Genomic DNA, 72,089 nt, shown 5'->3' with positions numbered 1-72,089 from the left:
TGTGGAAATTTGTAACTACCATAGTGATATTGAAGCAGATGCATCTGATGATGATATAGATTCAGATTATAATTAAGAGGAATATATTTACTATTTAGGCAGGGATAATTTTTTTAAAAAAGTGGGCAAAATGCGAACTCTCAACGCGATCAAAGATTTAAAAAATGAAAAATATAACAAACACTTCTTAGGCTTAACTCATGCACGAGGGACATTTCCTATGGCACTTACAAATCATTTAGCTCTACAAGCAGGTAAACTTCAATGTTACGAAACACATATTTGTGTTTTAAAAACTGCAATGTAAATTCCCTGTAACAGATTTATTGTCTTAAATTTCAAGATGAAATGGAAAAGAAAAGACGAAAAACAGTGAATAACTAATACCGTACTTTACACAAATAAGATCAGAATAAAAAATGTAGGGTGTTGTAAAAAGTAAAAGGCGCGAATAATCATTTATCAACAGACACGGCTGATGGAAGGTTCGTTTCCGCACATTAGATATTACAACATTACATTTACATACTGCGCCCTGGTGGGAGTGTGATAAGCGTCATGCAATTGTAATTATGATGAATTATTGAGGAATATATATTTCATTTTCAGAATAAATAGTATCTTACTGTACATACAGTAAGAACAGGCCAGGCCGAGATGGCAGGTTTCACCATACCACAGACTATTGTCTCCATTGAGATTAACAAACACAATGAGTGACAGAATTACAATTCTCAGAAATTGTGACAACGAGGAAAGAGAGAGGATAACTTGTTGCCAAAGTTTTCATAGCCCCGGGCAGTCTTGGTAGTAGCAACAGCGCAGAGACCCGAGTGCAATTTTCTGAGAAATGATGGCGAGGTATCTCCATGTAACTAGCGGGAGTTGAACGCGGGGTTGGCACTGGAAGAAAAAATATGAGCCTTCCCGGTCACGTGGTTAAGGTGGACCAATGGAAAAATTCACTTGACCAAAGCAAGGCGACAACTTCGTATTGTAAGAAGCACTAGCGAGGCTAACTCCGTGGATTAAACTGATAGAAGGAAGTGAAGTATCGATTCAGAATAAAGTGGAATTTAGGAGTCTTACTATACCATAAAACTTATAAAATGTTAATAATTGCGGGAGTGCATGGTGTAATTCTCAGAATTCATGGACGCTATTCGTTGATTGGCTGAAGGCAAAGGAAGCCACAAAAGAGAGCGAAAACCCGAGCCGGGATACGGCAGCTAAATTCGCGAATATATCCATTACCAGCGAACGATAATAGTTGAGAATTGGTATAGAGCATTTGAGAACATAATTACATCATTGGATCATATATTAAAGCCACGGGCCAAACTGCTAAGTGTCGTATGAAGATATCGGGACTGCGCGTCCTAAGATGAACTCCGTTGAACTCGGAAGAGAGGGGATACAAGTATAAATATGAAGTCGTGGACAAGGACTAACAAGTACTTCTGACAAAGTGTTCGGGCGGTCACCACGCCAGTGGTGCGTAACTACTTTTGACAAAGCGTTCGAGCCGTGATTACGCCAGAGGCGCGAGTGTGTACTTACTCGTGGAGTAGGGTTCGAAGTATTATATTATAACACAGTACAGTGGTTCATGACGTGATGTAGCTCATATTACAGTCTTGAGCAGTATACTAGTATGAAGTGTTTCAAATAGACAGGACTCAGTAAAGTATAACTTACGGAGTGTGAGATTCTACCAACAGATTAGGAAGTGCGTTACATGAGAACGGTCACGAGTGTTTATGTCACCTAGTAAACAGTCGATTCTAAACTGATACCTGGTCAGCTACACGAACGTGAGACGGGAAATTCAAGTGCGCGCACGGGCCGTTGTAAAGGGAATCCCGAGGTACCCCATGTTCCTAGTGTCCGGGAAAGGAATGAAGAATGTATATCTACATTAAGTGGGCTAGATACAAGGCCGAGAGTGTAAAATTTGTGAATAGAATTTAGGGTGGAAATTATTCCAAAGTGCAACAGTTAATTTATTTGTTTTTATTCAAAATGTGTAATGTTGAAAAGGGTCAAGGATTAATTCTTCAAGCTGGCATGAATACCAGTGGAATGCATTGCTAAAAACCGGAGGGGCTATGGCTTCTCGTCCGGTTTTAGCAGACTACAATGGCAGAGTTGAGTAACCTTTTAACATATTTGTAGATTGCTATCGTTAGGGGGAGGAAATCATATTAATTTATCATGGTAACTTGATTGTGAAACGAGCCGTTACGGCTCGTATAAATTCAAAGATAGATAGACAAAGGGACAAATTAATATGTAGATTACATCGAGCACTCATCATAATTTTGATTATTAAATAGAGTATAGTAGGGTTGAGTTGTTCATTCAAGTGCTTGAGTTGTTTGATATGATATGGAGCACGTTTCACGTAAAGATAATGTTAATATTCATTTAGAAGTGCTTCCAAAGTGGTTTTCCGTTATCGGAACTTTTATAGATATTAAGGCATGTTGTTAAGATAATCCAGAGGTAGGATTGCCAAGTGATTTAAATTGTTGTGGGACGGAATGAAGTCCATTGATTTGTTTGTAAATATCGCGAAGTTCGCCAGTGGACAAAATAATAATAATCTGTACAAGTGTCGAAGTAGTACATTAAAATTTGGTAATGTGTAAAGACGTGTTGAATAATAATCTTTGAGAATAAAGGCACGGGCCTAGTTGGATAGAATGATTGCAAATTAAAGTAATTTAAATGTGGAGATCACATGTGCCGTGAATAATTATAATTTGTGCAGTGAATCCGGTTTTAACACCAATTTTTGATTTAACGTTTTTGGACTCCATAATAATCATAAATATTTTGGTAGAAACGAGATAGGCACTTTTATAATATGGTCACGATATGTTTGAGATCCAGAGGGATTTGAACCAAAAGTTGAGATTTGGAGTTTTGTGGGACAGAAATCCGGCCCGAAATGAAAGTGAATTGTACTGATGTTGATGAAGAAATAGATGGATCTTAAGGCCCACATAGAGGTTGTATTTATATACCGGTGTATTGAGTGGCAGAATAGAGTCCACACACCGAGGGTTAATTAGTGAAAATGTTTTGAAGAGTTCCAATGGATAAATGGACTTCAAAATGGAAAAGGAAGGAATAATTTAACACTTGCAGAGATTGGAGGTATTTGCCCAACTGCGAGGTGTTAGGGGATTTGAGAATTGTCTTAGGAGCATATGGTCTCCATGAATTAACGACAGTACGAAAATAAGGTTGCGGGTTCGAACACTATTATGTCCCGACGGATATGAATTCGGATCTTGGTGATTTCTGTTTGGGAGAGAACGTATGTGACTAAATTATAAAGATGGGGAATAAAAATAAAGATTCTCGAAAGAATAAAAATACTATTAATAATAATAATAATAATCCAAGTAAATCATATCTGGATTGATTAGTGCCAAAATAAATCGGAATTGTAAAAGGGGTTATGCGTTAAACATATTAAGAGTGGACTATCATGTAACAGGCGAAATTAAAAATTTTTAAAATTAATAATAATATAAAAAATACTTTTTTTGAAGAAGAATTTACTTTTTTTATTTTGGACATAATAATGATGTTGGGAGTTGAAATGAAAAATTTGAGATTTTAACTAATAATAATAATAATAATAATAATAATAATGAGAATATTTGAAGAAGGAGAAGAAGAATAATCAAAGAAGCTACTTTTATTTATTTCAGATGAAAATAAAAATCGCGAAAAGTTGATATATTATTCCGAGGATGATTACGGGTTACGATAATCATGATCTCCACAAATAATAATAATAATAATAATAATAATAATAATAATAATAATAATAATAATAATAATAATAATAATAATATTTAATAAAATATTTTTTATTTTATTTATTTTTCTTATTATTCGGATGATGATGATGGATGATACTAGGGAAGTCAGCTAGCGAATTAACGTAATAATGTCAATTGGTTGTAAATAATAAGTTAAGTTAATATGTGTACAATAAAGGCAAATCCCTACATCTGGACCATTAGGTTAGAGTCCCTTTGTCGTATTCCTTCAACTAACGATTAGCATATCTTGGTTAGGAACGCGGGGAGAGTTTGTAGTTTCCCGGGTTGGTCTCATCTCATTCAAAGTGGAGGCGATAACATGGTCCATGTGACCGCGCCTACTTAGCCAACAGGTAATTGGTCCATGATCAAATATGGTCATGGTGTTAACGAAGGTAAATCTGATACCTTCAGACATCAACGGTTCCACCACCCAAATGGAAGGGTGGTCAAAAGTGATAAATATTATGAATATTATGTAATCATTTTTCAGGAATAATTTGCCAAATTACCGGCAAATCAAGGGTCAACAGATTTTGATTGTGTGTAAATTTTCATTTGTTTACTTAAATAAAATGCTCCTTTAGCATTTGCAAGGAAACAGTTCCAGGTTCTTGTTCTTGTAGAATAGTAAACCCTTGGTGACCGTTTAAATATCCGTCCCCATTCCTAGGACGGAGCCTTCATAATTTCCCTTTGATCTGAATATATATAATTTGTGTGTTATATGATGAGCCTTAAAGTTAAAGATTAGAGTGTCCCGTTCAACCCTGTAGTACTGATTGGATGGCGCCCTTACATTTAGTTTGAGATCTTATATCTCAAAATATTTTTTTTATTGAGTATTAGTTGCGATGGATTCGGACCGTAACACTCCATGAGATAAATGCTGGTTGGGACTCAGGCTTTGAGCGGGTACAATACAAACATCTTCATTATATACAGGGTGATCGGTACAATGAGCGTTAGAGGGTCGGGTCGGCCATACTGATAAATAATGTGAAATGAATAATTCGATATGTCGCACCGTTGCCATTTTATGAGCAGCTGAAGATAGCCAATGAGATCGCTTCGCTCGCAAATTCAAATAGGCTTTGCGCGGCAGTGTTGCTGAATCCGCACGTGACTCAAAACCGGATTGAGAGCTATTCCGAGACATCAGCATCAAACACAAACACATTGTTGGTTTCAGCTAGTGCTGCCGTAGCGTAGTTGCTTTGGTACGATCCTGTCAGCTTACAGGTCCGTCTTAAAACCCTTTCCCCGGCAAAGTTTCATTCTTCGACTGGTGCTCTCATTCCGATCTTAAGCCACGTGCAGATTTAGCAACAGTGCCTCGCAAAATCCATTTGAATTCGCCCTTGAACTGATGTGATTGGCTGACTTCAGCAGCTGATAAAATGATAACGGCGTGATTTATCGAATTACTTTTTTCAAACTATTTATCAGTATAGCCAATCTCCTAACAATCATTTATCCGACCACTCTGTATACCGAGATGCCTTTCTCATCACTTTAATGTTTATAAGAATACTACACAGAACGCAGTCACCTACAATCGAACGTACTTCAGTAAGAACTGCTTCAATCGCCAATATTTCGATACGCATTTGGCGTAACAATGAATCACTATATTACTCTTATTTTTTTCTGGGTTACTGTAAATTTTTGAAAAGTGATTAGGAAAGCAGATCAATAATGAACAAATGGTGTCAAATTTCCCTTTGGGAAAATCAAATTATCATAAATATGACTTAATTATGTCTCGGTCATGAACATCCATCAACGGTTGCCAGGTAACATCGCGTCGCACATCTTGTATGGCCAATTTCAGATAACCGCCAGCCATTAGACATAGCCTGCAATGTAGCTAGGTAACACTGCCTGACCACCCATACGTATTTTACATCACACCTGTACGGTTGCTAGGTTACACATTTTGTGACTGTAATTTTCCAGATGACCCCTACACATACGTATACAAAAAAAATTGAAATATTACTGTAAAAACAAAACATTAACGTAAGAACGATAATCAAAATTAATAGATTTTCAATTTGAAGTTTTAACAATTATAACTTTCTAGACCAACAAATTCTTTGTATTTCAGTTAAAAGTCGATTATGCATACAACAGGTCTTATGCCTTCGAAGTCGTACTGTATGATCTGCGCCGTAACAATAGGGAAGTTAAAAGCTCAAATTCTGCCATGCGCGTGACGTGACAATATAGTGTGATGTCACATCAAACATCAGTATGTACAGTATTTTAAGTTAACACGTCATTTAATTAACTGATCATTCTTTTAAGAAAACCTAACAGAAGTCCGTCTGATGAGCGCGTGTAATATATTGATAAAATTACCTACATATGGAATAATAAAATAACACATGAAGTAGTGTTGAAGCAGCAAATTACGCACAGGAGTAGAAAATAAATGTCCGATAATGATTCACGGCCCGCGACGAGAGAAGTCATCACATCGTCCACCGAGCTATCTAGATGGCAGATGGCCCACAACAGTCCACTTAAGTCCTAAAGTAACCCCAAAGAAATGAAAATATTTGTTGCCATTTTACTTCTAAGTGGCTAAGTGCAAGTGCCAGTGCCACCATCAGAATAAGGTAGGTGCAAAATTTTTATTACGATGTATATATTGTATACGTATTTGGGTGGTATTTTGAATAGAAATAAATGCAGTTGTTCTCACTTATCTTCTTTTTAGAGTATCTGGCACCTTGAAATTCAGTGGTTTACATCACTACAGTATATCTAGAGGCACGAGTTTTTCGCATTAACGATAATATGTTGAAGCGATTTCGAAATATCTTAACGAATCATATGATTCTGGTTGAGAAATTAGTGATTTTGTTTTCGCGAATTACAGCTAATTAAAGCGACAAGGCCAGTTTAAAACCAAATTTACTTATTTTGCGACAAGTGCGAGAACTGCAGCGAAATTTATCGAAAATAACGTTGAAATTTTATTTCAATATCCCGTAAGTGAAGGGAAACAGAAGACAGAATAAGGATTTCTCATTTTGACAGAAGTACCTCTTCGTGTTAATATTCTGTAAAATCCCTTAATGATATGGACATATATGGTGAAAGCTATGACCTTGTAGGATGAAAGGGTAATTTGTTACGGAATCTTTATTAGGGCTATTTTATGAATAACTTTAGGAAAGGATTAAAGCGATGGGGTCAGCCCTGCTTCGCGAAATAGCGCGAAACATTACTTCCTTTTCGCGAAATCGAACATAAATTAATGCGAAAAAATCATGCCTAACTATTGGGACCTTTCCCACCGTCCCCCATGACTCATGGGACCATGTGACAACAAACCAACTCTTTCGGGTCACGAACACATGGGACCATGCTCCACGGGAGTCGATAGTCAAGGGATCTTTTTGGTCTGTGCCGATTTCTCCTCATTGGGATTGTATACTTAATCCACTCACATGAAGAGTTATCGACCATTCGACTCAGCTAGATCAGAGCTACTCTCCCGTTCCTGAGGTCTGAACACGGACTCCTCAGGGCCGAAGAACGTTCGCGGCAAATAAAGGCTATAAAACATAAACTACCTTAAAGGCCTACAATGAACGGAAGAGGATTTTGGATGCTTGTTTTTCGGCACAGAATAAGCACAAATAAGTTTTCCAAATTTACTAAGGCGCTCGTTGAAATATACACATACACTATGACATCCTTGGAAAATTAATATAAATTGACAAGTTGAATACAAATATTTAGCAACGGTAAAATCCGTGCTACCATTCATCAGCTAAACTTCATCCACATTCCGTAAGAATATTTATGTGGATGACCACAGTTCCTAAGGATACTTCAAATGCAAGAATACTTCCATCCGAACTAACAAGCTGATGGATACCTGATTTGACATACACAGAAAAATATACATCCCCGAGGGATGTCCAATCTCGTTGACATACTACGTCCATACCATTTGTTTTGTCTGTCTATCTCCCGTTGGATATCAAAAACTGTTGAGTGATACACAAATAAAATATAACACAGATTACCTATTTACAGTTACAATTCGAACCATTTTCCTCCAAATATCAGTATTCCCTGGGACCGAATCCCATGTCATGAAGTTAAACATTTACTTACACTAATCCAACTACCCCGGAGTGGTCATTTATCTTATATCTACCGCCACCAAATATCTGTACGTGAATAAAAAGTATACTGGAGAAATAAACATATGTTTACGTAAACCATGGAAAAGACAATAATATTGCGCGTCTCCACTAATTGGAAGACAAATGAAATAAAAATCACACGAACACAGGCTCGACAACGAACCCGTCACTTCCAACAACTACCAGTGAAAAATTCACGAAGTCTAAATTCGCGCAGAACAGTACATAACACAAAACAAGATCACACTCTGAAAAAGAAACACATATTATACACCAACACAAAGTATAAATGGCTGTATTTCATCTCGCAGCACCCGCTACTTGAGCGAGCTATCGGTCCCTACTGTGCTCTATTGAGGTTCGAACCTGAGACTCTGGTCGTCTCCATCAGGGACACTGAAAATAAAAACCCTAATTAACCTAATCATGTCAAGAACAGTCATAAATTCCTACATTGCCTTTAGATTATGGCTGGTGGATCGTGTGTGGTAATTACGTAAATATTCTGTCTTTATTCTCACAGAAGACTGCACCGTCTTAAAAAGAACACTTCTCGGCCAAACGACTTCCCTCAGCTGCCCTCTCACAAGGACCTTCCCATTCTGGGGCCATAAATCTTCCCTTCGCACAGCGGCGAGAGACCATTTAACGCACTCAATATCGGCAGCCACCGAGTCATCAAAATCATATAATCGAGCTAATGCAGGGTACACCTGCTCGAACCAGTTCATACTATCATTATGTCCTTGAATCATTTCTCAAATTAAGCCGCTATCTTATACCAAAAATCCCGTCAACTCTCCAGGAGTCTGGGGTTCAACCATACATTTCTTCCGTCGTACGTTTTTACCACAGTTACGTCAGCCTTTAACCCAAAGAACAATGTCCCCTAATCTCTCCCCCTTGAGGCGAGATTGTGTACCTGTCATATACTACCCTACTACTCGAGATATATCGGTATATAAAAATCACCGATCACATTACTTTAAGAAAATACATATAATAATAATAATAATAATAATAATAATAATAATAATAATAATAATAATAATAATAATAATAATAATAATAATAATAATAATAATAATAATATTCAGACATGATCAAACTCAACTAGAAAATCTCTACTTTATTAGCCTAGCTAATGTGTAGGGTGGGCCAGGTTTGAACCTCCGCACGTCTTTTCTCGAACGTCTTCAGTTACAGCCAAACTTATACACTAGCATGCAAAAACTAACTACTGTCTCTACTTTTATGAACTGAGTGCTGTCACTATCCCACATTAACTTCTGTATAGGCACATGTTAATGATACTGACACCTACTAATCCCTGCTCGTATTATGCAGTCACGCAGATGAAATTATGGCATTAACCTGGCCAAATTTCTATTCATTTTCCCCCTTAAATCCTTCTCAGCACTCATAACAAAAAAAAATATAGTATAGCATGCGCATGCCTCCTCTAAAAGGGGTCCCAAACTCTATACATCCTTCCTGGTTCACTTCCTTCCCATATCTACTTACAAAAAACAAATTAAACAAGGGTCATCCGACCACTCCAGGTAATTAAACTATCAATTACCTCATTATTAACCCTATCTTTACAGTAACTCTATTTACAAGGGGAAATACTAACATTGGAAGAAATTAGCTCAATACTCAACAGTTTATGATGTTTTTCTGGCCCCCGCCCGAAGTTTTCAGGGGCCTGCCATCGGTGCTCACTCCATGTCGCTGGCTCGTGCAGTCCTTGGTTCTAGGAGTGTGATGACTTTGCTGGAGTAATCCATCTTCCTGGTAAACAAATCACTGCATTTATATTTACACAATCTTGCACACTTGTTGATCACTCGACACCATCCAACTTCCCCTCTATCGTTCTAGAGCGATGCTAGTTACGTGATGCTAATTATTATGGATATCTCAGCTAGTCTATTTAGTTAAATTTAGGCGAGTTGTAAATTCATGGTCTCCTCCTTCCCAAGTCTATCGCCTCCTACGTCCGTGACTTATATCAACCGTCCTTTTCTTACTTTCTTGTCTCGATGAAATCAGATCCTGAACTTATCATTCCCCTTTACTTGGTGTTATAATCTGTTCCGGAAATCCTGCTCTCAATGTTACATGGATTTAAACTGATAGTATTTCTTCACACGATCTGATTTTCTTTGAAACAAAGTTTACCAAATCCCAAAGTTAGACTCCTCGAAGCTGAGCTCCCTTACTGCTACAGACATTAGCCTTTTACAGTCACTACCTAAGACATAATGACAAATATTCAGAGTTTACTTCGCGATCGGATGTCGCACAAATACCTCTGTCATATAGTTACATTTCCTACTATCGCTGCACACTGGAAAACACTTTTACAACTTCACTCCCGTTTCTTTGTGTCAGTTATTCAGACAAAGAAGAGGTGGACCTCGCTCGCGGACCGCACGTAGTTCCACCTTCTGAAGCTCGTTCTCGACTACTCACTCCCCCGAGAAACTGCAACAACTTATAGCCAAACCGGGAATAGGGATGGCTAGCGTGTCCTACCCCCACTCTGATTCTGGCCTTTCCTGGATAAACCAGCCTGTCGAAATTAGCAATACGCTAGACTGTGTGACTTGGATATGCACAAGTACGCTATGATATGCGGAGTTGAATATGTTCGGCGGATCTGCAGTAATTAATTAATCAGCTTGGAGGGGAAATAGGGAATCCCCAAAGGCATCTGGTTTCAGCCATCGCGTCCGTACGCTATGGGTCTTATATAACTTGTTTACCAACGCCTTTCGCTTGGAGAGTATTTTCTATCAGAACTCTTGACTTTATAATTCCACCAAAATTCAGCACACTCCTCTAACAGGTGCAGTTTTGTTAAGCCTTATTTACGCCAAAAATGCATTAAATTTAGCCCGATCGCTCTGGCATCGCTGTACGCTGGCAGATGTTTTCCAATATGGAGTCGCTAAATAGTGTTCTTCTCCTGCTTCTTCTATGACGTGTGCCTAATTCGGGGATTCTTTAAGCCACCCAGTGGGCGGGTGAAGGCGCCTCTCTGGCGGGCTTCGTATTGCACAACCTGACGATACCCCCAGCATCCACACAAAGAAAGCTTGCTGCCAGCTTCCTTACCAAGCATATCACTTGAAATAAATACTAATTGTGCCGGTACGGTCACATCTGCCCCTCCGTTGGTTTCAAGAAATTTGAAACGGAGTTGCGAATTTCTTGAATAATTACTACTCAATCCGTCCTAAGATCAATCTTCTTTAGCTGCTCTATGTTTCTGTGATTCCAACCTCAACTGGGCATTTTCTCTCTGGAGCAAGAAACATACTCGTGCCATAATGTCGCGTCTCTGGTACAGCTCTACGCACTCCTCACAACTCTGGTCACTCAAATCATCTCGTTCCTCCACCGTCATTACATGGACTGCTGGATCTTCTTCACCATCTCCTTCTTCGTCCCCTGGATCCTCATCTTCGTCTCTCTCTAAATCCTCTTCCTCTTCTTCGGCGTTCTCGTCTACCTGATTGGCGTCTATTCTGCTGCTTCCTGGAGGATGGTACAATTTCAAATTGGCGGCATTGTATACGGTCTCAGTCGTGCCGTCCATGCTCTCTTGAGGATCGATAGCTTCCGAAAATCCGGCTATCTCCCCGCTTAGTAGTTGGGCCTTTTTTAAGGCGATTCCCCTCTGTGGCCTCATACTCTGGCGCACAGGGGTTCAACCTCCCTTGATTCGCGTTATGCTGCTGTAACGCAAGACTCTCTGCCCCTTGACACTCATTAGTTTGGGAGAGTTGCCTTATGGGCTGCTCCCATATGTCTCCATTACTTCGCGCCTCGCGCAGTTCTTTAACGTACCGTTGAGATTCCTTCTTACGGTCGTTCTGGTCTCCCTGACGATGATCTCCCCGTGGTTGCGGATTCCTATCGTTTCTAGGTTGCCATTTCGGATAGGGTCGCCGGTCCTTACGGTAATTATCTCTCGTATAGGATTGCCGACCGTAACTACGCCTATCCTCTTTCCACGGACGAGGATTCCACCTACTATCCCTTGAATGGTTATTTGTAGCGTACAACTCCCGCGTACTTGTCCCTTGGTCCTTTTGACCGACCGAATTAGCATTTCCTTGGCAGTTCACGATGTTTACCATTTCAGTCTGCCTGGTCCGCATGTGTTGGCCACCTGACGTCTGGTCCAGGTGCCGTAACACTTGCTCCATCTCAACAGCTGTTTTTACATCTGCCGCTATCAAAATACGCTGCACGTCAGCGGGAAATTGTTTTGTGAGCGCTGCTAATAGTTCGCCTTCTGCCGGAGGGTTGTCCAACTCCCTCATCTTCACTAGCTGTCCTGTGAAATACTCGCAGAAGCGCGTCGGTCCCGTCATCGAATACCGACGTGAGTACAATTCGAGGCGCAAACCCTGCTGCGTTTGCATTCCCCAATATTTGTCTAGAAATGCTCTCTTAAAGCTTTCATACCCGTCGAAGCAGTATCGAAATGCTTGGAACCATACAAGGGCCTGGTCCTCTAAAAATTTCTCGACAACCCGTAACTTTCGTTCAGACGAGATCCGGTTATCGCTCATGTAACCGTCCATCTCAATCAAAAACTTCTTTGGCGTCATATTCCCGCCAGGTTTGAAACGTATTGGTTTGTCGTCCGCCATCTTCACCATGTTATAGATGGGGATCGGTTCGACAGGAAGGAGTGTTGAGTTATGCCCTGGTGTCCCCGCTACCTGATCTTGACTCATATTCATGTTCTGGAAGAGTCCTGATCTTTCGGATTCGGGTTTTGTATCGAACGGATTAAATTGACCTTGTTTCATTGGGCTAAATTCCTTCCCAACTTTAATTTTCCCAAACTCTTCCTTTAATTCCTGAATCATGGCGTCGTGGATGTCTACTTTGAGCTTGACCCTCTGAGTGCTATGTGACCAATCCTCGATCCTGTCTGAAAGTTTATCGTCCCTCTTTTCGATTTCTTCCCGGATCGCGGTAATGTTTACGGCCGTTAGCTCTCTTTCCTCTGCTACACGCAGTTCGATCGTGTCGGTAAACTCCTGTCGTAACGCTTCGGCTTTATGGCGTACGTCATTCAACTTCATTTGGGTTTGGGATATTTCCCGAGTTATTGCCTCAGTTTCCCTACGCTGATTTTCCTGGTATTCAACTGTCGCCTTCATATGTTGGTCTAACTGCTCCGCGACACTTGTGCTTTGAGCCTCAACACAGTCAATGCGTTCACTTGCCGTATCCATGGTCTTACTGATCTCCTCCTGCTTTGCCTCTACGCTCCCTACTCGTTCTTCTAGACGTTCGGTTATCTTAATGCAGCGTTCCCGATCGACCCTTAGTTGCTCTACCAATTCGTCCTGCCGCTCATCGATTCGCTCTAATCGCTTATTAATTTCTTCCCTTCCTACCTTACACTCTGTCTGTACCTGGTCTATCATTTCTTTAATGTTTTCCTGAACGTTTCCAATAGCCTGACTCAGTTTTCCCGTCATCTTTTCCTGAATATCCTCACTAGATTGATTCAGTTTTTCCGTTAAATTATCCTGAATATTTTCACTCGTTTGATTCAGTTTTTCCGTTAGATTATCCCGAATATCCTCACTATTCTTATTCAGTTTTGCCTGCATCTCCTCACTAGATTGATTCAGTTTTTCCATTAAATTCGCCTGAATATCCTCACTCATCTCCCGTAAGAGTTCCTTTAACGCCTCCATATCCATTGTAATACAACTGTTTTCATTAAAATGAGACCCCCTTCACCTTCGGACCTTGGACCTCGGGTTGATAGACACACAAAACAATGTTCATTCAAGAATGCGTTCCCCCCGTTCAACTTCGAATTTTTTTTTCAAAATCAAAACATTAATTCCAAAACATCGCCTCAAATACGGCGAACTCGAAGTTGCCTAACCTGTACACCCCTATTTCACCGAGTGCATAAACAAGTTTTAAAACATAGCCTTTTTCATCAATAATCAATTTTGAATAAATTAATCACGCGCGCATTAAATTACCAACACAGGTGGTATATGCCAATAAAACAGGTCATCCGTCAAGCATTGAGGCAGATACACCCGATACAATAGGTCATACCGTCCCAAGACTTTCCGTCTGAAACCTAATTTATTGCCATTTCATAATCAGCTCAAGGGCCTGAGGTTACCCTTGCTAAATCACGAGAAATCTACCTTAATACGTAAGTAACATTCACTACTAGCAATGAGGCCTACATCAAACAGTACCTTCCGACTCATACCCGCGAATACGATTACCTGAAGGGTATCGATATTCATTTTTCCCCAGATTCTGGAAAGTCATTTCATTGTTTCCTGGACTCGATTGAATCCTTATTTACCTTCCGGGTACGTCCATTGCTTTGAATGACCGTCATGGTTATTGCCATGATAATAATAATAATAATAACCACGACATACCGAAAAAATTCCTCAAATTAGCATTTATTATTTACTTAGTCATTCAGATTTTACTACTGGTCCAATTACGTGCATCCAAGTATGAACTAAATCAGTTCCTTGTCATAATTGGCCATTCCTATCCATTTTAACTCAGGCATATGTGCCATGCGCCCAATAAAAGAAAAATTATAATCCGAAAATACCTACCGAAAAATGCCGAAAATGCCTACACGCAAATGCCGAAAATGCCCCACGTTGGGCGCCATATGGGACCTTTCCCACCGTCCCCCATGACTCATGGGACCATGTGACAACAAACCAACCCTTTCGGGTCACGAACACATGGGACCATGCTCCACGGGAGTCGATAGTCAAGGGATCTTTTTGGTCTGTGCCGATTTCTCCTCATTGGGATTGTATACTTAATCCACTCACATGAAGAGTTATCGACCATTCGACTCAGCTAGATCAGAGCTACTCTCCCGTTCCTGAGGTCTGAACACGGACTCCTCAGGGCCGAAGAACGTTCGCGGCAAATAAAGTCTATAAAACATAAACTACCTTAAAGGCCTACAATGAACGGAAGAGGATTTTGGATGCTTGTTTTTCGGCACAGAATAAGCACAAATAAGTTTTCCAAATTTACTAAGGCGCTCGTTGAAATATACACATACACTATGACATCCTTGGAAAATTAATATAAATTGACAAGTTGAATACAAATATTTAGCAACGGTAAAATCCGTGCTACCATTCATCAGCTAAACTTCATCCACATTCCATAAGAATATTTATGTGGATGACCACAGTTCCTAAGGATACTTCAAATGCAAGAATACTTCCATCCGAACTAACAAGCTGATGGATACCTGATTTGACATACACAGAAAAATATACATCCCCGAGGGATGTCCAATCTCGTTGACATACTACGTCCATACCATTTGTTTTGTCTGTCTATCTCCCGTTGGATATCAAAAACTGTTGAGTGATACACAAATAAAATATAACACAGATTACCTATTTACAGTTACAATTCGAACCATTTTCCTCCAAATATCAGTATTCCCTGGGACCGAATCCCATGTCATGAAGTTAAACATTTACTTACACTAATCCAACTACCCCGGAGTGGTCATTTATCTTATATCTACCGCCACCAAATATCTGTACGTGAATAAAAAGTATACTGGAGAAATAAACATATGTTTACGTAAACCATGGAAAAGACAATAATATTGCGCGTCTCCACTAATTGGAAGACAAATGAAATAAAAATCACACGAACACAGGCTCGACAACGAACCCGTCACTTCCAACAACTACCAGTGAAAAATTCACGAAGTCTAAATTCGCGCAGAACAGTACATAACACAAAACAAGATCACACTCTGAAAAAGAAACACATATTATACACCAACACAAAGTATAAATGGCTGTATTTCATCTCGCAGCACCCGCTACTTGAGCGAGCTATCGGTCCCTACTGTGCTCTATTGAGGTTCGAACCTGAGACTCTGGTCGTCTCCATCAGGGACACTGAAAATAAAAACCCTAATTAACCTAATCATGTCAAGAACAGTCATAAATTCCTACATTGCCTTTAGATTATGGCTGGTGGATCGTGTGTGGTAATTACGTAAATATTCTGTCTTTATTCTCACAGAAGACTGCACCGTCTTAAAAAGAACACTTCTCGGCCAAACGACTTCCCTCAGCTGCCTTCTCACAAGGACCTTCCCATTCTGGGGCCATAAATCTTCCCTTCGCACAGCGGCGAGAGACCATTTAACGCACTCAATATCGGCAGCCACCGAGTCATCAAAATCATATAATCGAGCTAATGCAGGGTACACCTGCTCGAACCAGTTCATACTATCATTATGTCCTTGAATCATTTCTCAAATTAAGCCGCTATCTTATACCAAAAATCCCGTCAACTCTCCAGGAGTCTGGGGTTCAACCATACATTTCTTCCGTCGTACGTTTTTACCACAGTTACGTCAGCCTTTAACCCAAAGAACAATGTCCCCTAATCTCTCCCCCTTGAGGCGAGATTGTGTACCTGTCATATACTACCCTACTACTCGAGATATATCGGTATATAAAAATCACCGATCACATTACTTTAAGAAAATACATATAATAATAATAATAATAATAATAATAATAATAATAATAATAATAATAATAATAATAATAATAATAATAATAATAATAATATTCAGACATGATCAAACTCAACTAGAAAATCTCTACTTTATTAGCCTAGCTAATGTGTAGGGTGGGCCAGGTTTGAACCTCCGCACGTCTTTTCTCGAACGTCTTCAGTTACAGCCAAACTTATACACTAGCATGCAAAAACTAACTACTGTCTCTACTTTTATGAATTGAGTGCTGTCACTATCCCACATTAACTTCTGTATAGGCACATGTTAATGATACTGACACCTACTAATCCCTGCTCGTATTATGCAGTCACGCAGATGAAATTATGGCATTAACCTGGCCAAATTTCTATTCATTTTCCCCCTTAAATCCTTCTCAGCACTCATAACAAAAAAAATATAGTATAGCATGCGCATGCCTCCTCTAAAAGGGGTCCCAAACTCTATACATCCTTCCTGGTTCACTTCCTTCCCATATCTACTTACAAAAAACAAATTAAACAAGGGTCATCCGACCACTCCAGGTAATTAAACTATCAATTACCTCATTATTAACCCTATCTTTACAGTAACTCTATTTACAAGGGGAAATACTAACATTGGAAGAAATTAGCTCAATACTCAACAGTTTATGATGTTTTTCTGGCCCCCGCCCGAAGTTTTCAGGGGCCTGCCATCGGTGCTCACTCCATGTCGCTGGCTCGTGCAGTCCTTGGTTCTAGGAGTGTGATGACTTTGCTGGAGTAATCCATCTTCCTGGTAAACAAATCACTGCATTTATATTTACACAATCTTGCACACTTGTTGATCACTCGACACCATCCAACTTCCCCTCTATCGTTCTAGAGCGATGCTAGTTACGTGATGCTAATTATTATGGATATCTCAGCTAGTCTGTTTAGTTAAATTTAGGCGAGTTGTAAATTCATGGTCTCCTCCTTCCCAAGTCTATCGCCTCCTACGTCCGTGACTTATATCAACCGTCCTTTTCTTACTTTCTTGTCTCGATGAAATCAGATCCTGAACTTATCATTCCCCTTTACTTGGTGTTATAATCTGTTCCGGAAATCCTGCTCTCAATGTTACATGGATTTAAACTGATAGTATTTCTTCACACGATCTGATTTTCTTTGAAACAAAGTTTACCAAATCCCAAAGTTAGACTCCTCGAAGCTGAGCTCCCTTACTGCTACAGACATTAGCCTTTTACAGTCACTACCTAAGACATAATGACAAATATTCAGAGTTTACTTCGCGATCGGATGTCGCACAAATACCTCTGTCATATAGTTACATTTCCTACTATCGCTGCACACTGGAAAACACTTTTACAACTTCACTCCCGTTTCTTTGTGTCAGTTATTCAGACAAAGAAGAGGTGGACCTCGCTCGCGGACCGCACGTAGTTCCACCTTCTGAAGCTCGTTCTCGACTACTCACTCCCCCGAGAAACTGCAACAACTTATAGCCAAACCGGGAATAGGGATGGCTAGCGTGTCCTACCCCCACTCTGATTCTGGCCTTTCCTGGATAAACCAGCCTGTCGAAATTAGCAATACGCTAGACTGTGTGACTTGGATATGCACAAGTACGCTATGATATGCGGAGTTGAATATGTTCGGCGGATCTGCAGTAATTAATTAATCAGCTTGGAGGGGAAATAGGGAATCCCCAAAGGCATCTGGTTTCAGCCATCGCGTCCGTACGCTATGGGTCTTATATAACTTGTTTACCAACGCCTTTCGCTTGGAGAGTATTTTCTATCAGAACTCTTGACTTTATAATTCCACCAAAATTCAGCACACTCCTCTAACAGGTGCAGTTTTGTTAATCAAGCCTTATTTACGCCAAAAATGCATTAAATTTAGCCCGATCGCTCTGGCATCGCTGTACGCTGGCAGATGTTTTCCAATATGGAGTCGCTAAATAGTGTTCTTCTCCTGCTTCTTCTATGACGTGTGCCTAATTCGGGGATTCTTTAAGCCACCCAGTGGGCGGGTGAAGGCGCCTCTCTGGCGGGCTTCGTATTGCACAACCTGACGATACCCCCAGCATCCACACAAAGAAAGCTTGCTGCCAGCTTCCTTACCAAGCATATCACTTGAAATAAATACTAATTGTGCCGGTACGGTCACACTATATATCGCTCCAACGCCGGCGCTGTGTGGCCGCCGGATGCGAATCCCGCGTCCGCACAAGTGTAGTATGGGCGTTTGTGTAAACTAATTTTTGCCATTCCAAACTAGTTATATGTGGAAATAGGTGACTGAAGCCTATACAGTAGTAGTATCATTCATCATTCCTAAAGATATGTCACGTCTGAGCTAATGTTATTTTTCGGAATTCCTAAACGGATGTCACAAATGAACATATAAACATCGTTTTATTTTTTTGTCTATTGCTAAGTAATTTGTAAGCGATATTCTGGAACAATATTAAGCATTAAATTTCATGGTATTCTAACGAAATAACAATGTTTATGTTTCACTCAGAAGCAATGTCAAACGCTGTGTGGTACCGTACGGTACCAGGCCCCCCTTTAGAAACCAACCATCCTACTTTCAGAAATATTACTTTTAAATGTACTCTAACATGTGAATGCCGGGAATATTAAATAAAAATAAAAAAATCGAAAATTGAAAACTCCGGCGTTGCGGGGTTATTTAGGTTTCTGTACAATTTCCTGCAGGAGCAGTATGCCCATAAGGAGGTTTATTTCAGCCTTGTTTGTCGTGACCAAGTCTTGGTCTCAACTTCTTCGTTTCATCGTACTAAACTGGGTTTTATGTGCAATTTCCTGCTGGGTATAAAGGTTTGTCTATTCTGGCATATTTCCTCATCAAAATATAATTAAAATATTTCGCTCTCTTAATTTCCCTAAAAACTGTCTGGATCAAAGCGGAACCATCTTTATCCATTTTCATTCTAAGTTGATGAGGGAGTTGGACTGGTTGGAATATTATCAGCATTATCGTCACTAACGTCCCTGTCATAATCGCTACTTGAACTGAAATCGAACACGTGTTGTTTCTTTCGAGTCTGCTACTCCTTCGCGTCAGCTGAACCCGAACCCTGTACATTCGAGCCTGCAGTACTTGTTCCTGGCAAATTCCGGTCACTTACGATTTCTCCTTCGGCAGAACTTACTTCACTAAGATCACTATCCTCCCCACTAAATTCCAATATGTTGTTCGTAATGGCCCGTAAAGAATCCTCCTGTAACGATGGGGGCCGGTAGTTCCTTTTAGACATGTGATAATGTAAGAAAAATAACGTAATAGAACCCTGGTCTCTGCATTTTATAAGGAAATCATGAATTGCACATGCGTATGATAAAATGATGCGTAACTCGCGCTAGACACACTCACCTGTCATGAAGGAGGAACTCAAGACTGGGGATAATAAATTAGGTCAAAGTTCTGATGTGTCATCAGAGAAGTCTGTTTAGATCTCCAGAAATCCCTTCTACAGCAATATTATTGCATCCAAGGGACGACAAGGCGACGAGATAATGCTTCAGCGCGAGGCTATTAGATATTAGGTCGTTCTTGCCCGGAGGTAAGTTGCATTATTTATGATGCAACTCGTGGATGACACATTGGTGTTTGAAGAATATAGTCAGTGTTGACAACTTGGCGACTTTGTCGCTAGATCTAGGGACTTTCAGATACTTCTGACGACAAAATATAAATTTTAGCGACTAGCAACAAATTCAGCGACTTCTAAAAAATATCCATTTGATGACAAAACTAGCTTGTTTTCCTTTTAAGAGATTGTTTCCATTACAATTTAAAATATCATCGTTTTCTCAATGAAATCGGGAAGTCCTGTTTTATCATGATCCTTTGAGATCACGTAATCAGTGTTCTCTTGTCAGGGGAGACCCTCATCCAATCGACAACCAACTGAAACTGTCAACTAGAGTTTAGGTTTTTAATAGTGAAGTATTCATGTATATGAGGATATGGGAGATATTGCTGTCGTTATCGCGAGACGGGTATCAGTTATATCAGTGGTTAATTTCGGAATTTACAAGTGAATTTTATACACGCAAAGTAAGATGTCTAAGCATTTTCAGACGCAGAAAAGTTAAGTTCAATTCGGGATTTATTATGAAGTGTAAAATCAATATAGGAAATTTAAATTTAGCGACATTTCTAAAGACGTTTAACGTTTCGTTTAGCGAGAATCTTAGACATTTTTCATGAAGTTAGCGACTGAATACCATTATGAGTTGACAACGCTGAACATAGTTGAAAAAATCACACCAGAGGGCAGACTCGTCCAGGAGATGCTGCTGAAAAAGAAATAAACCTCTGCAGGCAGACAACTTAAAAAAACCTGCCGATATATCCACGTTCCCCGCCGAGTAAGCGACTTGTAGGCGCGGAGCTCGCCACATCGGCCATCGAACGGGCTCAGTCCACCGCACTGAGTCAGGATCGAACTTGCCATCTTGAGCTCAGAAGTCCAACGCTCTGCAGTTTGAGCTACTCATCCCGGCCCACTAAAATAAATTCATATCCACGTCCCAAGGCGGTGCGCCTAATTTTAGGCAGACCTCCAATGTAGTCGAGTTCTGCAACTTAAAATGGCGTATGGCTTTTAGTGCTAGGAGTGTCCGAGGACAAGTCCGGCTCGCCAGATGCAGATCTTTCGATTTACGTCCGTAGGCGACCTGCGCGTCGTGATGAGGATGAAATGATGATGAAGACGACACATACACCCAGCCCCCGTGCCAGGGGAATTAACTAATTATGGTTAAAATTCCCGACGCTGCCGTGAATCGAACCCGGGAACCCTGTGACCAAAGACCAGCACGCTAACCATTTAGTCACGGAGCTGATAGGGACGGGAATGGGACCCGAGCCCCCGAGGACAGCAGGTAATGGCTAATACAATAAAACCTGCTCAAAGCGGAACTTAAATAAAGCAGAAACTTGTCCACTACAGAATATTTCCTCTGTACTGGCAAAGCTTACGGCGTTATAATGTTCTTACTTTTGTATAATGCGGAATCTCCTCAACGGGGAAACGGAAACGAAAAATGAAAGGATTCTTTAAAATCTACTAGTACAATGCGGAAAATATTCGGAACTGATGTAGTCCTACGTACAATATTTGTGCACTTCTGGTGCTGATATAATCAAAGTCATCGTTTGGACAAAATGACGCTCGTGTTTGGAAAGAGTGATAATAGGGATGGTGGAACTAATGAAGTGCTTAAAAATGCATCTGCAATATCCAACTTGGTGTCAAGCAGGGAACGTTCCTTGAGAGGCAGAGATGAACAACTTACGACACTACATTTTTGTATCAGATGATACCCTTCTAGCAGTGAGAAAGGTCGAGAAAGAGGAGGCGACGGAACAAGGAGAAGAGCATGAAGACGAAGATCAAAACAAGATCCGAACCCTCGAACAAGCCTACAGTGGTTTTGTGATGTAAATCAATTTGCCATTACATCTCTTCCACTCTTCTTCAACTAATGTACTCAGCATAGGACTGCATTCAGAAGATATGATTAGAAAGAAGAGGAGAAGAGAAGAAGTTTCTTTGTTTGTTCTGTAGAATGCTATTTTTTTTGCTAGTTGCTTTACGTCGCACCGACGCAGACAGGTCTTATGGTGATGATGGGATAGGAAAGGGCTAGGAGTGGGAAGGAAGCGGCCGTGTCTTTAATTAAGGTACAGCCCCAGCATTTGCCTGGTGTGAAAATGGGAAACCACGGTAAACCATCTTCAGGGCTGCCGACAGTGGGGTTCGAACCCACTATCTTCCGGATGCAAGCTCACAGCCGCGCGATTCTAACCGCACGGCCAACTCGCCCGGTTGTAGAAGAATGCTTATTGTTGTGAATTAGGGTATAGAGTTTTATGATGGATATAACGTACAGTATATCCAGTGTTCTGCAACAGTATAACATAAATGCCAAAATGAATAGCCTATACCGTATACCATTCTATATGTAACAATAATAACAAATCAGCGTCCTGCAGTATTACGTACCGGTAGGAGCCAAGCGCCGTGCGTAGACAGATCCAGGTAAGCTCAATGTAATATTTAAATTTATTTACGGTGTATGACTCAACAATGCCTGGAACACTATACTTTTATAAACGGTTGAATTAATCATTCCTTTAACCTGATTAAAAGAAGATGAGGTATCAGAATTTCCTAACACCTCAAACAGGATTTGCAAAGAAAGAAATGTGAAGATTTAAAAAAAATCGAAGATATTCGGAAACTGATTAAATGCATTAAAGGAAAAGATTTTTTTTTTGCTAGTTGTTTTTACGTCGCACCGACACAGATAGGTCTTACGGCGACGATGGGACAGGAAAGGGCTAGAAGTGGGAAGGAAGCGGCCGTGGCCTTAATTAAGGTACAGCCCCAGCATTTGCCTGGTGTGAAAATGGGAAACCACGGAAAACCATTTCCAGGGCTGCCGACAGTGGGGTTCGAACCTACTATCTCCCGAATACTGGATACTGGCCGCACTTAAGCGACTGCAGTTATCGAGCTCGGTCAAGGAAAAGACACACAACTCTTGTTTACAAGGAGATATTGAAGTGGCCAACTGCAAGTAGTGATGATTCAGTTGTGTTGTGATCTGAACATGTTTTGAAACAAGGCTTTTCTTTTGAAAAAATCTTAGCATCGTAACGATAATCATATATTTTTCCTGTAGTGTGATTTCTCCTCAATTCGGGTGATTTATCATGTAATAAAATAATAAAAAATTAATTTAGTACACTTTGTGTTCATTTTCACTGATTTGATCAATAAATAAACATTCTGTGGTAAAAATATATGTTTTTCAAGAGTACGCTACCTGAAATAAATGTTCAATTCCGACAGTGACAGGAGAAAGGAACTGTTATTTAAAAAATAATAATTTCTCTAATCCCTCATTAAATATATCGGTTCTCCTAAGTGCGTAATAATCGCGATAAGTCATATAACAAATGGTAAAATATTAATTTGTTCAGTGGAGCATTTTATTCACAATTTAGTTTGTTTCTCTTGTAAACTTTTTAAAAAATACGTAGGTCCTTATTCCACCGACCGATTCAATTGCCTGGTGTAAAAATGTGAAACCACGGGAAACCATCTTCAGGGCTACCGACAGTGAGGTTCGAACCCACTATCTCCCGAATGCAAGCTTACAGTTGCCCGCCCTTAACCGCACGGTGTCGTGCCAGATGCTATATTTCCGCGTGCGACTGGTGTCACTAGCGACCGCATAATCAGTAACCGTGCCGGAGACCACCAGCGTCGACAACCCAATTTTCATTCATTAAGGTAGGTCATCATCCAAGATAAGGTAAGCTAAATCAAAAACCAGAAAAGTTAGAAAACAGGCCAAAAATGAGTAGCACTGCTTACCGGGCAGGGAATGAAATTGTTCTATTCAAATAGCGAACTACCATAACCGCAAACCCTGCACGACATTTAATTATGTACACTAAATTAGTCGTCGGGAAATACAGCCTATATACTGTAAGTCTTTACGGAGAACAATTCCAACAATTCCATGAAAGGTTTATAAATAATAATCAGTACATTTCTATGACGAAAGTTTTAATAAAACATGCATAGGCGTACATCATGTCACACACAAAGGTAATAAAAACAAGTCAAGAACTCGTTGTTGAAAAATAAATCAGTGCACGTATTGTATAAATGGGAATATCATAAATCGAGATATTCCTTCTCCAGAGGAAGGATAGATAGGTCATAAATAATGTAAGAGATATTTTAAGATTAAAACCCAAAACATTTTTTTTCTTTTCTTTGGTGGGGTGTGTACAAGCAGGTAATTCTATCACAGTCTAATATATACAGTCGCGAAGCTCTGATGATATTTTTCATCCCCTGCGACTACAGCTCTCCATGTGACGAGGTAGAGGCAACTTGCTAGCAGAGAACAGGGAACGAATTACCAGTACAGTATAAAATGGTCATAATTTCTGAACCATTCATGCAAATAATGTCCTGACAAGGTTATTGTAATCCTTATAAAATGTGTAGGAGGTCGAACAATTTATTTCGATGGGGAGTTCGAAGATAATATCGAAATATTTATTTAATCTATAGGAATTATTTTTCTTTACCGCGGATTATAATATAAAATCGTTTCTAGAGGGCAACCGGTTCGAAATAGGTATATACCATCGCGGACTTTTTTGTAGAGGTTTCTATGCTCTACAATTCTTACGCTTACACTTCGGGTCTATCGTTGACAGTTCAGGCAGCGTAAGCCAAGAAAACAAGCGACCGACCGACATCGAACCTGCCAAGTTGGGCTAATAAGGCCAGCGCAGCGCTCTACCATGGTCGTCACTTGCGTTACGGCTACTTCAGGAGATGACTGGGTTTGAAGCCTCCGACGGCCATGCTCGAAAATAGTCTTTTGTGGTTTCCCATTCCCATCTCCAGACAAATGCCTGGATGGTACCTTTCTCAAGGCCATGACCATTTCCTTCCCATTCCTACCCCGTACAATTACACATACACCCTGACATTGTGGTACATGAGCTCACTCGCATGGTGTGCACAGGATAAAGCAGCAATAGATATGGCGAGCCGAACGTCCTCAGACACTACCGGTACAAGCCAGGCGCTAGAAAGTAAAATATGAAAACTTTCAAGGTATTTATTCAAATACTTTGAAGTTTCGTGAGATCATGTCACATGTCCCATTGTATACAGCGTGAAACGTAACTCATGCACCAAATTAACACAAGTAATAGATGTTGGAGAGAGGATCACAGTGCCGTAATTTTTTTTTTGTTTGGTAGTTGTTTTGCGTCGCACCGACACAGATAGGTCTTACGGCGACGATGGGACAGGAAAGGGCTAGGAGTGGGAAGGAAGTGGCAGTGGCCTTAATTAAGGTACAGCCCCAGCATTTGCCTGGTGTGAAAATGGGAAACCACGGAAAACCATTTTCAGGGCCGCCGGCAGTGGGGTTCGAACCTACTATCTCCCGAATACTGGATACTGGCCGCACTTAAGCGACTGCAGCTATCGAGCTCGGTTGCCGTATTTTTCACGTCTGTAGTATGCACAGTTAAGCTCAGACCTAAAGGAGACGATACGAGCTGCTCGACTAAGCGGTATGTTCCGAGCTGTCAGTAGAGAGGTTGTGTGGAATAGACATTAGTAGACGAAACGAGTGGGATTTTTACAAGTAGGAAAGATCATAATATGAAGACGAAGTTGGGATTCAAATTGGGACAATTATTCGTTTATAGGAAGAAGAGTTACGGATTGGAATAATTTAACAAGGGAAATATTATATTCTTCTTCTTCTTCTTCTTCTTCTTCTTCTTCTTCTTGTAGTGCTTTCTCCATTACTGATAGTTGGCCACGATCACAGCGAAGTCTGTACGATGTTCGGCTGTCCTCATCAGTCTATTAGAGTCTCGTCTAGTCCTGTCCAGTCCCGTAAGTTTCTCAGCCAAGAGCATTTCCTTCGACCGCGAACCCTGCGTCCATCAATTTTACCCTGCAGAGTAGGTTGTATTTTCCATTCCTCATAGTATGGCCAGGGTAGACTTTCTTTTCTTGACTGTACACATCAACATTCGTTCCCTCATCATGCGTTTGAGTACGGTACATTGGAGACGTGGTGAGTCCACGAGATCCGTAACATCCTTCGGAACACCCACATCTCGACCGCATTTATTCTGTTAACGGTGTTACATTTCGGAGTCCATGTTTCAGCACCGTACAGAAGAACTGAATATGCACGGCATCTGACGAAGTTGTGACGTGTCTCCAAGCTGAGGCTTCTGTCACACAGTAGATTCCTCATTTTCAGAAAGCAAGTGCGAGCCATTTCTATTCGTACACGCATCTCTAAATCCGAGTCTAAGTCCTCAGTAATCCAGCACTTGTTCAACTGGTTCCGCATAAATGGTCATACGAATGTGAGTGCTTCGTGTTTTGTAAATGGCCATCACCTTGGTCTTGTCGGTGTTAATTTTGAGACCAAATTCATCCCCTTCTGCTACAATTCTATCTACCAGACGCTGAAGACCTTAAGTGCTGTCAGCCAAGATGGCAGTGTCATCTGCGTATCTCAGATTGTTGATCAGCCTACCGTTAACTTTTACTCTATCTTGCGCTTCTTGAAGAGCAGCTCGGAAGATCTGCTCAGAATACAGATTAAACAGCAGGGGAGATAATACGCATCCTTGCCGTACTCCCTGTTTGATCCTAGTAGCGCGGGTCTCGAAATTTCCAATTCTTTGCTGGCAAGATGTAGTGTTTACAGTGCGCTATGTCTTCTGGTATGGGCTAGAATAAAATTGTTACTTTCATTGACCTGTCTCTGTCTCTTCCTTGGCTTTGACAATATGAAAGTGGCTGAGGTATGAGTGACGCTAGTAATGCCATTCCTTATGCAGCCAGTCCCTGCTATGAATGGTGTGAAAATGTCGCCCATAGGGTCGGTTGGTGCAGGCATTTCAGTGGGTTTGGCAGACTGATGTGCAATAGCAACTTCTGGCTCGGTGAGGAAAGCAACGGGAAACTACCTCACTTCTCATTTCCCTAGTACGCCTGCTCAGTGACACCTAGGCCATCTATGACAGCTAATGGTGAACCTGTTGAGGATCCAACCAGCCTTCGGGCTGAATACCCAACATACATACATACACACTGAAGCTTCTTGACAAAATGTTCGATAAATTTCCAAATTGTCTGAAATTATTTAAGAAAATACTAGGTAAACAACAGACAGGGAATCTGCCATTTGGGCGACTGCCCTAAATGCAGATCAGTGGCGACTGACTGACTGGTCGTATGCGGCACGATGCTTAATTCACTCGGTCGTTAGAGGCACGATTTTGGCGTGGTTACATCCGGCACGGTCGCTTCTGGCACGTAACCAATCGCACGGCCAACTCGTTCCGCAAACATTCAAAACAAAGATTTCACAGCACATCAAAATAAAATAAATGATACGAATATCCAAAAGTTCTAAAAGCAATTCCTGAACATACGGAGGCGAAGTCGCAGACTGTGTTATTCCTCACTTCTTCAATATTCATAGCCAAGTGAGGCAATGTGCGTTTCAGCAAGGAACGCTTTAAATATAAAATTGGTGTACATAAACAAGGAGCTGGTGTGTGTCGCTCAATTAATAACGATAATTGTCTTTTTATGCACAAGAGATAAAGATACTTCCATTAACAATGTATGTGTTTTAGAGGGGTACACACGAGCCGAGATAACCAAATCATTTCGCGGTGAAATTGATTAGTAATAGAATTCACGGTAACATTATGAAATGACTGTACATTTAACGTTAAATTTCCTTCAAAGGTGAGAGTAAAGATCATAGATGAGTGTTACGACAGGATGTGGCGAATCTCTGTGACAGCTGAAGTAAGCACTTAGCGACATAATCCAGTCATTGGCTTCATTCAGAAACCGTTACAAATGAAGAACAGCCATGTCTTTTCTGGTATTTATGTAGTATTTGCATCATCCGCAGTATAAAACGTGGGCCAACCATGTCTTAAGTGATCAGTGTGCTCCTGCTCCACCATGGCTACATTACAGGTAGGCTACACAGCTTGTCAAATCCTTGATGTATAATGTCAGTAGGGTGTACATGTTGAAGAGGATGACGTCCTGCGCGATTAAACATTTCTTGATTAATTATAATAGAGCTGGAGTTATATGTACGAATAGGCAGTAGCGGCGATAAGGGGAGAAAACATATTTGTATTCCATTTTAGCCAGCTGAAACTAGGAATTACAGGAATTCGAAACAGACTTTAAACGTACTACATGTATGTAACGCGACCTAATACGTTGAAAGTCTGTTTCGATTACAATGCGGTCGTGAAAATTCAATATTCAATTACAGGAATTATTAAAAAAATCAATTTATACAAGCCTTGTTGTCTTATCAGCTAATTCTTTCCTTATTTTCTTTAATTATTAACAAAATTAATAACGGTAATAAGCATAAAATGTCGTTTGTCGCGGCTAACCGATTTGTATAACGCCACAGCAAGTATTGCCCGGCTCCCTGGCTAAATGGTTAGCGTGCCAGCCTTTGGTCACAGTGATCCCGGATTCGATTCCCGGCAGGGTCGGGAATTTTAACCATAATTGATTACTTTCGCTGGCACGGGGGCTGGGTGTATGTGTTGTCTTCATCGTCATTTCATCCTCGCACGACGCGCAGGTCGCCTACAGGCCTGCATCTGGCGAGGCGAACTTGTCCTAGGCCACTCCCGGCGCTAAAAGCCGCACGCCATTTCTTTACAGCAAGTATTGGAGACTCTTGCATGTACGGTGAGGAAGGGTAGCAGAAGGGTATAATTTTTTGCCAAGGACATGGACACAGGTGTGATTCACCCGCTTGCCGCGCGCATTCGTCAGTCTGACAGTCTCTTTAGTGTCAGTTTGTTAGTGTGTAGTCAAATACTAAATGAATTTTAACTGTGTAATCGCACCGTACTTCTATTTAATTGCAATACATGTTTAATATTGTTCCTTTGGTGAGAGTTTTATTGTATAGTATTGAATCAAAATCTCACAAAAATATTTTATTACTGCACTTAAGTTTGTAAACTGTCACCGTCTACCTTTCTGTGTAAATTCGCTCAGAGAGCATCAAAACATCAATTTTTTCAGTTTTGGAGCACACTCTCTCTCTCTCTCTCTCTCTCTCTCTCTCTCTCTCTCTCTCTGACAGCTATATCCCATAAACCCGGGTACTTTCAGTTGTCTGCACTTTTTTGGCCCCACCCCACAATTTCAATTGCCAGTCGCCGCTACTGCTAAGAGGTTAATAATAATAATAATAATAATAATAATAATAATAATAATAATAATAATATGTTTGATGGCGCTTCCGTACCCGGTAGGCACACTTACGATGCATCCACACGGAGACGCTTTCGCTACGTTTGTTAATAAACACGGTTAACCATGCTCTTGAACATTTTTTTACTGTTAATAGACAAAACAGGTGATCGCAAACTTTTCGGCCATGTTTATAAACAAAAAGAAATGTTGGCAGCGGTATTTGGACGGATCAAGTTGAGTTCTGTTTCCTGTTTTGTTATTTCATTCCGCTTGTCATACTAAATTTGCATTTTCTGATGTATTCGGACAATTTTCTTTAATTTGGTTTATTTTATAAACGTTTCTTTTTTCGTCCCTTTTAATATGTGTAAAGGTTTGTATTAGAGTGTTTGTAATAAGGTATGTGTAATATATTATGTTGAACTGTGTAAGATACGGTTCATCAGAATAGCAGGCTTTATAGCGTGAGTCACACCATGTAGATAATAATAATAATAATAATAATAATAATAATAATAATAATAATAATAATAATAATAATAATAATAGTTATAAAATATCTATAACTTTAGTGAATGAAAATTTTCATTAACTTTTCGTGTCTTCGCTAACATCTGGATTCGCGCATGCGCAAAGACGCAGTTGGAGCATTCAAATGCTTTACACACTTCAGGCACTATAACTGGAATTGTTTCGTTTGATACTCTAGATCAGGCATGTCAAGATCACGAGGTGACTGACAGTTCTGCGTGCTCGAGAAACAGCTGTTACGAGTGCTACCCCAGGACGTTATCAGATAGCTCAATCCTGGAGGGGTGTACATTACACGTTCAATACATGTACAATGCATGCAAAATTATATTCCTTCATATAAGGACGTCCATTATGAAATGTGTTCAACAATGTAATCACCGTGTACCAGACAAATAAATAATTACTTTAAAGGTTGCCATAAGCAATAAAGTACAACCTAATAGGCATTTACATTTTAAGGGCTTAACATGCTTAGCGCTTCTGTGAACAATTATGAAGCAGAATCATACCGAACACTGTGCCACTACTACATCGCTTCCGTAGCAAAACGCCTTGTTTTTATTGTATAAATTTAAACAAAATACAATAGGCTATGATACAAGTAGTATCTCTTCAAGCAACCATGTTGCTGCAACAGTAATGAAATGAAATGGCGTATGGCTTTTAGCGCCGGGAGTGTCCGAGGACAAGTTCGGCTCGCCAGATGCAGGTCTTTTGATTTGACTCCCGCAGGCGACCTGCGCGTCGTAATGAGGATGAAATGATGATGAAGACGACATATACACCCAGCCCACGTGCCAGCGAAATTAACCAGTTAAGGTTAAAATTCCCGACCCTGTCGGGAATCAAACCCGGGATCCCTGTGACCAAAGGCCAGCACGCTAACCATTTAGCCATGGAGCCGGACGATGCAACAGTACACAAATATCAACACACACTAACAAATTACTGTGTCAATCCTTATAGCCACAGTCTATGCAGCTGTATGTTTCAATCATTACTTGTAGACCAAAGCAGGTAACTGGAGTCGTTCACCACTAGGCAAACGCAGCCCTGTCAGCAACGTGGGGAAGTACAAGTCGACTGAGGCGAAGAGACTTGCGCCCTCGTGCATAGGTACTGTATTTCTAGCACGGACATTGCAGGGGCGTAACGAATGTAATACGGGCCCCTCTGCAAAAATTAAAATTCGGGCTCCCTCAAATAAAGTGTGAAACCTATGAATAAAACCAAACTCCATGGCGTAACAGCCCCGAAGGGTAATGGCCTACCAAGCAAACCTATAACTAAAATTAAATCATAGCAGGAAGAAGTAATGCAGTGTATTGTGAATTTATGTAAACAAAGGGATTATTCAAAAATTTCAAAGAAAAATATTTAATGGGTCTTAAAATTGCATGCGAGCTTAGACTTGATGCCGTCCTGGTCGGAACATCCAACTCATCAATAACATCACAGGGAAAATAAATTAAAATTACCAGTCTATTCCCTGACAGGCTTACAGGACGTGTGTGCGTGTAGAGATGAGCGTAAGTGGTATTTCAGAATATCTGTGACCAGCGTATCTGTGATACAAAACTATCTGTGACTTTTATCTGTGATTCAGTCACAGGAAGCACGAGCATAGGATTATCACGCTCGCTCTTTGGTCGCGGGCGGTCAGTATTGGACATTGGAGATGATAATGTCGGGTAGTATTTTTCGGAAGATTCAGGACATTAGAAGTGGGAAAAATATTCACATTTATAATTTGAAGTTTTAATAATGTACAGGGAAAATAATTGTTAACATGATGCGCAATAAATTAACACACGGTTTATGATTACCCGTGTCTTGTCTCCGGGTTACCAATTATTTACAGTACTTAATGTAGGTTTAAACATAAAATGACTGGAAGTAATGCATTTAGTACGATGATTCTTCCCATATACAGGTTTATTCAGCAATGCTGTCCACCTCAAATAACTCTTGAACGGTTAAACATATTCACATTTTGTTTTCACTTTCAGTAATGGTACCAAAGGCTATAATCGGACTTGCAGAACTATTTGAAGTGTTACTATTTTCTGAGATCATGTTACTAACTTAGCTTTCTTAACAAGCACCGCATCATTTGGTACACATGGCCTTAAATCTATAAACATTACAAATAAAGCACTATGAGTATTTTGAAAATCGGAGAAGTACTTCTCGAAATAATATGATGTTTTCGAACGTGCTTCATTTGCGAGCCGAGGACTAACCTGTTCGATTCGCGCTGTCTATGAAACATGAGCTAGCTGTTGACATACAGAGTTGCTAGATATATATTCTCTCTACTGTGCTCATAAATGCACTACCGGTATGATAAAATGTAGGCCTATTATTTAACACATTTAATATCGCCGCAGGTAAATGAAAAACGGATGTAGACCTTGAGCTACAGCAGATAACATAGTCCTGTGAACATGATCAAGTACCCACACAACTTCAACGATATTTTGTCACAGATACTTCTGTGTCAGGGTATCTGATATATCGGTGACAAAGTACCAGGCTATGCGCGTGGGATGATCAGTCTCTGATAAGCCTTCCGAAAATAACATGAACTCATGCTCCGCATGTAAGAGTCATGCACTCAAATGCCATTACTTAGGAAATGCATAGATTAATATAGGTACTGCATCACGCACCCATGCGTTTACGCAAAGCGCAATGCTAGTGTTTACTCGATTGATTGATTGATTGATTGATTGATTGATTGATTGATTGATTGATTGATTGATTGATTGATTGATTGATGCTTGTTGTTTGAAGGGGCCTAACATGTAGGTCATCGGCCCCTAATGGTACGAAATGAGACTAAATGAAATAACAAATTAAAAACCCAAAATCCTCCACTGACCACAATTCAAAACGTGAGGACGAAGAATGGATGGATGGATGGATGGATGGATGGATGGATGGATGGATGGATGGATGGATGGATGGATGGATGGATGGATGGATATGAATTTGAAACGGTCAGTGGAACCGACCCACAGTGCCTCATATGCACAGAAGCTGGCGTAAAACAATAGTATTATTGCTTCTATAGCAAAATACTGAATCGGTGATGCTTGTAGTCGAAAGCAGTCCAAAATCCAAGTCATCGGCCCCTCACAATGGTTCTTATCGTTAGAAAAGTAGAACCATGGTATTTGTCATGTTGCGGTACTAATCAAGAGTAGCGTAGACTCGCGGTATTCCACACATTATGATACTACTCACAGGTAATGAAATTTGCACATGAATTACAGACCTACTGTGTTTCGCATATTGCGGCGCCATTGACAGGCAACGCAAACCTATGGTGTTCCTCACCTAAGTGTACTAACCGCAGGGACTCGTACTATCCCGTGGTGTTCCTCATATAGTGGGTACTAATCATAGGCAAGCCAGAGCCATGGGTGACGTCATCCCATGGTGTCGCTCATATAGTGCTACTAATCACATGTACTGTAAAAGCCGTCGCGCTCTCGTTTGCTACTAATCACAAACCTATTTCGTACCTAACATAGTGGTACTACGCGCAAGGAAAAGCGACCCATGGTGTTCCCCGCGTGGTGGTACTAATTTCAAGTAGTTTCATGGTTCTAATATAATAATCCCTTCGTCGCCCCTTTTAGTCGCCTCTTACGACAGACAGGGGATATTCTTCGTCTGCGTCCCCCACCCACAGGGGGTAGTGTTTACTTGACTCACCTAATTTATCAAGTCATAAATTAAACACCACCAGGATTATTATATATTATTTCATATACCGTATATATATTTGCGAAAGTCTCCGTGGCTCAGACGGCAGCGCGTCGGCCTCTCACCGCTGGGTTCCGTGGTTCAAATCCCGGTGAGATTTGTGCTGGATAAAGTGGAGGCGGGACAGGTTTTCTCCGAGTACTCCGGTTTTCCCTGTCATCTTTCATTCCAGCAACACTCTCCACTATCATTTCATTTCACCTGTCCGTCATTAATCATTGCCCCAGAGGAGTGCGACAGGCTTCGGCAGCCGGCACCGTTCCTATCATCGCCACAAGAAGGGGGCTTCATTCATTCCATCATTTACTGGAAAACAGGTGTAGGTTTTTATGTATTTGTGAAGAGTCTACGGGGCCCCTTAACGGCCTGGGCCCGCCTGCATTGCAGGCCCTGTAGGCCCTAATGTCACGCACCTGGGGACTGCGCTTACAGCGGGTAAGCTTTGGCATCAGTGCTCTAGACAAGTACAAAAGTGAAGTGTACGAGTCACACCACCTGCCAGAAATCTTGAAGTTATACCTAGCCTGGCATTAATGGAGATGGCTTTCCGATAATTTGTATCAATTTCTTGCAATTTCAGTACCAATTACTATCCGCAAGACGAAATGAAAGTCATGTAGGGACTAGGGACATTCTCAGAAAATTGTGAAAGCCTGCTGCATCATGAATTAAATGTTCTGACATACTGTACATGTTCTCTACAAACTTAAATCTGAACGCCTTTCCAGTATTTGTCTTTGCCACACTTCGCGAGTGAGCTTTTATCTAATTGTGTCCGACATTTGATTACATTTTAAATATCAACAGGTTACAAAGCTCTCTGTACAGGAGCTGCACTTGCAAAGTTTGTCATTTTCGGCGTGATAATTAAAAGTAAGAAATATTTATGTATGAGGGACATCTATTACTGTAATTTTTTTTAAAGCTTAATACTGTTACGAATAATATTTTTTTAAAGAAAGTGTCTGTGGTATATTCTGTGTAATTATATTTTCATTTAAAAGCTACATGCAAGTAAAGACATTTCCGTACAGGCTATGAAGGCCCTTGGAGGGCTGGAAGGTAAAGGCTTCCACTATCCGTAGCCTCGGCACTTGGGGTGAAGTGGTTAGCTTTACCGCCCGGCCGCCTTTGCCCGCAGGAATTAACCTGATGCTTTGTTTTTCGACTGCCTGACGGGGAATCGAACCCACGTCCTTCCGGGTGAACCAAGCACGTCTTAACCACCTTACATAGCCTACATAATACACAAACAGATACATTATTTTCAAATATTGAATTTACTGGTCTTAGAGACCGGATGGCTCTCATAATATCTAGGAGAGGGATGGCTCTATTGCAGCGGTAATTTCGATGTTGACTAGGCTTTAGGGATGAGAAAAATAATATAAAAATAATGTGCAACAATACCTTAAGTAGGCTAGTAGAAAGGAGAGATTCTTCCTATATGCTTGCCAGGTACCCACTATACCGCTCCTAGAAGTCCTCTTACTTACAAAGAAGAATTAAAACCGAGACTGTAAATCAGCTGAATGCTACCATGTGCTGTGTTTTTATTGGTCGGTTAAGGTTCGTGTCGTGTTCCTATTCGCCGGCCAAGTTTCGTATTGTCTCCAATAGAGCTCGCATCGTCTGCAAGTACAGGGCTGTCATATTCGGTAAAAGTAAGAGAACCGCCAATCTCAAAATTCGGTAAGTTAAACGTAAGAACACCACGAATTTGAAAGTTGTCATGGCGTGTGCTGGTTGTGAGTGTTCTATACGCGACTTCATACCCTGAGTATTCACCGATTTTTTAATAAGTCACGGCATTATAAAGCGAATTATTCTCTGTGGACCGAGAGAGTTAGCCGTGCAATGAGGAGCGCGCAACTGTGAGCTCGCAATCGGGAGACAGTGGGTTCGAACTCCACTGTCGGCAGCCCTGAAGATGATTTCCATGGTTTCCCAGTTTCACACCAGGCAAATGCTGGAGCTGTACCGTAATTAAGGCCACGGCCATTTCCTTCCCATCGTCGCCATAAAACCTATCTGTGTCGGTGCGGCATAAAGCAAGTTGTAAAAAAATGTAAAAAAATAGCAGAGCTTGAAAATAACACGAACATGAAATTTAAAAAAGCAGATGATTGGGATGAATTCTGGATATCAATTCAAGAATATTTTTGGTATTTGCCTAAACGGGCTCTAGTGGTTTTGTGGCATTTTCCGAACACACATTCCTACGAAGCAGGATTTTCTATGATTATCAATATCAAAGCAGTGAAAAATAGCAGTTTAAGAAATGCAGTTACATTTATCCCATATTCATCAGTCGCCCGCCTGTGTTGTCTTTCAAAAGAATAATAATAATGTTATTTGCTTTACGTCCCACTAACTACTTTTTAAGGTCTTCGGAGACGCCGAGGTGCCGGAATATAGTCCCGCAGGAGTTCTTTTACGTGCCAGTAAATCTACCGACACGGGGCAGTCGTATTTGAGCACCTTCAAATACCACCGGACTGAGCCAGGATCGAACCTGCCAAGTTGGGGTTAGAAGGCCAGCGCCTTAACCGTCTGAGCCATTCAGTCCGGCTCTTTCAAAAGAAGACTAATTCCATTACACATGGTAAGCATTCCCATTTCCGGAACAACTTCCTCAGATGATTCCGGTTCTCGTTGATTACCTTGCTATTTGGCCCTGTGGCGATATAAATTCCTCTTCATAAATTATAAAATCATAAAATCATAACCCGTGTTGTAAAGATAACCCATTTCTTCGGAGTATATTTTAGAAATTGGCGTGTCCTCGTCGCGTGCTCTCTTCTTCGCCTGTTTGAATGAGCATCAATCGGAGGTCCACATTGGTACTCGCTTCAACACAGCACTTCATCACGTTGGTTTTTAATTGATCTTCGGCAACGTGTCAATTTCTCTTTTAAACAGCACTACGCTACAGTCCCGTCTTCTTTGGTCTTTTTTTTTTTTAACGCTGTATGCAAATTCTTGGTATATAGTGGGCATAGGCGTAATTCGGGAGTGGCAGTTGCCACACCAATATCTTGAAAGAAACCCAATTATCATAATATTACACATTTAGGAATATATATTTTACAAGTACGTTTCCCGTTACTCTGCTTAATTTAGCTCAATGAAAGAGAATGATCGTTGCAAAATTTTATAGTATATAATGTTGATAGAAATATTTTTATTAATGTTCAGTTTTACCTTCCTCCCTCAGTTCAATTGTAATGTCGCTAAAAAGTCCCGAAAAATGCTGACGGATGGCCGCCGAACACCACGGACTGTGGGCTGCGTCTCTACGCGACTGTCTCGATGATCAGATGTTTAGGTGTTTGTTTCGTACATCTCCTGTAGCTATGTATATTTGGTGGATGTTCCGTTTTCCTGTATTCTTCAATACTTTTAATAGCTAACCAGTATGCAAACCCTTTACTGTATTTATTGTCTTAGGATTAATATGTGCCAGTTTACGTTAACGTTCATTACTACACTTTATGTCAAAATTGATCTATATATAGAAACGTTTTTTCAGACTTGACTAACACTATTGATTGTAGTTGTAAATAAATAATGTCCGCCTCTGTGAAGTAGTGGTTAGCGTGATTAGCTGCCACCCCCGGAAGCCTGGGTTCGATTCCCAGCTCTACCACGAAATTGGAAAAGTGATACAAGGGCAGGAACGGGGTCCACTCAGCCTCGGAAGGTCAACTGAGTACAGATGGGTTCGATTCCCACCTCAGCCATCCTCGAAGTGGTTTTCCGTGGTTTTCTACGTCTCCTCCAGGCAAATGCCCCGATGTTACCCACCTTAATGCCACGGCCACTTCTTTTCCTCTTCCTTGCCTGTCCCTTCCAATCTCCCCCCCCCCTCCCACAAGGCCCCTGTACAGCAAAGAAGGTGAGGCCGCCTGGGTGAGGTACTGGTCCTCCTTCCCAGTTTTATCCCCGGCCTAAAGTCTCACGCTCCATGACACTGTTCTTGAGGCGCGATCCCTCGCTGAGTCTGTTTACCCCCCAGGATCGGTTTTCCCCCTCAGACAGATGAATAAATAAATAAATAAATAAATAAATAAATAAATAAATAAATAAATAAATAAATAAATAAATAAATAAATAAATAAATAAATAAATAAATAAATAAATAAATAAATAAATAGTATCTGTTAGATAACTTTGAAGCCGCCTCTGTGGTGTAGTGGTTAGCGTGATTAGCTGCCACCCCCGGAGGTCCGGGTTCGATTCCCGGCTCTGCCACGAAATTTGAAAAATGGTACGAGGGCTGGAACGGGGTCCACTCAGCCTCGGGAGGTCAACTGAGTATAGGTGGGTTCGATTCCCACCTCAGCCATCCTGGAAGTGGTTTTCCGTGGTTTCCCACTTCTCCTCCAGGCAAATGCCGGGATGGTACCTAACTTAAGGCCACGGCCGCTTTCTTCCCTCTTCCTTGTCTATCCCTTCCAATCTTCCCATCCCCCACCAAGGCCCCTGTTCAGTATAGCAGGTGAGGTCGCCTGGGCGAGTTACTGGTCATTCTCCCCAGTTGTATCCCCCGACCCGATGTCTGAAGCTCCAGGACACTGCCCTTGAGGCGGTAGAGGTGGGATCCCTCGCTAAGTCCGAGGGAAAAGCCAACCCTGGACGATAAACAGATTAAGAAGAAGATAACTTTGAAGCTATTCTGTTCGCTCTACAGGAAATTTCACAGATTGACCCTGTCAGCGGTAGACAAGCCAATGGTTTGTTAAAAAGCATGGAGGATTTCAAGTTTTATTTGATTTACTATGTTTTAAGTTTTATTTTTAAAATGATATTTGTTCGTGGCGTCGACCTCTGCAGATCTTTCGCCACTACTTTCACCTTATGATAGGAACCTGCGTGTAAGTGTAATTGCGGAAGTGTAGAGTATTGAATGTGAGGAAAGGAACGTTAATGACGACACAAACACCCAGTCCCCAGGCCAGGGATATTAATCATTTACAATTAAAAACCCCTGACCCGGCCGGGAATCGAATCCGGGGCCGCCGGTTGTGATTTACTATTACTCAGAAGAGTTCTAACGCAATGTGACTCATCATCATCATCATCATCAAAGACCCTAGTCCAGCAGTCTGAGCTACGAAGTTGTAAAGTCAGTGAAGAACAGTACACTTGAAATTTTACGATCTTTTTAGAACTGAAGAGTTTTTTACTCAATATTGTTCAACCACTGCATGGAGGTAGCAGAGAAACGTGGATTTAGAGCAGCAGAGTTGTCAAGGAAACAATCCGGCGAAAACTGGCGTTGGAAGTAAAGCTTTATTTGAGACAGTACAACAGTATACCTACTATAAAGCTAAATGCTAATTCCCATTACTGATATACTTGAACACGGGAGAATAGGTAGCAAATTATTGTTCTCAAGAGGGAGGACCCTTGATCCCCGGTAATCCCTGCCCCCAGAGTCAAAATGCTCAAATTAACCGTAGACGACTGTCTGTTGACGCTTCCGTATCAAGCGTAACTGTGACCACACAAACACTAACTCAGAGCAATAATGTAAGAAAGCGGTGCTAGTGGGCGAAGGGGATTGTCCTGCGGAATTTCCTATAATTATTCCAGGAGTCATCGCCTAAGGGAAGGGGGCCGGAGACAGTGGGTAGCGATTGTCGTGAATTTCAAGCTGGTAGCCTCATATCGAATCACAGGACAGTAACTCTTACTCAAGCTTGAATGTCAAGGTTTTGTTTATCTGTTTGCCTGCGGGTGGTCTGTTCAGCCGTTGCTGAATTCCGATCTTCACCAGACAAACAAATGAAGATAAGAAGCTGTTGATACCAATAGACGTTTAAGCTTATTATAGAACCACTTATCATACCAGATTAGTTCTTACAAAGAAAAAAAACAAAAACAAACAAGAAACAAACCAGGCAGTGCTAGACAGCCTTTCTCAGAAGAAAAGGCTCATTTCGAGCGTGGGAAGATTTTGAAAGCAAAAGATAAGCAAATTATTGTACGGTTAGCGTGTCTGTAGTGTGAGCTTCGTGAGAATACAACACTGCGAAGAGGTCCGGCTCCATGGCTGAACGATTAGCATGCCGGCCTTTGGTACAATGGATCTCCCGTTCGATTCCCCGACGAGTCGGGGATTTTAACTTTCACTGGTTAATTCCTCTGACTTGGGGACTGGGTACTTGTAATGGCTTCATCATTATAATTCATCTTGTATTGGGTCCCTATACTCACAAACGCGTAGGTCGCCTACAGGACGTCAACTTTAAAGACCTGCACCAGGAGGCCACACACACTATACTCCTCCTCATTTATTCGATCGTGAAGTAAATGATTTTCTTCCTGTCTTTCCGTTATTTCTTCACTCTTTCACTATGTTCCCACCTCTTCTCCTCCGCCCGACCTTTGCTTCTTCCCTCTGTGGGTGGGGGCGGTAGAATAACACCCACGGTATCCCCTGCCTGTCGTAAGAGGCGACTAAAAGGAGCCCCATGGGCTCTTAACTTAGAACCGTAGATTGGCGACCACGGGGCCCTTAGCCGAGTCCTGGCATCGATTCCACTTATTTGTGCCAGGCTCTTCACTTTCATATTCCTATCCGAACTTCCTTGGTCAACTCTTGTTCTTTTCCGACCCCGACGCTATTAGGCTGCGAGCGCTAGGGAGTCTTCCATTTTCACGCCCTTCGTGGCCCTTGTTTTTCTTTGGCCGATACCTTCATTTTCGATGTGTCGGATCCCTTCCATTTTTCCTCACTGATTTGTGTTATATAGAGGATGGTTGCCTAGTTGTACTTCCTCTTAAAACAATCACCAGGCCTTTCCTATCCTATCGTCGCCGTAAGACCTATCTGTTTCGGTGCGACGTAAAACAAATAGCCTACCTAAAACAATCGCCACCACCGCCACTTCTGCTTCTCTTTCTTCTGGAACATCTAAACTCCTTAATCTTCGTGTCGGTAGATTTATGACAAAATTCCGACACCTCGGCATCTCAGAAATCCTGTTTAACTTCGATGAACCATCTGATTTGTGTTTTGCGACTTTTATCGACATGATGGTTTTTCTCCGGATACTCCGGTTTTCCCTGTCATCTTTCATTCCGACAACACACTCCAATATTTCATTTCATTAATAATTCATTAATCATTGCGTCAGAGGAGTGCGACAGGGTTCGGCAGCCGGCACATTTCGTATCCTCGCCGCTAGATGGGGGCTTCGTTCATTCCATTCCTGACCCGGTCGAATGACTGGAAACAGGCTGTGGATTTTCATTTTCATTATTTTGTGCATCTGAGAGCGGCGGTTGTGGATTCTTTGTTTCAATTACAGAATATGTATTACCGTAGCTGCTTGTTGAGATTTCAATATACTCTGCATTGGGTTTTGGGTTGTGTTTTTATGAATTTTACACCTGTCTTATTTAGAAGATGAGGCGAGTTTTGTTACGGTAGGTCCTCAACTAAGCTAATGTTTAAACTATCGCGTAACATAGTAGCGGCATTTCGACGGGACCTCTCACAAGCCGCTTGACCGAAGTAGCAGCTGCGTTTTCCTCAAGAACGTTTCTCTAATGAAGGACTAAGTCATGTTCCAACGTCCAACATTTATGTGTAGAGAGAGGAGCAATTCTAACTTTCAATCATTAAAGGGTACAAACAGATTTAAATAAACACAGTTGTTTCACTTTTCTAAGCCGGCCCCGTGGTGTAGGGGTAGCGTGCCTGCCTCTCGCCCGGAGGTCCCGGGTTCGATTCCCGGCCAGGTCAGTGATTTTTCTCTCGACCTGAGGGCTGGTTCGAGTCCACTCAGCCTACGTGATTAGAATTGAGCAGCTATCTAACGGTGAGATGGCGGCCTCGGTCTCGAAAGCCCAGAATAACGGCAGGTCTTCGGGCTGAGCAGCGGTCGCTGGGCAGGCCAAAGCCCTTTCAAGGGCGTTAAGTGCCGTGGGGTTCACTTTTCTGAACCTTTTTCATCATAAAAAATGAGTAACTTGATAGAATCTGATGATGTTCTTTCAGAACGAAACATGTCATTCTTTGTTTAACAGTGTGGTTTTTTGTTTTTTTTTGTTTTTTACGGTTGTGTTATAGGTGTTACCATTAATGTTCGACAGATTGGAAAACCTCAAAGTTACACTGAGTCAACAATGGAAAGCATGGCTTCATTCTGAACTTAAAACAATATATATATTCAATTCTATAATTTTCATCGCCGGTACGACCAGTAGCGGCGATTAAGTTAGGCGAGGGGGGGGGGCGGCAGCTGCCCCCCACTTTTTTTTTGGAGAACATATTTTTATTCGCATTATTGCCCGCCTCCGTAGCGTAACGGTTAGTGTTATTAGCTGTCGTCCTTTGGGGCCCGTGTTCGATTCATGATATGCCAGAAAATTAAGAATGGCAGGAGGGCTGGTATGTGGTTGAAATGGTCCATGCAGCTCACCTCCATGAGGGGTGTGTCTGAAAAGAACTGCACCACCTCGAGATGAGGACACGAGTTTACGTATTCGCTTTTTTTGCCGGCTGAAACTAGGAATTAATTAGAAAAGCAGTTTGTAGGCTACAAGCTCTGTTGTCTTATCAGCTAATTCTTTCCTTTACTTTATCTAATTATTAACAAAATTATTACAGGAAATACGCACAGAATGCAGTTCGTCTCGGCTAACCAATTTGTATAGAGCTTCACCAAAGTAGTGCCAACGGCCGTAGCCGTGTTGAAACACCGGATCCCGTGAGCTCTCCGAAGTTAATCAACATTGGGCGTGGTCAAGAGTTGGATGGGTTGCCACGCGCTGTTGGTGGGTGGTAAGGGAATAGAGGAGCGGAAAGGAACTGGCCACCCTACCGCACGTAAACTCCGGCTTAGGAACACCTCTGCGGAGGCTCGGACCTGCCTTCGGGCAGTATAACCCTTACCTACAGCAAAGTAGTGGAAACTTTGCACATGCTGTGAGGTAGGGTAGCAGGGGTGTGTGTATATTTATTCATTTAATTATTTATTTATTGCCAAGGTCATGGAAACTGAGGTATGATTCATCCGCTTGCCGCGCGCATTCGTCAATCTCGCAGTCTCTTCAGTGTCTGTTATTGTTTAGTGTGTAGTCAATTACTAAATTACCGGTTTCAATTGTATAATCACACCGTACCGTACTTCTATTTAATTGTAATAAATGCGTAATATTATTCCTTTGGTGAAAGTTTTATTGTGTAGTATTGGATCAAAATCTTTAAAAACTATTATTACCATACTTAAATTGGTTAACTCTCGCCCTTTACCCCTCTGTCGAAATTCGCTCAGAGCATAAAAAAAATACTATTTTGTTGCCTGTTTCTTCAGATTTGATGTATATAATTCCCACGCCCACCCCCGTCTGCTATATCCCACAAATCCGGATACTCTTTGTTGTCTATACTTTTTGCCCCCCCCCCCCCACTTTTCATCCCCAATCGCCGCCACTGGGTACGACAAACATGTATTTTATCTACGCCGGTACGGCGTAGCAGATTATACCAGTCTATCTACAGCTCTGTGTACTAGTGATGGGATATTCGACTCATTTTATTGATATCTTCTATATAAATGAAATTGTAACGACCGTGTGTCTGTACATTGCCTATTTTGGCTTCATTTTCGTTCAGTTATCCGTTTCAGGTGTAAAAATTACCATCTGCATATTTTTAAAAATCTTTGGTGTCTGTCGATTTGTCCGTTTGTCCATTTTTTTAGTTCTTATACCTGGGGAAACTACTGGACATATTTCTACCAAACTTTTTATTTAGAGTCCATCTGTCCTTGGGTAGGTTTTAGGGCCAACATTGTTTCCAGATCCCGGATTGGTTAAGGGTTTACAGGAAGTCGAAATCGTGATTTTACTCTCACACAAAATATACATGACCAACTTTAATGGGAAACTATCAGCCTTAATGGAAAACAATTTCTAAAAACTTTTTCTCTCATGTGCACCTTTTCGATGGATGGATAAGGAGGGAGATATCATTTACGACTGTTTTAGAGGCTCTCATGTCATTTCAAGGTGGGTTAAAGGGTTTAACTAGAGAGGTATTTTAATCTTTTCCATTGAACAGATAATAAGAGCCATCTGGTGGCGAATGAACGTACCATTTCCACTTCTATTATAACGTCTAAATTTAAAGAGTCATTGTTTAAGAACCCTTTCTCGTGGACAGTCGAGATTTCTTCTGATTTAAAGAATTTCACCTTATTTTCTGGACACGGCATAAGCCCAAAAGCCTATACAGGATCATGTCTATAAGTACGCGCCGTGAAAGCATCAATGGCAACAATAAGAGAGGTTATCGTCAACAATTGGTTTCGTGAGTCTTCAGCCACAGCGCCACTCTCGGTTACAGATTAACAGCAATATGGAACCCAGAAGTAGGGAGAGTAACGCACAACTTCGGACCAAAAACTGTATCGTTTAATAAACTCTGTGATCTACCCCATTCTGTCTCCACTTTGTTGAGCTTTATCGTACTTCACGTTACTGCCACGTGCTTTCGTAGAAGAATATCATTTTAACATGCCGTATTAAACGTTTGAATACAGGCATGTAACTTAGCATAAATTCATGAAGGAATCGTGAAATCTATTACCAATTCCCGTGCGAAGAACGAGCACATTATGCTAGTAAATAATACTAATAATGCTTTTTAAACTCTTTAGGCCTTATCAGGCGTGAAATTGCCAGTGTTTCGCCCCACAGTGGGCTCACCAGTCGAGGCTGACGTATTTGAGCACCTTCAAATACCAACTGATGAATCCACTGCTACACTGGGGCGAAACGCTATCAATTTCACGACTGAAGAGGCCTAAAGAGTTTAATTTATTTTTAACATTTGCATTCGTTGAAAATAAATTATGGTTTCATTCCGAGAACTTTGAAATACTGCTAATGCTACATTTTCGTAGTTTTCGGAGACACCGATGTGCCGGAATTTTGTCCCACAGAAACAGTCCATTAATTAAGTATACATAATTAGATGTAAACATAATTATCTGCTCACGTGCAACCGGTGATCTCGTGATTCGATTATCGAAGTCTTGTGCAATGAAGCAATATATGAACTGACAGAATGCTGAACAATTCTTCCTAATGAGTGAAGTGAATAAAAAGGTAGAATCTACCTAGTAGTATCTAGTACCTAGAGTTAGCTTCTGTTTATTGCTTTACTCACCTCAAAATTAGTTCACACCAAGTCTACTGTAGTTGTATCCTCACTACCCGGAAAACAAAGTAAGATACATCTTCGTTTCACCTTGAAGGAAATAGTGTTGCGATCTGTCAACAGCACTCCCCCCCCCCCCCCCCAACTCTCTCTCCTCTGTCCCACGTCATCTGATTCAGCACAGCGGGTACTTGAGAAGTACCACAGTTTAGTGATTTTAGTATACGTGGCTGGGATAACACACAACATGCACATTCACAACTGCAGCATGTCGTTCAGTGAAGGTGAATATTACGATTAAAATTATAGAAACAAGCAAATACTAAGTTAAATTATTACCAAAACATATTGTTGTTCTTGAAAATCTAGAGTACCTAAGGTATTGCAAGGAAAAAAAATACATGGGATAGTGTTGTGGGTAAAAACGTTAGTGTTGGTCAGCTGAATGAATTATTCATAAGTATGAAAAGCCAGATAAAGACATACCTGCCAACTTTCCCGTTTTAGGAGGGAGACTGCTGATTTTCGACAGTTTTTCCGCCTCCCGATTTTAGCTTATTTTTTGGTGAACTCAAACATTTGTTTTCAAATCTCGCCATTTCAGCTTTGTATGCCAGTGTCTAGAAGTCCTTCGCTCATTGGCCACTTTTAAATTAAGTATCGGTGTTTATTAATACGAGTCGATTCTAGAGACTAGTCGCTAGATTTGGAGTCTATTTTAGTAATTTAGTGACAATTTAGAAAATAGTGATTAGTGACTTTTCTAGAGATTTTAGGAGCCATTTGGAGACAATCCTGGCGAATTTTAATTTATTACTTGATATAAAAATATCATTGCGCTTCGCATAATCGCGCGGGCGCATGAAGCAATATATTAATCTATGCATTTGCTAAGTAATGGCATCTAAGTGCATGCATGACTGATTCACACGTGTGGAGCATGAGCACGCACTATTTTCGGAAGGCTTGTCAGAGACCGATCATCTCACACACATACTTCCTGTGAGGGAATAGAGATGTGTATTTTTTAGCCTTGTAGCCTCGTATAGCAACAGACATAATAAGTGTTATAATATATACCACAGTACTCCTGTATTGCGCAAGACATGTAGAATAAGCAGTTTTTACCTATTATATCTCCCGATTTCTCCTGAGATTCATATCAAAATCTCCGGATTTTTTATTTTGGTTGTGTAAATTTGGCAGGTATGTTAAAAAAAAAGAAAACGGACATAAAGGCCAGGAGATAGAGTCCCCCCTCGCGTTTCTTCAGTTATTGCCAAAAATTCCGATGGAAAAAGTTACATTTTCAGTATTGGAATAGTTCCTTACATTTACTCACATTTCTTTGAACACGTTATGTTTTCTCATGATAAATGAATGATAAGCATTATTTTTTGTGTTTCAGATAATCACCATGTTGCTGCTACTAACAACTATGTGGCAAGAGTCTACAGGTACCGGATTTGATATCAGCAGCCTGTTTGGAAGCCTCGGCGGTGGAGGAGGAAAAGGAGGTGGGGGAGGAGGAGGAAAAGGAGGTGGGGGAGGAGGATTTGGAGATCTGTTTGGGAGTTTGGGAGGTCTATTCGGAGGGAAAGGTGGCGGAGGTGGAGGTAAAGGTGGTGGTGGAGGAAATGGAGGAGGTGGTTGGAGTGGAGATGGTGGAAGTAAAGGAGGCGGAGGAGGGGGTTGGAGTGGAGGTGGTGGAAGTAAAGGAGGCGGAGGAGGTGGTTGGAGTGGAGGTGGTGGAAGTAAAGGAGGTGGAGGAGATGGTTGGAGTGGAGGTGGTGGAAGTAAAGGAGGCGGAGGAGGTGGTTGGAGTGGAGGTGGTGGAAGTATAGGAGGCGGAGGAGGTGGTTGGAGTGGAGGTGGTGGAAGTATAGGAGGCGGAGGAGGTGGCTGGAGTGGAGGCGGTGGAAGTATAGGAGGCGGAGGAGGTGGCTGGAGTGGAGGCGTTGGAGGAGGAGGAAATGGAGGTGGTTGGAGTGGAGGTGGTGGAGGAGGAGGAAATGGAGGTGGTGGATGGAGTGGAGGAAATGGAGGCGTAGGAAATGGAGGCGGAGGAGGTGGTTGGAGTGGAGGTGGAGGAGGGGGAAGTGGAGGTGGTGGGGGAGGTGGTTGGAGTGGGGGTGGTGGAAGTAAAGGAGGTGGAGGTAGTGGGTTGAGTCGAAGTGGAAGGAAAGGAAGTGGAGGGGGAAATGGAGGAGGTGGTTGGAGTGGAGGTGGTGGAGGAGGAAATGGAGGTGGTTGGAGTGGAGGTGGTGGAAGTAGAGGAGGAAATGGAGGAGGTGGTTGGAGTGGAGGTGGTGGAAGTAGAGGAGGAAATGGAGGAGGTGGTTGGAGTGGAGGTGGTGGAAGTAGAGGAGGAAATGGAGGTGGTTGGAGTGGAGGAAATGGAGGGGGTGGAAGTAAAGGAGGCGGAGGAGGTGGAAGTAAAGGAGGCGGAGGAGGTGGTTGGAGTGGGGGTGGTGGAAGTAAAGGAGGCGGAGGGGGTGGTTGGAGTGCGGGCGGTGGAAGTACAAGGGGTGGAGGTGGTGGGTGGAGTGGAGGTGGTTCAGGGGGACGTGGAGGTGGTGGAGGAGGTGGTTGGATTGGGGGTGGTAGAAGTGGTGGGTGGAGTGGAGGAGGTGGTGGAGGAGGATCTGGAGGAGGTGGTGGAGGAGGATCAGTAGGAGCTGGTTGGAGTCGAGGAGGTGGTGGAGGAGGATCAGTAGGAGGTGGTTGGAGTGGAGGAGGTGGTAAAGGAGGATCTGGAGGAGGTGGTTGGAGTGGAGGTGGTTGGAGTGGAGGTGGTGGAAGTAAAGGAGACGGAGGAGGTGGTTCGAGTGGCGGACATGGAAGCAGTGGCGGCGGTGGCGGTGGCGGTGGCGGCGGCGGAGGAGGCTGGAGTTCAAGCAACGGAGCCAGTGGTGGCTACGGAGGAGGTGGACATGCAGGCACCGGGAATGGTGGCAGTAAAGGATGCTGTGGGGGCGGAGGAGGTGGAGGAGGATGGGGACGATGAAGGATTACTTCTTTCTCCCTATTGTAAGAAACGTAAAGTTTGCTTGTAATGTTCTGGCATACCTTTTATGGCAAGCATCACAAAAGAAACCCCAAAAAATTCCACCCTTGGCAACATGTGTGTGTGTGCCTGTTGAGGTGCAAGACTTATATGTAAGTCTTGTGTGCAAAAAACGAAACATCAGTGAGTGAAGATAACTTTCTGGAAGAAATGAACGGACATTCGCGGTGGGCGGCTTTCTGTGAGCAGTACTGAACTTCATGTCTAAAAACATGTCATTATACCCTTTCAGCCCTAGATCAACATGTTGAAAAAATCTCTTCACTGGTCCGTGCGGCATTCGGTCTAGAGTATTCAGTCGTCTTTCTTTATCTGTGTCTTCGCTTGGCTCACGGAGCAGCAGGGACTAGTGAAGCCTGAATGGCTATAATAGTAAACCTATTTCTTTACTCATATTTTCAATAATTTTTCGCTGATTTACATATGAACCTCAACTATGTAAGAGAGCGAGTCAAATGAAAACCTTAAATATATTTTTTCGTTAATTTTATTGAGCGTAGGTATACATTGTACGTAGTCTCCGTTACATAAAATACAAGTCCTCCAGTTCTTACTAAGTGCTTAGCTTGCCTGTGCAACCACTCGAGGTCCGCCTTCATCTTTTATGTTGTGTTTCCAATGCCTACTGAGTGGTCCAGACATGTCGTAATCAGTAGGGGCGAGGTCTGGTAAATACGACGGATGTGGAAGACTCAAAATATATTTCTTGGATGGTCATAAAAAAAGACCGCTGATGTTCTTTCGCGCATGTCGGAAGTGGCGGCGACCATTGTTACACAGGTACTTTGACGGTGTTTCCTTGTCTGCACGGTGCTGTCCTCGTATGGGCAATTCGTTAAAGCCTTTGTAAAAGTACTTCCAGACAGAACTGTGTCGCAACATTTCCATGTTCTGTTACAGTTTTAAGGTTTTCGTTTGAGCTGCCCTCGGAATTTCATGAGGCTGAAGTGAAAGGCAATTCATATTTGCCTTGAGAGATAGTAATACAAGACAGGGCATAAGTCCTGTGTTTATAAAATAACACCACTTTAATATCTCTCGAATCCCGTGTAACATTGTCACTTTTTTATAATTATGAATTATGGTTTAAGTTTGACTGTAATATCCTTGAAAGGTCCTAATATTTTATAGAGATAATCTATTATAAATTGACACTGATGGAGGATATCAGCAGCATAGCACGACAACTAGGCCTGATAATATGTAGGCCATTCAGAAATTAAGATTCTCTATTTTTTTTTAAGAAAACATAGTTAAATTAAAAACTTGACTGCACTCGATACAGCAATATTGGAGCTATTTTTCGACATAGTCACCACCAGAATTGAGGCACTTGTCATACCGTGGGACCAACTATTGTATACCGATGGCATAGAAGTTTGCCGCCTGGGAATGGAAAATGGAACCAGCGTGTGTCAGTCGTCTTCAGCTCTTCGTCCGTGTGAAAATTCTGCCAGGAGGACAGGAATTTCTTGAGGTGTGAGAAAAGATGTAAATCACTGGGAGCAAATCAGGACCGTACAGTGGATATTTCAACACTTCCCAGCCGAACTCCTTCAAAACAGCGCCGAGCCGTATGTGGGCGAGCATTGCCATGGATCAACACAACACCTGCACTGAACATTCCACGCCTCTTGTTTTGAATGGTCCGTCGCAATTTCCGTAGAAACTTTATCACAGACCAAACCTCGCAGGCGGCGGTCGAAGAACACGAGCCACTGCTGCTGCGCTGCTGACACCAGGCGGGACTTGTCCGGCCGGTATACGATTGCTACGTCATAGATAATTCGCGCATGCTCATATTTCCCAGCTAAATACGTTTACTTTACAAGAAAAGTAACAGGGAAATTTAATTTCTGAATGGTCTACGTAAAGAAAGGAGGTTAAGTTTGTCAGTACAACTGACTCTAAACGGTGAACCTGTCGAACAAGATGTTAACAAATACCTGCATTCCCTGATATCATTCTCAAGTGATATTACTATCCGGACTGATACTGAATAGGCAGCATCTACCATCTTAAAACTAAGCTTGCGGAAAAGGAAAATCCTCAGCCTGAAGATCAAACTGAGGGTTTACAACGGAATTATTATTCCAGTTCTACTGTATGATTACGAAACCTGGACACTCAGCTGCAGACTTGCATAAACCAGAGGTATTTTAAATACAGTGTTTACGTACAATTTTTGGCATCCACTTCTAGACCGTGGGTGGAACTCTCAGATTAGAAAGACATTTTTAATCAATCGGTCATCGAAAATACAATTAGGGAGTCGCCACTCCATTGGTTTGGACACATCTACAGAATTGAGGAAACCGGACCTCCAAAGCAACTATACGATCGCTGTAGTCTTTCTGGTTGGGAATTTACATGCAGAGTTCGAAAGAAAACGTAGATCAGCCAAGTAGAAGAAGAAAACTAACTAGAAAGACTGAAGGAAGCACCCCAAAACAGACCGAACTGGAAGAAGACCATCAAGAGAATGCATTGGCAGCCACAGAAACAGCAGGAGTGCCTTAAGTCACGATTCTGACTCTAGAGCGAACGACAGACTCTAATAAAATGTGAGAATTCAAAATTTCTGGTGTTACATTTTTTGAAGAATACACAGCTTTTAAGAAGTTTATTGTTGAAACACATTAAGATATATATTTTTGTAGGAAGGTAACTAATAACAATTGGGTGGAATGTTTCTTAAACACGCAGCTCCTCAAGTGAAATAAATTGTTTCTTTTGTGCTTTACACTACCCATTCTCGTGCCTCTTCAGGCACATTTCAGTCTGATGAATATGTTTTTCAGAACAGAAGTAGGTTAAGCATTGATATCCTCAAGGGTCAGTTATTGTTAAAAATTGCAATCTGTCAGGTCAAGAATCCAAAGCTCTCCATGTTGAATATGTTGGCTCATAAACGAACCCTGAAGGTACATTTCATGATCATCACGCGAAATTTCGTTGCCAGGTAGTAGTAAAAATAAAACATCGAAATAGCTCCTATCGTTACCAAATGTCAAGTCAAAGAACCTGCTCAAGGTAGAGTATTATCATCATAATCATCATCTCCATCATTACAAAAAATTGTATGATTTTCTCACATTCCATCACTACTTCGTATGTTGTCTGTCTTGTATTATTGTAGGTTGTATGAGGGAAAGCTCATAGTTTTAAATGGCGAAGAAAACTCAATTTACACATGATAATATTCGTGTACGGCATGATTGGAGGATCTGCAGCTGTGCGAAGCTAGCGATCTTAGTAAGTCAATATCCCTCTTCAACGAGCAGTTCCTGTTCGATCAATACAATAAAGAACAATATTTTGTGAAGTGTGATTTATGGTCAACAGAATGCCTGCACAGAAATTTGTATAAATTGTATGGTTAATAAACTATGTGAAATTTTATTAAAAATATATTGATTTTATTGGTTAATTTGTATCTATCTCCAACACAGTGCCAACATTTTCTTAATAAAGTTAAATAAATGAATAAATACATACAAATAAATACATACATAAATAAATAAGAGCAAGAAAACATTTATGATAAAATACTGATGCTTGTTTTGCTACAAGATGCCAGATTACCAAATAAATCATAAATAGTGAATATGTTTCTCTTCCTTAACGAGAAGAGAGATTTTTACTGAAGCTGTCTAAACTGAAAAGTAAAACCAATCGATAATTCGTTCCCTCGCACCAGACAGAAGGCAATGAACGACCATGTCTCTGATGCCGTAAAATTAAGGACATAAATAAATAAATAAATAAATAAATAAATAAATAAATAAGTAAATAAATAAATAAATATTGTGATGACCTCAATGCAGAAGAACCCGAGGAAAACTACAATTTCAACCCAAGAATGTTATTAACCCTGACTCCCTTCCTCCTACCTAAGAAGAAATCAGACAGATCATCCCTGAACTGAAATCCAACAGAGCAGCAGGCGAAGACGGCGTCATTGCAGAATTATAGAAACATAAAAAATGAAGAGTCAATTGACAGTATCCACAGGATCATAACCGACATGTGGACAACGGAAACACTACCAAGAGATTGGACTTCAGCTATCATCTACCCGCTGCACAAGGAGGAGGAAAGTTAGACCCTAACAACTATAGAGGGATCTCTCTCCTATCAGTGACTTACAAAATCTTCTCCAAAGCATTGCTTAAAAAAATGGAGCCACAATTAGACTCCTGCATAGGAAAGTACCAAGCTAAATTTAGGAAGTCAATGTCATGCACAGAGCAGATCTTTACCTACAAAAACCTCAGCGCCTCACACTATGTAGCAATTTTCGTTGACTTCCAGAAGGCCGCAATCCATCTTGGGGACGATAAATGAACTGGGACTAGATAAGAAGACTTTGAATCTTGTGAAGGCTACTTCTAACGAACACCATGTCCAAAGTCAAATTCAGAGGGGTACTTTCAAAAAGCTTCGAGATCAAAACAGGTGTTACACAAGGAGATGGTTTGTCCCCATCCTGTTTAATTGTCTGCTCGAGAAGGTGGTTCGGAAATGGACGAATACACAAACTGACAACTCCGGATTAAAAATCGGCTACATAAAAGACAAGTTAACAGTCACTTGCTTAGCCTTCGCAGATGACATCACACTCTTACCTTCAAGTATGGAAGTCAATACGTACCAGCCATCCTCCCTCGAACACATAGCAGCTAAAGTAGGGCTGATGGTCGCTATCAACTTCATTTCCTTGGGGGACAAAATCATGCGAAAGGCCAACTCATTCAAATATCTTGCAGAATGGATAACTCCAAATATCAAAGAGGGCCTTGCAATGAAGAATAGATGCACCAAATTAGAAAAAGCTTGTGACGTACCCACTTGGCCCACAGATGTATGACAAATTTATAACGTGGCGGGTCACTTTAATATTAAAATAAATAAATAAATGATATGTCATTGTTTCTCCAGAAACAGTATCCCAAGGGCGCCAGTCTTCAAGCTTATGGCTTGAAAACAAAAGTAGATAATTAATAATAATAATAATAATAATAATGCGTAATGAGACTCAAAAAAACTCCCAGGGGTGAGGTGAACGGAACACAAATCATTAAGTACACTAACTTGGAATTTAAGGATCATTAATAATTATATCATAAAATACAAATTAGAACAGCTATTTATTAAGATGAAAAACGTGACGTAACGGCGTTTTAACGACATCTGAACTTACGGAAGCAAAAGAAAAATTGAATGAAATTAATTTTAAAAATGAACTGTTGCGCGAAAACTTGCAGTAACTTATGCCATAAGCTCACCATATGTAGACTCTGTTGTCTTGAAGCTGATGATATGTGGATTTCGTACCGGCTGCCTTCTCTGTTGTTGGATTCCAGTCCTACATTTCCTGTCCTTAACACTTCCTACTGTACTCCTTACATAAAGTCGTAATGAGTCCTAATTTTAAGTGCAAAACCACCATGGGTTATGTTCATGGAGAGAATACATTCGTATTCTTCCGTATTACGGAACAGTAGCGTAGCTAAATTCATAATAAGAGCTCTCCTGCCCTATACCAGTCAAAGTCGGTCTCCCATTGACTATTATTGGGAGATCAGAAGAATGCACATACCCGGTGAGGTACGGGGCGAAGGGGTTTTTACCAGCAGAGCAGTGACGCAATGGTTACCGTAGCAACTCCGCTATTACCCAGGCGACTTTATATTATCTTCTACTGGCAGCTCTTCGCTCTTGTCAGTTGTAATCCAGCAAACTGCAAAGTGTGAGTCAATGTTTTCGTGTAGCAGATAAGAGCCGGTCTGCCTGGGCAGAACAGGAAGTTCGTGCTTGCAGGCCACATTCCTCATTCTTGCATTCTTCTCATCTCTACACAGTACCTCTCGTCATTGAGATAACAAGTCCCAATGAGAGTAACTTTTGAGTAGAATATACTCAGATGCGAAGTGAACTAAGTTAAAATCCTCTCCGATGTGTAGACGTAGAATCGTAGTAAGAGTATGAATAAGAATATCAATGAGAAAGTCCGAATGTCCTCTCCAGCCCTTGTCGGTGGTATATATCGGTTCAAAAGTCTCCTTCCATCAGCCATATCACATGGTCCAGTAAGATTCGAGGTCTCATCCCTTCTCCAATGTATAGCTGTGAATCCATCACGTTGCTTCATTACGTTCATTCACATAGGCTGAATTTTCCCGCTGAAATAAAGCGTCCCAAAGCGGAGTTTGAAAAGTGGGTGTTAATAATGTATCAACTGTCTCTTCATGAGGTGGAGAGGGTAATATCTCTCGTAAACTCGATGACGTACTTTTCCTGGAACTGGGCTGAAATTAGCCTGCTGACTCTGGTCACCTCACAACGGCTATTGGAAAATTTACTGCAAGTTATAAATATGCGTGATGTTGAAATACTTTACCCAATAATTTATCCGTTCAGAATACGTTATAGCCGCGATACAAAGAAATGAAATGATTGAAATGGATGATAAAAACCCTATATATATATATATATACATATTAATTTAAACATGACCTATCAGTGATTAAATATATACATCTTATCAATTAAATATATAGTTCAATAATTAAAAACATTCAGTGATGTCCCAAACATCACAAGCTTATCATCTTTGTAAAAACATATACAAGTCTAAATCCCTCTCCTTGAATCTTAAATTTAGACACTACAATACCGTAGTAAGACCACCTGTACTGTACGCTTTAGAATGTATAAACATGACCCGAAAATGAAAACTCAGAAACCTGGAAATGTAAGAGCGAAAGATCCTCAAAATTATTATGGTTCCCATTAAAGGAGATTGGTACAGAATCGGAGTAGTATTGCAACAGGGGTTCTAGAACAATGGGTGCTGAATAAGCATTTTCCCACGAGGTCATTGACCCCTGGCATGGACATTGACCCCTAGCATACATGCATACTCTCCCCGGCGTATTTTGCGTAAGAGAGCGAGCCTAACCTCACAGCCGCCATCTTGGAGGGGTCTAGCTACACAGGACCTTGTTTTAAGGCCAGATGCCTTTCCAGACGCGGATTTTTGCGTAATAGTACAAGCCTAACCTTACGTTCGTCATCTTGGAGGGGCATGGCCTCACTTTTACAGCGAAATGCCCTTCCCGGCGCGTATTTTGCATAAGAGAGCAAGGATAACCTTACAGTCACCATCTTGGAGGAGTCTAACTTCACTTTTCCCGACGCAACAGTCGCCATACTGGAGGGGCCTAACCTCACCCTTATGGCCAGATGCCCTTCCCGACTCCATCTTGGAGGGGCCTAATCTTACAGGGTGGCGATATGCCTTTCCCGACGTCATCTTGCTAGATGCCCTTCCCGACACCATCTCAGATACCCTTCCCGTTGCCATTTTGGAGGGCCTAACTACATAGTCACCATCTTGAGCCTAGTTGTATGGCTAGATGGCCTTGCTTGATGATGATGCTTGTTGTTTAAAGGGGCCTAACATCGAGGTTACCGGCCCGCTAGATGCCCTTCCCGACGCTATCTTACGAGATGACATTCCCGACGTCATTGTGAAAATGGGAAACCATGGAACGCTATCTTGCTAGATGCCCTTCCCGACGCAATTTTGGTGGGGCCTAACCTCACGTCTCCATCCGACAGACAAATAACGTGACGTTACAGCGTGAGTGATTTGAAAGAGGTCAGCTCGAGGCTTTACGTCACCGTCCGACGGACAAATAACGTGACGTCACAGCGTGACCTGCCCCTCCTCATGAACAAGTCTAAACATGACGACAAGGCTCAAGCAAACTGTGCGTGTTATATCATGTTACAGAGGACCGGAAATGCGTTGTGCTGTGACCTCTCAAGATGGCGAGATAGCTGACAATTTTCTGAATGCATACATATTTCCGTGTTTGGAACATACATGGTCTGTTGTGATCTTACTTTGCTCATCATTTTTTAAATATGCCCTCACTTCATATGAGCACTGCAGGCCTTTGGCACGCTATCTAGTGATTAGAAATTACCGGGCGAGTTGGCCGTGCGCGTAGAGGCGCGCGGCTGTGAGCTTGCATCCGGGAGATAGTAGGTTCGAATCCCACTATCGGCAGCCCTGAAGATGGTTTTCCGTGGTTTCCCATTTTCACACCAGGCAAATGCTGGGGCTGTACCTTAATTAAGGCCACGGCCACTTCCTTCTAACTCCTAGGCCATTCCTATCCCATCGTCGCCATAAGACCTATCTGAGTCGGTGCGACGTAAAGCCCCTAGCAAAAAAAAAAAAAGTGATTAGAAATTGAATACCACTACCTACCCTACCCTGCCATCAAAAATTTGATGGTGAAAATTGTTTCGACCAATGGGACTCGAAGCGGCTAACCTCGGTGTCAGACCGTTTAGACTTCAACACCTTAACGATCATGGCCACCAGGTGGGATAATAATAATAATAATTTTAAGTCCCACTAACTATTTTTACAGTTTTCGGAGACGCCAACGAATTTTGTCCCGCAGGACTTCTTTAACATGCCAGTAAATCTAACGACACGAGGCTGACATATTTGACCACTTTCAAATACCACCGAACTGAGTCAGGATGGAACCTGCCAAGTTGGGATCAGTAGGCCAGCGACCTACCGTCCGAGGTACTCAGCCCGGCACACATATATTAGAAAAAAGGAAAGAAAGAAAGAAAGAAAGAAAGAAAGAAAGAAAGAAAGAAAGAAAGAAAGAAAGAAAGAACATAAGTATCAAGATTTATGAAGAGCACCGTCAAAACTCAGTTCGTAATATAAAATGGTAATGGAAACAATAAGTCGAGGCGAAATTCTGGGACCTCAGCGTCTCCGAAAACCTTGTAATATTTTATTTTCATGGAACTGCTTGTTGTACTCTTGTTGTTGTTGTTGTTGTTGTTGTTGTTGTTGTTGTTGTTGTTGTTGTTGTTGTTAGGTAATTATGTTTTATGCAAGTGACTTTTGCCACCGGGTTATTTCCCAATTGTGATGTATTAATAAATAACATTGGGCGCATTCCAGTATCATCAAAAACCTATATGAATTAGTGCAACCACCAAAAAACAAAGCAAAATGAGCTTGATCCAAAACGTGGGGTATAAAGTAGAAAAAAGTGAAGTAAGTACCTCGGAAACTTAACGAGTGCACTGGTCTGGTTATGTAGGAAAGTCATTGCGACAGTTTAATAGCGATGGCAAGTGACCGGAAATGTTTTGAACGCCAAGCACTAAACGAGGATATTCAAACAGAAAGAAAGGAGAGTTTAGAGGAAATAAAATTGGAAGTGTTCAGATACTTAATAACGGGCGATGTCACGAATTGCTTTTCCCTCCTCTCCACTCTCCCAGTGGCAGTGACTGGAACGGCGATTTATTGAGAACTATATAAGACGCAGGAACACCTGGGATAGTCATCAGTTATATTCACAGCATCTTCGAGAATGACGAAGTTTCAGGTAAGATACAAACAGTGTCACATTCAAGCACAAGCAACCTAGACAGTCAAATTTGTATTTAAAACACTTGTTGGTAAAAGCTTTTCTCAGGTAGAAGTTTATTCTCGAACACGAACAGCAGATATCTTGGATTCAGGAAGTCAAATGGACTGTATGTATCGCGATTGACCTGTCTAAGGCATTGGACAGGGTAGATCATGGGAGACTATTGGCAAATATGAGGGCTATTAGACTAGACAAAACAGAGACTGAACGGGTGGCTACATTTCTATAAAATAGAACTAAGAGAATTAGAGTAAGTGAAGCTTTATCTGATCCAGTGTTCATTAAGAGCGGAATTCCTCAAGGCAGTATTTTTGGACCTTTATGTTTTCTTATATATAAAACACGTGATATGTGCAAAGAACTGGAATCAGAGATAAGATTTTTTGCGGATAATGTTATTCCGTAGAGAGTAATAAATAAGTTACAAGGTTGTGAGCAACTGCATAAAGACCTCGAAAATGTTGTGAGGTGGACAGCAGGCAATGGTGTATGTATGTATGTTGGGTATTCAGCCCGAAGGATGGTTGGATCCTCAACAGGTTCACCATTAGCTGTCATAGATGGCCTAGGTGTCACTGAAGAGGCGTACTAGGGAAATGAGGAGTGAGGTAGTTTCCTGCTGCTTTCCTCACTGAGCCAGAAGTTGCTATTGCACATTAGTCTGCCAAGCCCACTGAAATGCGTGCACCAACTGACCCTATGAGCGACATTTTCACACCATTCATAGCAGGGACTGGCTGCATAAGGAATGGCATTACTAGCGTCACTCATACCTCAACCACTTTCATATTGTCAAAGCCAAGAATAAGACTGTGATAGGTCAATGAAAGTAATAATTTTATTCTAGCCCATACGAGAAGACATAGCGCACTGTAAACACTACATCTTGCCAGCAAAGGCAATGGTATGATGATAAATGGGGTTGAAAGTCAGATTCTGAATTTCGCTAATAGGAAAAGTCCTCTCAGTTTGAATTACTGCGTTGATGGGGTGAAAGTTTCTTATGGGGATCACTGTAAAGACCTAGGTGTTAATATAAGGAAAGATCTTCATTGGGGTAATCATATAAATGGGATTGTACTTAAAGTATACAGAACTCTGCACATGATTATGAGGGTATTTAGGGGTTGTAGTAAGGATGTAAAGGAGAGGACATATTAGTCTCTGGTAAGACCCCAGCTAGAGTATGGTTTAAGTGTATAGGACCCTCACCAGGAGTGCTTGATTCATGAACTGGAAAAAATACAAAGAAAAGCAGCTCGACTTGTTCTGGGTGATTTCCGTCAAAAGAGTAGCCTTACAAAAAGTTTGGGCTGGGATGACTTGGGAGGAAGGAAACGAGCTGCTCGACTAAGTGGTATGTTCCGAGCTGTCAGTGGAGAGATGGCGTGGAATGACAGTAGTAGTAGTTTGGGTGGTGTTTGTAAAGTAGGGATGATCACAATATGAAAAGTTTGAATTCGAAAGAATAAATTGGGCCAAATATTCTGTTATAGGTAAGGGAGTTAGGGATTGGGATAATTTACTATGGAGATGTTCAATAAAATTCCAATTTCTTTGCAATCAGTTAAGAAAAGGCTAGGAAAACAACAGATAGGGAATCTACCACCTGGGCGTCTGCCCTAAATGCAGATCAATGTTGATTGACTGATCTTATTTCACCCTGTGATGGAAGCCGCATTGTTTTATTGTCACATCGTCACGGCAAGCGTAGCGAGAAAGCTCGCAGCAGCATGTATACTATTACATTATTATAGTACTTGTGTTATACAAGAATATATTATACTGTATTTTACAAGTCGCTTTACGTCGCACCGACACCGTCTTATGGCGACGAAGGGGTCAGAGCTAGGATTGGGAAGGAAGCGGCCGTGGTCTTAATTAAGGTACAGCCCCAGCAATTGCCTGGTGTGTAAATGGGGAAACCACGGAAACCCATCTTCAGTGCTGCCGATGGTGGGATTCGAACCCACTATCTCCTGAATACAAGCTCATAGCAGCGTGATCCTAACCACAAAGCCAACATGCTTGGTGCTTTTAGAAGTAGAAAGGATAAAGTTGGAATTCAAGAGACAAATATTCGTTTAAAGTAAGCGGAATTGGGGAATGGAATATTTTATGAAGGGAAATGTTCGATAAACTTTTATGTCTTTGAAACCACAAGACTAGGTAAACAATCTGGGACTTGGTCGACAGCTCTAAATGCAGATCAATGATGACTGATTAGATGTAGAGAAAAAATAAATCTACGAGCCATGTTTCCCATACCTCGCCGAGCCCTGTGACAACCCATTAAAAAGATGGAAAGTATACGGTCTACTTTCCAGAGCTAGAGGCGGCATGTTGAAATTTGGGAGCAGCCTCCGTGGCTCAGGCGGCAGCGCGGCCGGCCTCTCACCACTGGGTACCGTGGTTCAAATCCCGGTCACTCCATGTGAGATTTGTGCTGGACAAAGCGGAGGCGGGACATGTTTTCTCCGGGTACTCCGGTTTTCCCTGTCATCTTTCATTCCAGCAACACTCTCCATTAACATTTCATCTGTCAGTCACTTATCATTGCCCCGGAGGAGTGCGACAGGCTTCGGCAGCCGGCACATTTCCTATCCTCGCCGCTAGATGGGTCTTCATTCCATTTCTGACCCGGTCGAATAACTGGAAACAGACTGTGGATTTTCATCCTGGTCGAACTGGATTTCCGAACTGAGTTCCTAAACACCCGGAAGGCTGGTTTGATCCTGAACAGCTCCGCCATCAGCTGTCATGGATGGCCTAGGCATCTGTGAGGAGGGCTACTAGGAAAATGAGGAGCGAAGTGGTTTCCAATTGCTTTGTTCACCGAGGAGACAGACCATACTTCTCTTAGCTCGAATCCATTGGGGAATTTTTGCCCTCCGACCCATTGGGGTCTTGAATGCAGTTCTGAACATGGTAAAATATGGGACAGTATAGATGGCAAATGGTGGAACTGTTAGTCAGAACGGAATCGATCTGACTAGAATGTGGTCTACACCCGGTGGCTGGTTTAGTCTAAGATGACTTTGGGCCTTTTATAGCATTGGCCCGCAATTTTATAGTTGCCCAAATATGAGATTGGATTGGATTGGATTGGATTGGATTGGATTGGATTGGATTGGATTGGATTGGATTGGATTGGATTGGATTGGATTGGATTGGATTGTCTGGCAAGCTGGCGTAGAATGTACGGGCGATCTTTCTGATCCTGGTGTAAATATCTTCTACAGTATTTGAAGATCATTTTGGGTGTCTCGATTCCGTTCGAACCATTCTGCTCCTGAGATACGGCGCAGCGCGCGGTTCCGTACGCGCTGAACCCTATCCAGGTGTCTTAGCAGCAATTCCCCAGACGGGACTGGCATATTCGAGGATTGGTCTTAATGAGGTCTTGTACAGGGAGAGCCTGTTTTCTGTATTTAGCCCTTTATCGGCTTTCATGAATGGTATCATTTCTAATAGGCGACGACTCGCCTGGGCCGAAATACGGTTGACATGATCTTTAAACGTCAATCCTCGGTCCAGGGTAACTCCCAGGCATTCAGTGGAATTTGCCCACCGGATCCCCTCACGAGAAAAGATCAGGGCCTGGGGGTCCTCACGAGCTCTTAGAAAACAGAGTTCAATGCTTTTACTGACATTCATTTTCAGTCTCCACTTTCGAAGCCAAGTCAGACATGTTAGACATGTATAGTTTAAATAATGTAGGTGTGATAAGTCCACCCTGAGGAACTCCCGCAGCAATGGCGTGGTGGTCAGACAGGGTTTTGTTAACTTCAACTTAAAACTTTCTATCCGATAAACAGTTGGAGGGAAGCTTGAGAAGATGCTGTTACATCTCAGTCTGCCAAGCCCACTGAAATGCAGGCACCAACCGACATTATGAGATACATTTTCTCACTATTCATAACAGGGACTGGCTGCATAAGGAACAGCATTACCAGCATCGCTCATACCTCAGTTATTTTCATATCGTCAAAGCCGAGGATGAGATTGAGACAGGTCAATGAAAGTAACAAATTTGATCTAGCCTACATCAGAAGATACCATGCACTGTAAACAGAGGTCTCACCAGCAAAGGCATCATCATCATCATTATCATCATTTATAGTTTTGAATTTAAATAACGAACTGTCAACTTCTGTAATTTAAAATTATTGTAATAACTGGAGGGCAAAAGCATGCATCTATGCACTAAAAATCAGCTCTATATGCATTATTGTATACTCGGAAAAATACTATTTTTCCTCTATATACAAGGTATAAGGTATATGTATGTATAAGGTTGGTTTTTCAAATATCAACTACTCAAGCAGAATACCTTTAGCTGCTTTTCCTTTTACCGAGCTCGATAGCTGTAGTCGCTTAAGTGCGGCCAGTATCAAGTATTCGGGAGATAGTAGGTTCGAACCCCACTGTCGGCAGCCCTGAAAATGGTTTTCCGTGGTTTCCCATTTTCACACCAGGCAAATGCTGGGGATGTACCTTAATTAAGGCCACGGCCGCTTCCTTCCCACTCCTAGCCCTTCCCGGTCCCATCGTCGCCATAAGACCTATCTGTGTCGGTGCGACGTAAAGCAACTAGCAAAAAAAACTAACTAGCTTTTCCTTTTGGCATGATTTCAAGTGGTTGCTGCCTTCATACAACGAAGAAATGAATTATAGATCCAACACAGCGACGAACTCGCTTTGCACTAAACAAGCTTGCCAACGTCGGCGCATTATCCACAGATACTAACACGGAAGATGAACGCCAAAGATAGGTTCGAGCTACAAAATGTTGGTCTTAACAAGACATTTGGTGTGGACTGATTAAGTCCTGCTCGTGACAAGACCATAGGGACAAAGCAAATAGTGGCATTATTTAGTTTCAGGCTGTGTCTGTTTTAATTTTTCTATGTAAGCAAGAATACATACTGGGGCGGGTAGGTTGATCCCTGTCACATATCGAGGAAGGATCTTTCCTCTCTGCTACTTCACGTCTCGTAAAACATTATTTTTCTATGATTCCAACATCCAAACCGAATAGCAAACCGCCACCGAAAAACCAATCTGCATACTCATGAGATATAAACGCAGCAGTTTATTAAATGTGTAGTCCCTGCAAATAGTCCAGATAAATGCCTGTTACAAACTTGAGATAAACAATGGGCGTGGTCAGTAAGTAGTTTGATGGGTCACCACACAACTCCAATTACCTCCAAGTCCAATTATCTGCTACACTAAATCTGTGTCAGTCACACTGTCGAATGGACAATAGCTCTCGCATTCATAAAACCAGATTAACTAATAATTTTTTATTAATAACAGCGAACATCATTAAAATTATGAAACTTATAACATCCATCTAAAATTAAATATTCCCTGAAATTAACATATCCACTAACTACGTTCGTTAAAATTAATAAACTCGAATTTCCACTCATTAATCAACTCCTCAATTCACTTTTATATAAATAGACTGGGTAAGGAACATTCAATTGCACCGGTACCAGTAATAAATTCAAAAGACCCTTCCCCCAGGTTTAACTTGATTATGGATTATCAAGCTCTTATAAAGGCTTCCGGCGTCTAAGGGAATTTTTATATATTTACTAGCTGATAAACCCGTGCTTCTCTACGGATTTCTCAGAAAGACTATCTTTGTGGTTTTCCCAACTGAAGTCCACATACTTAATTACAATGACGTCAATAGGAATGTAGTTATTGAAAGCAATGTTATCATATAAAATACTCCACCAAAAAAACCCAGCTCACACATTTTCTCACTTTTAACGATCAGTAAGTACTAACCTGCCGATCTAAAAGTATAAAGTTCCAGTGATGGAATGACCAGGCCACTGACAGCCACGAACACTCCTCTACCATTATTCCGTTAAGTGTGCACACTGCTAATTTTAATCAGTGTCTCAGAGTAGGGACTGAATAGCTGGAATACTATGCTGAACCAGTGTGTTACGTACCAGTAGTATCAGAAAATTTATGGACCAGAGGAAAGGAGTGGGGTGCCAAAGGACAGATATATATCTAACTCCCTAGCTACTTCCCGCCAATATTCAGGCAGGCTGTTATACTAGGTACTGTGTGATATTAGGGCATTTAATACAATTATTTGTAGTGTAGGCTGTAGTTCCTTATTCCCAGACTTTACATACCGATTTTCATTAATATTTGTTTACTCGGCGCTGATATGGACTTCGCACCAAAAATGTAAATTCATGAATATCTGTTATCATAGCCGGTACGGTGAAAATGTATTAGACATAAATGATCGGAAATTTAATACTATGTAAGTTTAGTTGTGTAGTATTTATGGATAGAACCATTAATAACAAATATTCGAGAATAAAATTTTAGGCCTTCCCCTAAACTACCATTTCACTCAGCGTGAATACAATTATTAAAATTTATTTATGGTCTAGATTGTAGCGAGTTATTCCCCAACTTAACACGCCGATTTTCAATACATTCTCTTCAGCCGCTTTCTAGTGATGCGCGTACATACAGTACGTACGGACAGACAGACAGACAGACAGACAGACAGACAGACAGACAGACAGACAGACATTACTGAAAATTTAAAAGTGCATTTCCTTGTTACTGTGGACAAGGCCGATGCAGAAATACAATTCTTTTTTAAATTCTGAGCAATGTACAGACACAACTCTTATTTCCTTTCATTGTTGTATCTATTTGAATTACAATATATAATATTATACGTTGTTTCATACATAATAATAATAAAACTGTAATTATGCATTTATATGCACGCACATCAAGAATATGTGCGTATTCTGTACATATGTATTGATATGTATGAGCAATAAAACATAGAGCCCGCCCGGTGGCCATGATCGTTAAGGCGCTGAAGTCTAAAACGGTTTGACACCGAGGTTAGCCGGTTCGAGTCCCGTTGGTCGAAAAAATTTTCACCATCAGAATGTTGGCCGGCAGGGTAGGAGAGGTGGTGGTATACAATTTCTAATCACTAGATTGCGGGCTAAAAGCCTATGACGCTGTTGATGGTGATTCGTCCGTCGGATGGGGACGTTAAGCCTTGAGCAGACCCCTTGGTGCTATTCGACAGGAGTAGGCTATGTGCCGGCACCGGATTTCACCCTCTCCCTACTATCATATATCACGTCATTCATTCCATCTCATTGACTCCTCTGAAGAGGTTGACGTCAGGAAGGGCATCCGGTCATAAAAACCTGCCACGAAGGGATTCATCTCGCCTCATACCCGACCCCGTAGGGAAACGGGACAAGGGTTGGACAAACAAACAAACATGAGCAATAAAACATAGCCACTCAATTTCGAATGATACGAATCGCCTGCATTTCTTATATGGGCATAGTGTACCTTGAAACGAACAAAACATGCAAATATTCCAAAATCCGCCCTCTAGTAGCGGCGGTTGGGAATTAGAAGTAGGGAGGGGGAGAGGCACGACAATGTATAGACTATTCGAAGGGACATCAAAATTGAGATAAATTGCTATAAAATGGTAAGTTTTTAATTATCTCTGAGCGAATTGTGATAGAGCGGTAATAATAGTACTGTACAATAAAACTCTCACCGAAGAAACAATAATTACACGTGCATTGTAATTAAATAGAAGTAAGCGGCGTAATTATGAAATTAAAAGATCATTTAGTATTTGACTACACACTAACAAAGTAACAGACACACTAGACAGAACTGAGTGAGACTGACGAATGCACGCGGTAAACGGATGACCTTGTCAAAAATATACCCCTGCTACCCTTCGTCGCAGGACATGCTGCACATTGCTCCGCGGGTCTGCACTACTTGCTGTGGCGCTGTACAATTCGGTTAGGCGCTAAGAACTATATCTTCTACGTATTTCCGTTAATATTTAAGGAAACTGATTTAAAGAATTGGCCAAAAGGACATTAGGATTTGTATATATTGCCCTCTTTTTAATAATTCCCAGTTTCAGGAGACTGAAATGGAGTTAAAATTTATTTTTTTTCTCCACTAGTGGTTGGTGGTGGGGGAGGGGCGACTTCCCCTCGCCACCACTAATCGCTGCTACTGTCCCCAGTCAGAAGGATATATCTAGTTCTCTTCTTTTGCAGCTTCTCTCTCTGGCAGCGCTACTGCTAACATCCTTGCAACATGCTGATGCAGGAGTAATTTCTGGCCGACTCCACGTGGGCGGAGATGGTTATGGTGGTGGAGGTGGAGTCCATGGAGGTAGTAGTTATGGTGGAGTCTATGGAGGAGTTTACGAAGATGGTTATGGTGGTGGTGAAGGACACGGAGGCAAAGCATTCGTTTCAGGCCACGTGGTAAGATGATCACTATCCTTCGAAACAGTATGAATATGCGAGTAATGGTGGTGGCGATTGTTTCAAAAGGAAGTACAACCGGGCAACTATCATTTATTAACAGTAATCAGAGGGAAAATTGGAAGGGGTCCGTCACTCCGAAAAAATGACGGTATCTGCCGAAGAAAGACGAGGACCACGAAGGGTGCGACAATGAAAATCTCTCTATACGGTATCTCGACACCTAATACCATCGGGGTCGGAAAAGAACAAGGGTTGATCAAGTGAGGTCGGATTGGATAGGGGTCTGGCACAAGTAAATGGAAGCAGTGCAGGACTCAGCTAAGGATCTCGTGGTTGCCAACCCACACTCCCATGTTACGAGCCCCTGGGACCCTTTTTAGTCGCCTCTTAAGACAGAGGGAATACAGTCAGTTGTGACGATTGGGAGTTAGATGTGGGTGGGGGTGGGGGGGGGGGCAAAAATGTACGCGGTTTGTTGGAGATAGCGGGGGCGGTGGGGTCGAGGGATATAAATACATCAAAACTGAAAAAAAAAACTGCACAATGGTAAGTTTTTTGACGCTCTCTGAGCTAATTTCGACAGAAAGGTACAGGTTGACAGTTCACCATTTTAAGTGCGGTAATAATAGTTTTCTTAAAAATTCTGATTCAATACTATACAGTAAAACTTTCACCGAACGAACAATATTACACGTGCATTAAAGGTAAATAGAATTACGGCGTGAATATATAATTCAAAATCATTTAGTGTTTGATTACACAGTAACAAACTAAGAAACTAAAGAGACTGCCAGATTTACGAAGGCGCGTGGCAAGCAGGTGAATCATTCCTCAATGTTCATGTCCTTACCAAAAAGATATACCCCTGCTATCTTCCTCACAGCACATACAAAGTCTCCAGTACTTGCTGTGGCGCCATACAAATCGGTTAGCCGCCACGAACGATATTTTGCGGGTGTTTCCGCTAGTAATTTTGTTAATAATTAAAGAAAATAAAGGAAATATAACGCTGATAAGACAACAAGGCGTATACAAAGGGCTTGTTTTAATAATTCATATAGTTCCTAGTTTCAACCGTAGAACATGGAATAAAAATGTATTCTCTACAAAGTGGGAGGACAACTACCCCTCCTCGCCGCCCCTAATCGCCGCTACTGTTCTTACCTACTGACATCAATTTAGTCTTGGTAAGGCATTTATCACAGGATACTCCCCCGAAAAGTAAAGTCGGACATTTATTTCATTTCTCTTGAAATACGAGGTTCTTTCCTACAGGATGTACCACAATAAGATAAATAGGTACATTTACTGAGACAGAGAAAAGAAGTCTTATCTACCTGCCTACAGGGCCTATTTTAAGAATAAATACGAGCTGGACGACAGAAGGGAGTGGTCTCATGATCGGTGCGAGAGGGACAGTCCCTGAGAAGACAATAGACCTGATGAAGATCTTCAGCATCAGTACCAAGGAGTTCATAGACTGGAGGCTGAAAGCGCTCAGGGGTTCTTTTGATACTCAGACACCACTTTTATTCGCCAGACTGAGACATAATTTACTTGATTTTTTTTAATGAAATTGTTTTTGTGTATTCTTTGTCTTAGGCAGCTTCCGAGTGGAGGAAGATCTTAAAAATTACTTTTTGAAATTATAGCAGAGTTGATGGTTTTCCACCCATGATCCATTTACTGTACTTCTTAATTAGCTTTGGTTGATCTTCAAGAATAGCTGGAGTCAAGGTAATCAATCATCCAATTAAGCTACTAAATATAAGGCCATACTGCGTTGATTCTTTGTAAATAATCAACTGTTCCGGAACAGTGGTATGCTCGTATGCCACACCCACTATCCTGACAGGAGCGTACAACTTTTTAATGAAATGTATATTTTAAAAAACAGCCAGGAATTTGTGTGTAAAAATTGGCAGAGACTAAGGAAGGTGTTACCGATCACTTTTAACCTAAAAACCTGGATATGATTTCTTTGAATTGCGTATAAAGACCCTTAAATGACTTAATATAGGTAATAGTAGGTGGTACCGGGCGAGTTGGCTGTGCGGTTAGTGGCGCGCAGCTGTGAGCTTGCATCCGGGAGATAGCGGGTTCGAATCGCACTGTCGGCAGCTCTGAAAATGGTTTTTCGTGGTTTACCATTTTCACATCAGGCAAATGCGGGAGCTGTACCTTAATTAAGGCCACGGCCGCTTCCTTCCCACTCCTAGCCCTTTCCTATCCCATCGTCGCCGTAAGACCTATCTGTGTCGGTGCGACGTAAAACAAATTGTAGAAAAAAGAAAGGCGGTTCAATAAGTAATAGGGACTCTCTCTCACACAAGTGAACTATTTTCTATTTCTTTTCCAATTTCCCACCATAATAGAGCAAGCATATCACTGCTTCATCTCACGAACACCGCACATAATAATAGTTATACCGAAATGTGCGGACTTATATTTAATTCATTAATTTCACTAGTAACAACGCCTGAACTTCTGTCTCAGCAAACGCCACTGCCAGATACCTTTCTCATTCACTGTATTCATTTAGCAAGCATATGTTTAGACCTGCATCTAGTGTAATCTGGACGCTGCATAAAGGAACTATTAATTCTCGCTAGTATGTACGTTATCTGCGAGTTAAGTTCAGTTCATTGTAATAGTGGATCTTATGTATTACCGGTATATAAGAAGTATAAACTGGATCATGTTTCCTTTCAGGCCCACCCCAAACACTATTTCAAGTACGAAGTGTCGGATCCTCAAACAGGGGACTACCATAGTCAGAAAGAATCAGCTGAAGATGGTAAAGTGAAAGGAGAGTACGTAGTGAAGGATTCTAAAGGTAACTTCAGGACTGTGAAGTACCACGCGGACGACAAGAGTGGTTTCCAAGCAGTGGTCATGAATAGTGAGATCAGACACCCGAGCGGCCAGGGAATATACGGAGGTGGTGGCAAAGGATCCACAGGAGGTAGTGGCTACGGAGGAGGAAGTAGATATGGAGTTACTTTCAGGAGATACATTGGTGGACACGGCGTCGACGGTGGAGAGATCCTTCCTGGTGGAGAAGAACATGGCGTGGGCGAGTTAGCCGGAGGCAGTTATCTCCATGGACACGAATTTGGAGGCGACATCCTTTCCCGGATTGGAGGAGGTGGATGGCACGGACTACACTAAGAAACACAAGTGATATTCAGAACGTGTCTGAAGATGCACATAATGGAAACAATGATAATAAATGTATAATATAAATATGTCTTCCCAATAATATTCTGTGTTCATAAAGTAATAAAACAATGTATTTAACAGAGTCATACTTTATTGGTAACTATCTATATTTGCCTATCTAAGATCTAGCTGTGGTGGTGATTATATTGTTTTAAGAGGAAGCACAACTGGGCAACTATCCTCTATTACACTAATGGGAGGGAAAACTGAAAGTATCAGCCAAAGATAGGCAAGGGTCACGAAGGGCGTGGAAATGAAAGACTCCCAATAGTCGTAATATTGAAAGATGCATTGTGACATTTCTTATTGTGCAAAATGGATTGTACAGTATATTGTTAGCTGCCCACAGACATACAATATTATTGCACAACAATCGTGTTTGTGCAATAAATAGAATCGTGTGGAGATAATATTGCTGGTTGTGCAATGTATTGCACAAAGCGGCCATAGACTTACAATATGCGAGGCAATATAACTTACTATATTATAGTCAGTCTATGCCGATATTTTGTTTGGTGAATACTCTTTTCTGTATCACAAAGCCGCTTCACTTCATTCCGAAAGTTTATACGCAGAGAATTCATATTTTAAAAATAAGTTCTTGCTTGTCGGCGTTCATGTATTTTTGCGATATTTCTCCATAAGCACCTCGTTCTGTTCACCTTTTTTTAAGGCGATTTTTGCTCTTAACGTCCCATTGAGCCGGAAGGCTTCGATAAACTACAAAATAAACTTTTTCACCACCTATTTGTCTGCCATCACGACACTTGTTGATACCAACTGGCGGGAGGACGCGATATTGAACAATATTGCCAACACACCACACAGTATTTTGCGATTTGCGCAATACATTTCAAACTTTTTTGATTTCGTACAATATATTGCACAACACAATACACACTGTAAATTATATTGCACAAATCCCGATATTGCGCAATAATATTGCACGTCTATGGGCCCCTTTAAAGGGAAGTCCGTTTAGTGTCTGCCTAGGTGGGAAGAAGGGAGCAGGAGGTATGGTTGCAGTGGAAACATGGGCGGACCCACTGCGGTTGCCATGGGGTTAAGCCTGCTGACCGGCTCGTGCTGCTTGAAGTTGCCAAACCTCTCACTTCTGAGTTACGCTCCTCCCTACAGCCCTATCTGTCAAGATGCTTCTTTTAATATTACGAGTATAGGCCTCGAATGTTCTAATACTGTCGGGATCGGAAAAGAACAAGAGTTGACCCAGAGAGGTCGGATAGGATAGATGAAAGTGAGGAGCCTGGCACAAGTGAATGGAAGCAATTCCAGGACTCAGCTAAGGACCCCGTGGTCGACAACCTACTCTCCCAAGTTAAGAGCTCCTGGAGCCCCTATTAGTCGCCTCTTACTACTAGCAGGGTGTTATTCTACTAACCCCACTCACAGGGGGGGGGGGTAAGTTCTAGTGGACTCAGCCGTGAAGTCAGGAGATGTAGGCAATATTAGTTTAGAAATGAAGTCTTAAAGGAAGTAGATTAAAATTTTTACTACGGTAGCAGTCGCGTACACTGAGGGCTGCCAAAGCTCAAATGATAACGACGGAAATCTAAAGCCCATTATAATGTAAGCATCTGACACATAATTCCATTTACAAAATTTGAATGCGATGAGGATCTGAGAGCAAGGCATGGGAGACTTGATCTTGCAGCCCAGGCGGTGTGTCCCTCTCCCCTCGATTCACCTCGCGCGGCTTGCTGCTGAATGTCCGCTAAGTCCGAGGACCGGAGGAATAGGTGTGCTAGGCTCCGGTCCATCAGATCGCCACTGCCAACGAACAACCGTGCGTTCCTTATAGTATACACTTCCTCAACTCGTACGACTTAATTATATAGATAACTGAGTGGTGGTATTTCACTCCCGTCTACTACTACATCCTTGTAGGATTTTTATTGGTAGATCTGCTAAAATGAAATGAAATCTTTCAGGTTTAGTATTTTCTTGTTGGTTGGAATCGAACCCGTTATCATGGGTCGGACACCAGTACAGATCTTCCGAGGAAGCTAAAGAACCTGTGAACGATGGGTACGACAGCTGGTAATGCTGTAAAATTCAACATTTTAATAATAATAATAATAATAATAATAATAATAATAATAATAATAATAATAATAATAATAATAATAATAATAATAATAATAATAATACAATTTAAATTTCGTGTGGCTATTTCTAGCCGGGTGCAGCCCTTGTAAAGCAGACCCTCCGTTGAGGGTGGGCGGCATCTGCCATTTGTAGGTAACTGCGTGTTATTGTGGTGGAGGATAGTGTTATGTGGTGTGTGAGTTGCAGGGATGTTGGGGACAGAACAAACACCCAGCCCCCGAGCCAATGGAATTAACCAATTAAGGTTAAAATCCCCGACCCGGCCGGAATCGAACCCGGGACCCTCTGAACTGAAGGCCAGTACGCTGACCATTCAGCCAACCAGTCGGATAATAATAATAATAATAATAATAATAATAATAATAATAATAATAATCTATTTACCGGGCGAGTTGGCCGAGCAGTTAGGGGCGCGCAGCTGTGAGCTTGCATCCGGGAGATAGTGGGTTCGAATCCCACTGTCGGCAGCCTTGAAGATGTCCGACTCGTTGGACCTTAATTGGTTAATTCCAATGACCCGGGGGCTGGGTGTTTGTGCTATCCCCAACATTCCTGCAACTCACACACCACACATAACACTATCCTCCACCACAATAACACGCAGTTACCTACACATGGCAGATGCCGCCCACCCTCGTCGGAGGGTCTGCCTTACAAGGGCTGCACTCGGCTAGTAATAGCCACACGAAATTATAAATTATTATAGCACTGAAGATAGTTTCCCCTGGTTTCCCATTTTCACACCAGGCAAATGCTGGGGCTGTACCTTACGGTAATTAAGGCCACGGTCGCTTCCAATTCCTAGGCTTTTCCTATCCCATCGTCGCCATAAGACCTATCGGTGTCGGTGCGACGTAAAGCCACTAGCAAAAACAATCCATTTATAAAAATAGATGTGTGTGTTCGTATGTTTCACCT

General features: G+C 41.6%; 1 protein-coding gene across 1 annotated transcript; it reads right to left on the bottom strand.

The window, feature by feature from the left end:
- Positions 1-26,736: 26,736 nt before the first annotated feature.
- Positions 26,737-46,993, bottom strand: LOC137502394 (uncharacterized; the record flags this gene model as incomplete). The annotated part of the gene is made up of 3 exons (XM_068229466.1): positions 26,737-26,776; positions 37,981-38,033; positions 46,664-46,993. Coding segments are annotated over 3 exons (423 nt in total), but the record flags the coding sequence as incomplete, so codon positions are not given.
- Between the last annotated feature and the right edge of the window lie 25,096 nt (positions 46,994-72,089).

The sequence above is a fragment of the Anabrus simplex genome, chromosome 1, assembly GCF_040414725.1.
Source record: "Anabrus simplex isolate iqAnaSimp1 chromosome 1, ASM4041472v1, whole genome shotgun sequence".
Taxonomy (NCBI): domain Eukaryota; kingdom Metazoa; phylum Arthropoda; class Insecta; order Orthoptera; family Tettigoniidae; genus Anabrus; species Anabrus simplex.
The sequence above is the reverse complement of the archived record's forward strand: the minus strand, read 5'-3'. Positions and strand labels throughout refer to the sequence as shown.